General features: G+C 35.2%; 2 protein-coding genes and 1 non-coding gene across 3 annotated transcripts in view; 1 reads left to right on the forward strand and 2 right to left on the reverse strand.

The window, feature by feature from the left end:
- Window positions 1-31006: 31006 nt before the first annotated feature.
- LOC131150674 (probable carboxylesterase 17) lies at window positions 31007-32413 on the reverse strand. Its single transcript, XM_058101540.1, has one exon. It carries the CDS (start codon window positions 32131-32133, stop codon window positions 31195-31197), a length of 939 nt encoding a protein of 312 aa, XP_057957523.1. The 5' UTR covers window positions 32134-32413; the 3' UTR covers window positions 31007-31194.
- Window positions 32414-32646: 233 nt separating this feature from the next.
- Window positions 32647-32719, reverse strand: TRNAR-CCU (transfer RNA arginine (anticodon CCU)). Its single transcript has one exon. It is a non-coding gene; the product is annotated as a tRNA-Arg (tRNA).
- Window positions 32720-71923: 39204 nt separating this feature from the next.
- The window catches only part of LOC131151426 (uncharacterized), a 3823-nt gene continuing 3657 nt past the window's right edge, over window positions 71924-72089 (forward strand). The window contains exon 1 of the mRNA XM_058102671.1: window positions 71924-72044. Within this exon, the coding sequence (XP_057958654.1) occupies window positions 71924-72044 (121 nt within the window). The remainder of the gene's footprint in view (window positions 72045-72089) is intronic.

The raw sequence follows: 72089 nt of genomic DNA on the forward strand, positions 1-72089 counted from the left end.
ATATCAGCATTTTTGGATTTGATGAAAAGTGTAGTGTCAATTTTGCCACAGACAAACCCATTTTCTAGTAGAAAACCACTAAGGCTCTCATACCAAGCTATAGGAGCTTGTTTCAATCCGTACAAAGTTTTGGACAACCGGTATACATAATCAGGACATGTTCAAATTGGGTGGTTGTTCTACATACACTTCTTCATTAATGTAGCCATTAAGAAATGCGCTTTTAACATCTATTTGATACAATTTAAAGTTCTTAAAAGCAACATAAGCAAGTAACATACGAATGACTTCCATTCTAGTAACAAGAGCATATGTTTCATCAAAATCTATACCTTCCTCCTGATTATAACCCTTGGCAACTAGTCTAACCTTATTCCTAGTTATTACCCCATTCTCATCCTTCTTATTTCTATATAATCATTTGGTTCCAATAATTGTATGATCATTAAGCCTAGGAACTAGGGTCCACACTTTGCTTCTTTCAAATTGATTAAGTTCTTCTTGCATAGACATCACCCAAGACTCATCCTCTATGACTTCTTTAATATTTTTAGGTTCTTCGTGGGACAAGAAAGTAGAGTGACTCACTAGGTTTCTCAAGGAAGATCTTGTGGTTACACCACGAGAAGGTTCACCTATGATTTGATCTATAGGATGGTTCCTAATAAATTTCAAATCCCTAGGCAGCTCTTGAACTTCATTCTCATTTTGATTATCTTCAGATGATTTATCATTTATTTCTGAAATTTCATTCACACTTCTCAATAGATAGTTTGTCTAAGCATTTTCTAATGTCAATATCGTCTTTATCATCTTTCTTAGAAAATGGATTAGATTCATCAAATACAACATGGATAGATTCAATGATAGTTAGTTCTTTAATTGAAAACTCTATATGCTTTACTATTAAGAGAATAACCTAGGAAAATGCCTTCATTATCCCTAAGTACAAAGCATTTACAACCAAAAACATGAAAATAGGAAATATTAGGTCTATGGTTGTTCCACAATTCATAAGGGGTTCTATTAAGTGAAGGTCTAATTAATACCCTATTCATGACATAACATGCAGTATTTATAGCCTCAACCCAAAAATATTTAGGTAGCTTATGTTCATTTAGCCTAGTACTACCCATTTCTTGTAATGATTTATTCTTTCTTTCTACCACACCATTTTGTTGAGGGGTCCTAGGTGCAAAAAAGTTATGTGATATGCCCTCTAGTTCATAATAGTTTTCTATGCCATCATTTTTAAATTCAGTGCCTCTGTCACTTCTTATGTGAGTTATCTTATAGCCTTTTTCATTTTAAATTCTCCTGCATAGCTTAGTAAATTGTTCACATGATTCGTTTTTGTGTGAGAGAAATAGTACCCAGGGAACCTAGAATAATCATCAACAATAACAAACGCAAATGATTTTCCACCTAGACTTTGCACAGAGTTAGGACCAAATAAATCCAAGTGAAGCATTTCAAGTGGTCTAGTGGTAGATATAAATTTATTTTTATCAAAGCTATATTTTGTTTGCTTACCCATTTGACATGCATCACAAATTTTATCTTTCACAAATGGTGTTTTGGGCAAGCCTTTTGCTAAGTCTTTTCTCACTAGTTTTGACAACAAATCCATGCTAGCGTGTCGTAAGCGCCTATGCCATAACCAACTAGCTTCATTTATTACAGAAAAAAAAGTTACTTGTTGTGAAGCTGGATTATCAAAAGTAGTAGTATACACATTTTCATGGCGATCTGCAATGAAAAGAATTTTATCATCTGATTTACTTTCAACTATGCGTTTATCATTTTCAAATGAAACCTTATAGCCTTTATCATACAATTGACTAATGCTTAACAAATTATGCTTCAACCCATCAACTAATAGAACATTATCAATAATCACGGAAGGATCCTTACCGACCTTACCTACGCCAATGATGCGTCTCTTTGCATTGTCGCCAAACGTCACGTACCCTCCATCCTTGGGAGTGATTGAAGCGAATTTTGCCTTGTCACCGGTCATGTGTCGTGAGCACCTGCTATCCAGGTACCACTTGTCCTTGGTGGGGGACGATCTTAAAGACACCTGTAAGAAAGACTAAGTGACTGACGATGGTCCCCCAATTCTATTGGGTCCACGGGGGTTAGTGACTAGATCACCCTTAACTATCCACACCTTTCTAATTTTTACATGTTTATTCCTAAGTGGGCAATCAAATTGAATGTGACTGATTTACTTGCATTTAAAACATTTTATTTCACACCTTGGATCTTTAGGTGGGATTTGAGATTTTGATTCACGTGTGAAATGTCCTAAACAAAGATTAGGTCGTCTAATATTTTTAACACCATTAAAACCAAGTCCCTCTTTTCTAAGAGAGTTTCTTTGGACTCCAAGTAATTTTTAAAAATAACGTTGGCCCTTGGTAAAATTAAAAACAATTTTGGAGCTATCCTCCAATTTTCTCTCTAGCTCGGAAATTTTCAAATATTTTTCTTTAAGAATCAAAGCATGGGAGGTTTTTGCAATTTCAAACAATTTTGACCAATTTTCACATTTATTTTTCAAAGCATAATTTTCTTTGATCATTTTAATCAACAGTTTAGACACACGAATATATTCAAATTGAAATTCTCTGAACATAGGCATGCAATCAGAAATACAATCATCATTAGAAGAATAATATGTAGATAAAGAACAAGAAGATGATACCTCATCGCCTTGTGCCATTAGGCACAAGTTAGCAATTTCAAAGTCGCTGTGGCCTGAGTTTGAGTCACTGCTACTTAGTTTGTCCCATGAAGTGCCCACTTTCATGACTTTCTTCTTTTTCCTAGCTTTCTTTTTTCAGTAAGGGGCAATCTGACTTGATATGCCCAACCTTGTTGTAGTTATAACACTTAGGAGCATTTGATTTCTCCTTTCTTTTACTCGACTCTCCCTTCTTAGATGCTGACTCCCTATACCTTTTTGTATGGTTTACTATTCTTGAAGAATTTACTAAATTTCCTAGTTAGTATGGCCATATCATCTCCAGAATCAGGTTCGTTGCACTCACTAGATGTATTAGTGGAAGTTTTCAATGCAGTAACTTTTCTCAACCTATTATGTTCATTAAGTCTCTCATTTATACCTAATTCATAGGTGATCAGTGAACCTATCAACTCATCTAATGTCATGGCCTCAAGGTCTCTACCCTAAAAAATGGTCGTAGCCTTTGCCTCCCAAATAGAAGGCAAACCTCTAAGAACTTTCTAATCATCTCAAATGTGGGATAGGTCTTTCCTAATGCATACTGTGAATTAATGATGTGTGTGAATATAGTGTATATGCTCTGAATGGAATCATTAGTGTTCATCCTAAATGCTTCATACTCATTGGTCAACATATCAATCCTACTATCTTTTACATCTCTAGTACCCTCATATGTGACCTCTAACTTATCCCATATCTCCTTAGCAGATCAACATGCCATAACTCTATTAAATTCATTCACATCAAGACCACAATACAAATTATTCATGGTAGTGACATTTCCATTTCAGTCTTAGGAACTCTAGTTGTACCTTCAGTTTTAATAGGAACATAATTTCCCCTAGAGGCAACTCTCCACACCTTCCAATCAATGTTCTAAATATAATAAATCGGATAATTGTTGGAATCAAATAATAAAGAAAATATTGGAGGAAAAGAATTTTAAAAGGGGTATAGCAGGGCCTCGTCGACATGGACGTGTGTCTCGTCGATGAGAATTTACAAAGAGGCTATTTTTCAGGGTCTGAAATTTGTCGACGAGGGCACCGTATTTGTTGATGAACTTCCTTCATGGACTCATCAATGAGGTGACGTGGCTCGTCGACGAGCCACGTCACCTCATTGATGAGTCCATGAATCGACGAGGCCACGTGGCCAGCCACCTATAAATATGCAAAAATGGGTTTTCAGCGGAAACTTCTTTCTCTCCTTCATTTTCTCTCTCTTAAAAATGCACTCTCTCCCTTATCTCTAGATTTTTGGCTCCAATTCTCCCCAATTTGATGATCAAAAGGTACCACAATGATCCTGGGGAGATTTTCTACAACCTAGTTGGAGCAGAAATTCAATTTAAGCAGTTTGGGAATCATCCCAAAATTAGGGTAAGTAGATTTTTAGGTATTTTTAGTATTACCAGTATTTTTTGAGGTCAGATTTTGTATACTATGAGAATATACTGGTGTTTTGTGGAATAAATTTTAGGTGTCATATTTTCAGGAATAGGGTGTTTTGGGCCCTTATAGTCATGTGTTGAGGACCCCAACAAGTATCTGTTCAGGAATCCTGGTAAATTATGGGTTAAGAGAATTATAAATAGGCAATTTTAGGAATATTGGGTGTTGGCTCGGATATGCATCTAGAGGGGGGTGAATAGACGTCTTTCACGAATATGCAACTTTTTCTACAATCACACATATTTCTTGGCAAGAATAAGAGTATTATATCACAATATATAAATAAAGCAAATAGCAATGATTGAGCAACACAAGAGAGAAAAGAGAAGAGAAGCTTAACACAGGAATGTTAACATGGTTCGGCATCGAGCCTATGTCCATGCCTTGAGACCAACTCAAGGATTCCCTAAATCGACTATGTGATCCTCCTTCCGGTGGAGAAGCCTATACAAGAAGGTGCTCACAAAGAGCTCTTACAACGATGCTCGCCTAGAGTCACCTTACAATGGCTCACAAAGAGCCTTACAATACTAGGAATTTGAAGAGAAGCAGATACAATGTGAAATGCTCCTCTTGAGCTGAATATCCCAATGCAAACATCACTTTATTCCCTCTTTGTCAATGGAGTGTAAACAAAAGCAAGAGCAAGAGGGCAAGAAGACACACAATGAAACCCTAGAATGAATGCACAATAAGTGTTCTGAACAACACATATGCTTAACTTGTTTTAAAATGAATGCATAAGACTTATTTTAAAGGCTAAAGGGACGAGCTGAATGCTAAAAAGCAGTTGGGCATTTATTGATATTAGAGAAATTGAAAACTAGTTGTTCTAGTGCATTAAATGTTGTCTGCAGCCCAACGTTTGTCAACGAGCCCCATCAGTTCCTTCGTCAATGAAGCCCTGTGTTTGTCGATGAGTCATTGGTTCTGAATTTGGATAGGTCTCGGTTTCTTTTCGTCGACAAGTACCCTGTGTACTTTGATGAACCTTGCACATACTTCATCGTCGAGTCCCCTGTATTAATCGATGAAGGTGCTCTTAACTTTTTAGGTGTTCTTGGTATATTCTCGTTGATGAGTACCCTGTGTAAGTCGATGAGGTGCTGTGTTGGTCTCGTCGACGAATCCCTTGTATTCATCGACAAACCCTTTACTTACCTTTTGAATTCTTTCAAACATTGGTTTTTGTTGAAGTAAAAGGTTTTCATCTTTGTTTTAGAAATGATCTTTAAGCTATATTAAGATGTTTTGGGTTTAATAAAATATGTTTGAGGGTTATGGACATCTTGTGTAGTTTACTTAACTTGTTATGTATGTGTGAGTCTGTGCCTGTGTTCTAGTGATCTAAATGCATATGTGATTTGCCCGTCTTTTGCTTGTACTTTTGTGTCACACCATACACAAAGTGATAGCTTTGGTGTATTCCCAAAAGAGGGGGGGGGGGGTGAATTGGGTATTTAAAATTTATTCCTAGGTTTAGTAGCAGATTTCGCAAACTAGGGTCTTTCTATATACACACACACACCCAAATGCGCAGATAATATGTGAAAATTAAATCATGTGCTATAACATACACGTGTAGAAATGTAAAATGTGGAGAATATAAAGTACACGCACGATATGTTATCGGGGTTTGGCCAACTGTGCCTACGTCCCCGCCTTGGCTAACAAGCACAAGGATTACCACTATAATTGCTCACTTAAACGGGTGGAGCGGCACCTAAACAACCCAGGTCAATTAGCACAGGGTTGACCTCAACCTTTACAATCAGGTCAATTAACATAGGGCTGACCTCAACCTACATAATCCTTACCGGGCTAGATTACTGCCCCCTCAGACCACGCCTGGAAATACAACAATATCCACTCAATCAAATGATACAATGATTGTACTTTCATGTAAAGTAGATATGTACCCCAATAAGTGAATTATACTTAATCAATCATATACACATCAATAATGTAGGTAAATGTAAGCTCAGTGATGTGTATATATGTGCAAATAACATTCAACAAGATATGATCACAATAATGTTCAAGAGTGTTCTAAACAAGCAATAGCTTGGAATTTAAGCAAAGCACAAATCAATAGCAAATCAATTTCCAAAGATATGAATTAGATAATCAAACGAGTTTAAGAAGATTTTTTTCAATGAGATAGGCACACTACTAGTTTGAAAATATTTTGCTTGTTTGAAAATATCTTTGCACAATAAAAAATAGAGCTATTGGACACTCGCAATAACAATGAAAATATTCTAAGCTTACTAGGTTATCCCAACACAAGATTTATAGTATGAAAATCTGTGGGATAAACCTAAGCTAAACTCCCCAAAAATAATATCTCAATCACACAAGCAAGTGGGAGTATTAGCAATCTAGTATACACTAGCACAACCAATATACTCTCACGATACTAAGATGTATCAAGGGAATATAAATTTGAGAGTATTTGGACAATAGGAGTATTTTCAAGAGAGAGGATTTTTGGCTAATGAATTTTCTAATCTCTTACTAATCCTAAAAAATGAACCCATATTTATTGGTAGGGGTAAAAATATCACTGCTTGGGACTTGTTGGGAATTATTAGAAAAGATTCAAAATGTTTAAAAACACTTAACTGAACTTAACCCAGTTTTATTGTGGTTAATTTAATTTTAAGCCGCCGAGGTTTGAGTTGTTGAAACGAGGTTCGGTCGCCCGAACAGACATAGTAACTGAAGGTCCTTAAATGGGTTTGACAGCTCGAGTTTAAGTTTGGTGGCCCGAATCAAAGTTAGAAAGTTTGCTTCGTAACTTTGGGTGCCTGGTCCTTCAGTCGGTGGCCCGAACTCATGTGTTCGGTCGCCTAGGGCCAATTTGAACTAAATAGTTCGGTCGCTCGAGTTGGTGGAATGTCCCTTTCTAAGGGTTCAGGGAGCCGTGGACAGTATGCACAAAATGGTTCGGTCACCCGAGAGCCCAAGTCAACTATTGACTTTTCAATAGTTCAGGGGCTAGAGGAGTTTTGAACTCCAAGGGTTCGGTCACCTGAGCTCTCTCAATTTTCCTAATTATCTTCAATTTCAGCACAGATTAAACGCTCCTATATATTATATGATATGTGGGTGAGTGTTGGGACCTAAGGTCTTTTCAAGTATGCCAAAAAACCTAGCGTCGGTCGACTGAAGGGTTTCCTAAGGTCATGCGGTCCCTATGGTCAAACTACGGTCTTTTTGAGCTTACAAAACCTACATGCATGATATGCAGAGATTATTACAGACTGATATCCTAATTACTATTATAGACCCAATTGAATGAAAAATACAACACATGAAAACAAAAAGGGTCTTCATATTTCTTTGACTCTCCGAGTGTCATCATATGATATTGTCAGTGAAAACCTGCACAACAACTCAGCAGACATTAAATACCTAAGTATTTGTCATAATCAAAACTGGGTGTGACCCATTAGGTCAACACAAAGGATTACAATATCAATCTCTCTTACTCACACACACAACCTAGAGCTTGTGCTTGCTATGCAGGATCCATAAACGCTTTGGTTGAGTGGCAAAGTTCCGGGTATGTCATATGTTGGACTTTGTTGATGGTCATCTGCTTTTTGCTAGTTTGATGCTTATTTAACTCTTATGCTTGCTTTGGAACTGTGCTGTGCATCTGAACTAGACTAGAGGAAAACTGTTAGTAACCTTAAAGAACTGCTAATGTGTTGTTGTCATCAAAACAAGGCTGGAATGAAAGCTCTTAGCCACTAGGTCTAACATTCTTCCCCGTTTTGATGATGGCAATCCATTAGTGTTCTTTTGAAAAAAATGCTCCCCCTCACTATGTGTAAATGTTGGGATTTTAACAATTCCTCCCCCTTAATATATGCACTTTGTGATAATCATTTTTCGTTTGTGAAAAGAGACTCAATTGAATTTTCTGCAGCATGCCGTCTGTAAATGAAACATTTTCCGTGTTTTAAAACGTGAATGAATTTAATATCCTATACTTTGTAGTTCAGTATGTAAGCATTTCAGATTCCACACAAGCATATTTATCACAAGAATTTTAGTATTTCACACAAACGTATTCATCACAAGTATTTTAGTACTTTGCATTCAACAAAAGTCCGTCCATGTACAGAAATTTCCCTCAGAAAAATCAAAATAAATGCAAAGTCATTAGGTGCTAAGTCATCATCATCACTACATCACTACATCACTACATCATCACTATATGTCTAACGACATCAGACCAGATGGTCGTCATCTCCCCCTTTGCCATTATCAAAAATAGGGGGTGTGTCACTGAGCACTAATCCTGTGGGCGATCAAATTTTTCTAGGAGAGCGGCTAGGGAATTGTTGATGGAATCGAAGTGGGCGCGACTTCTACTCTCCCAAAGGGCGAGGGCCGCTTCGATGGAATCAAAATGGCAAGTGTACACAGATCGGACTGCGTCGTGGCGAGCTGAATACCATCTAGTCCCTCCAGTATAGGATCAACCGCAGGGGCCTCATCCTCATCCATGGCTGCCTCGTCCTAATCAATTGGGGCCCGACCCTATTCATGGGTTTTGATCCATGTGTTGGTGTCGTCATCCTTTTCAAAGTGCATGCGACGCAGGGTGGCATTAGTATAGGTATCATCGAGCATAGGTCGAATACAAGGCATCCCAGTGCGAATGAGGCTAAAATGATCAAAGAAGGTAGTGAGCAGACGACCGTAGGGGAGGCAACCCCGTTGCTATTTCAGACTTTCTTCCATGTTCTGAACAATAACCATGGGCCAGTAGATGCCTCTGCCGATCCATAGGCAAAACATGCTAAAAATGTCCCTGAGGGTCACCCAATCTTGTCCACCAGTTCGAGAGCAGAAATTGTAAGTGATCATGTGGTGGAGGACCCGAAACTCAACTGTAAGGTCCTTAGATTTTGGTTGGGCGACAGGAGGGATATGGGGGTTACCGGTTATCATTTTGAGGGCTTTGTGAGAGTTGAACCAGTCGTAGCACATGAACCAGGAGGTCTTTGGGAGGCCCCGGATAGGGTAGAGGTTGCAGCCAAGGACCTAAGAGAAAGTGTCATCGGAGACGTGAATGAGGGTTCCTTATATGGTGGAGTATGCGGCAATGCCGCAATCCGATGGAACAAAATTAGCATAAAACTCATGGACGAGCTCCTTATAAACGAGCTCCCCCAGATCGAAGAGGGCATCCCATCCAACTGCTTGGATTTTGGATAACAATGTGGGGAAGTGAAGTTGAAGGAATGTAGATGGCACAATCTTACCATGGACAAAGTGTCGCTTAGAGATGTCATTGTGATAGTGATAGGAAGCCTCTAGGGACACAAATCATGGATCAACGTCAGTGGGTGCCAGCTAGGGCTGGTTAGTGGGGGATGGTGAGAAGACCCTTCGCCGGCCTCAGTTTGAAGAACTCGCCATTTGGGGTGGGGAGCCATTTAAGGGAGAGAGGGAAACTCTGAGATGGCGGGTGAACTTGGCGTTGGTGGTGGAGTGCGATTGCGTGTGGGTGCGAGGGAAAGAAGAAGGTGGGTAGGGCGAGCGGGACGACGTGAGAGAGTTTGGTGCGAGGGAGAAAGGAAGAGGGCTTTAGAGGGACGAGAGGATGGAGAGGGGTCAAAGACTTAGGGTTAGGGTTTGAAAAGGGTCGCGGCTAGCTAGCTAATATTTGAAGTGTCCTGACAGTTTTCATTGACGAGGACCTTGTGTTCGTCGATGTGGTTATAAGCAATTTTGGCGACGAAGCCCCTGTGTTCGCCTACGAAGACCTTATACTTCTTGGTGATGAATCCCCTGTGTTCGTCGACAAGGCCAGTGAGAAAAAATGAGGTTCACCTAGTTTGAGCTTTAGAGCGGAGGAGGAGGGACAACTAGAAGATCCTAAGATAGATCCGGGGGAGTGCACATGCCCAGGGCATGCCGGATTTTATTGAACCTTTCTTCATTGAGAGGTTTTGTTAAGATATCAACTAGTTGATTTTCAGTAGGAATGTAAACTAACTCAACATCCCTCTTTTGGATATGATCTCGAATAAAATGGTGCCGTATCTCTATATGTTTGGTCCTAAAGTGTAGGCACGGGTTTTTTGAGATGTTGATGGTACTAGTGTTATCACAATGAATTGGAGTACCCTTGATTAAAACTTTGAAATCCTCAAGCTATTGCTTCATGTATAAGGCTTGAGCACAGCAACTCTCGGCTACAATGTATTCAGCCTCAGTGGTTGAGAAAGCAACATTGGTTTGCTTTTTGCAAAACCATGACACAAGTGAATGTCTTAGGAAGTGACATGTTCCACTAGTGCTTTTTCTATCAGTTTTGCAACCTCCATAGTTGGCATCCAAGGAGCAGGTAAGATCAAAGAGAGCATTCTTAGGGTAAAAGAGTCCTAAGTCATGTGTTCCTGCTAAGTACCTAAAAATTCTCTTGACGGCATGAAGATGAGACTCTTTGGGACATGATTGGAATCTAGTGCATAAGCAAACACTGAACATGATATTGGGTTTGCTAGAAGTGAGATATAACAGACTGCCAATCATTCCGCAGTAAAGCTTTTGGTTAACATTCTTCTCTTTTTCATCAGTGTCAAGTTTCATTGTGATGCTTATAGGGGTTACTTTAGATTTGCCCATTTCAAGACTGAACTTCCTAAGCATGTTCTTATCATATTTGGCTTGATTAATAAAAATTCCGTGTTTCATTTGTTTTATTTGCAACCCAAGGAAGAAGGTTAATTCACCCATCATACTATCTCAAATTTTTTCTACATGGTTTGGGCAAATTCTTGACACAAAGTCTTATTTGTAGCACCAAAAATGATATCATCTACATAAATTTGTATGACTAGCATATCCTTTTTGTTGGCCTATGGCTTACAATTCTTATTTTGATGATAACAAATAAATGATATGCTTAATATGTTTTAAATAAAAGTTTTTCAGGAAAGTAACAAAACTCAAGTGCATAAGGAAGTTTATGGATTACAAAGAATCCTTGAAGAACACAAAGGAAAGCTTATGGATTATAAAGAGCATGAAGAACGAAGTTATACTGTGAAAAACTCAAAGGAAAGATTGCAACCACAAAGATGATGGAAGAACAAGATTGAAGATTAAAAGAATTATATTTTTTTTCAAGGATATTCTAAATGTAAGTACTTCAAAGTTAATCTCAAGTATAAAGTGGTTTGAAGCTCATAGAAATTCAAAAATATGTTTTTATATATATATATATACTGTAAAGAATATTTTTAAATCAATTAAAAGAAAGGGTTTAAGAAAAGAAAACTTTTTGAAATAATGAAGGGACAGGCGACTGCCATGATGAGGCAGGCGATTGCCACATTAAGAAAATGGTTTTTCAAATAGTTAGTAGCTAGATAGGCGACTACCTAAACTGCCAAGCGACTGCCAGCATTCTGTGCTGAGAGAGTGCTCTGTGACAGGCAACTTCCACTCGAACGTTGGCATTTATTTTCTCAACGGGAAGATTTTTTAAACCACGTTTTTGAACATATTTATTTCAAAATATTTGAAAATGATTTTTAGGAATCTTTGGGAGTAATGGATGGCTTCTAAAACCATCTATAAATAGTCAAAAGTTTCAAAGGTTTGAAATATGATCATTGAGGCAATATTAAAAGGTTTTTGAAATTAAGAAATTCTCAAAAGTTTTCAAATCCAGCAATCTTCAAAGTTTTTAGATCAAGCAACTTTTCAAAGGTTTTTAGATCAAGCGATCTTCAAGTATTCAAATTTCTTAAAGGATCTAAAACTCTTTTGTGCTTAAATTTTTGATCTACTATTGATTTATACTTTGAAGCAAAGCTTTCAAAAATATGAATCTTTCATTTTCTTTGAAAAATTATTTGGTAATTCATACTAAGTATTGAGCTTCAAATTTCTTAAATTTGAATTACCTTGGAGTATAAGTGTGTCGATCATTGTACTAATTTACTTTGTTGTGAGAGTTTTCTTTTGTACACAAAATTTCTTTATCATCATTCTTAGACAATTCAGAGCTATTGAATCATTAGACCAAACAAGGGATTGTTGTTTGGAGAGGCGGGCTCTAGCCTAACAGAAGGAGTGGTTGTAAATAGGTGTTGTTCCACTAGGTAACAGAACTGATATAGTGGAATCCTTTGGTGTTTTGCCAAAGGCGAGGACGTAGGCTGTGTTGAAGCCGAACCTCGTAAAAATCTTGTGTCTTTCTCTTTGCTTCACTTACTATTGTTGTATGATTTAAAAGTGTAGGTTGCAGGTTCTTAAGTGAGAAAGAAACAAAGGTACTTGATATTTAGAAAGTACTTTTTGATTAATCGTTTGCAGAAACCCAAAAAGGGAGTACATTGGTTAATCTGCGGAAATCTTGATCAAGTAAAGTGCATACTAAGAGTTTATAGGGAAATCAACAAAAGCTCTAATATTCTTGGTTGAGTGATTGAATTATCTTGATTTCATTAATTGACTTGTGAATTTAAATTTCAGTATTTTTAAGTGTGGTTATTGTGTATACATTTTGTTTTCTGGGTAATTAAAATCAAAGGCTTAAAAATCATTAAAATTTAAAAGAATCCAATTCACCCCCCTTTTGGAAAGCTATTCCTCATTTCACTTTTCTTTATATTTTAAGAATAATGTAGTGTCAAAATTTCCTCTTGTGAACCCATCTTCTAGGAGAAATTTGTTTGAACATTCATACCATGCTCTTGGTGCTTGCTTAAGTCCGTTAAAGGGCTTTTGAGAGTTTGTATACATATTCAGGATGTGTGTGGCTCTCAAATCCTAGAGGTTGCTTGACTTACACTTCTTCATTTAAGTATCCATTTAAAAACACACTTTTTACATCCATTTGAAATAGTTTAAAGTCTTTGTAGCAAGCAAATGCAAGTAATATCCTAATAGCTTCTAGTTTTGCCACAGGGGCATAAGTTTCATCATAGTCAATAGCCTCTTGTTGGTTATACCTTTGAGCCACTAATCTAGCTTTGTTTCTAACAATATTGCCATCTTCATCTTTCTTATTCTTAAACACCCATTTTGTGCCTATTATTGTAGTGTTTTTGGGTTTAGGAACTAAGTCCCATACTTTGTTTCTTTCGAACTGGCCTAGTTCTTCTTGCATGGCATTGATCCAGTTTTCATCATTTTAATCTTCCTCAAAGTTCTTTGGTTCTAGATAGGATACAAAAGCTATATGATTACATCCACTTCTTAAGTGAGATCCAGTGTTAACTCCTTGGGATGGACTACCTATGATAAGGTCAGTTGGGTGATTCCTAACAAATTTCCAGGGAGTTCGTAATTTTCTTCTTCTGGTTCCCTAGACTTTTCATGAGCTGATGATTCTTGATGATCAATTTTTGTGTCTTGACAGTTTTTATCTTGATCATTATTTATCTTAAGTTGCTCAAGTTCCTTTTAAATTCTAATAGTGGTGACTTGATCATCTTCTTCCATGTCAACAATTGTTTTGGATGTGTGAGGGTCAATTTCATAAAAAACAACGTGTGTTGATTCTTGAATAGTTTGAGTTAGTTTGTTGAACACTCTATATGCTTTGCAATTCATGGCATATCCTATAAAGATTCCCTCATCGGATTTTGAATCAAATTTTTCCAGATGATCTCTATCATTTAATATGAAACATTTGCATCCAAAAACCTCAAAGTGTGAAATATTTGGTTTCCTACCCTTCCATATCTCGTATGGGATTTTTCCTATTCTGGATCTAATGATGACGCGATTACTAACATAGCAAGCTATGCTAATGGCTTCAGCCCAGAAATATTTTGGATGACTATGTTCGTTAAGCATTGTCCTAGCCATTTCTTGGAGTGTTCGATTTTTTCTTTCAACTACTCCGTTTTGTTGTGCAGTTTTTGGTGCGGATAAGTTGTGTGAATAGCCATTTTCATTACAAAATTCTTCTATTTCTTTGTTTCTAAATTCTCTTCCTCAATCACTCCTAATGTGAACAATTGACATTCCCTTTTCATTTTGAATTTTTCCACAAATATGGATGAAGGAATTGCAAGTATCACTTTTGTTTGCAAGAAAGATTACCCATGAGAATCTAGAGAAATCATCAACTATTATAAAAGCATACAGTTTTCCACTAATACTTGCAATATCATTTAGTCCAAACAAATCGAGATGGATCAATTCTAATGGTCTTGAAGTGGATATCATTTTCTTGGTTTTGAATGATGATTTAACTTATTTTCCATATTAACATGCATCACATACTTGGTCTTTTGCATAATTATCTTTCAGTAGGCCATTTATTAGTTCCTTAGATGATAGCCTATGCAGTAAATCCATGCTAGCATGACCTAGTATTCTATGCCATAACCTAAAATTTTCATTTGTTGCAGCCAAAAATCTAACGTCACAAGTTTTAATGTCATCAAACTCAATTGTGTAGATGTTGGATTCACGTTTTCCTACTAGTATGGTATTTCCATTTAAATCATTTATCAAACACTGGGTGGATTGGAATGTAATGTTTAACCCTTTATCACACAACTGACTAATACTTAATAGGTTATGTTTAAGTGTATCTATAAGAGCAACATTTTCAATAGCCAAGGATGAATTACCTATTTTACCTTTACCGATGATTCTTCCTTTGGCATTGTCTCCAAAAGTGACAAATCCTTCCTTTTTGTAGGCGAGTAAGAGGAATTTGTTTGCATCTCCCGTCATGTGTCTTGAGCAGCCGCTATCAAGAAACCATTTATTTAGGCATACCTGCTCACAACATTAAGTGATTTGTTTTGGTACGCATATTGTCTTGGGTCCTATGAGGTTAGTGTTCTTAATCATCCATTTGTATTTCATGATTTTTCTTTTATTTCCCCTAAAGGGGCAAGTAAATCATACATGACCTTTTCTTTTGCAGTATAAGTAAACTTTATTGACATGTAAGGGGTTTGATTTAGGTGTAGGGATTTTCTTTGACAAGGAGCTTCTTTTAGCATAAAGATTTGCAAAACCGATTGATTCGGATGACGATAAGCCATGCCCTAATCCTTCTTTGAAAATTCCAAATCTTTAGACTCCAAGTAGCTTATCAAAATTCTCTTTAACATTTGTAAATTTGTAAATTTTATTATTTTGATCTTCCACCTTCTTTTTCAATTTTGAATTTTCTTGAAGAATTCTCATAATTTGTTTTTTCAAACTTCCAACTTCTTTTTGAGAGGATTCCTTGTAATTTTTACACTCCTTAGTCAGTTTTTCATTTTCAAAATTGAGAGATGTATCACATGAGCAGATTTGTTTTTCTTTTTGGTAGCTATCAATTCAATGTAAAGCTTCCTACAATTTTCTTCTAATTCTTTATATGATGGAAGGTATTTGTCATCAGAATTTACCTAATTTTGTTCGTCCGTCATAAAATAGAAGTTGGCAACTTCTTCTTTGATTTCTTTATCGGTTGAGGTTCCATCTAGCTCATCCCATTTGGTTGCGTTCATGGGTTTGAACTTCTTTTTGTCTCCTTACTGATTGTTACCTTTCTTTTTGAAGAGAGGGTAGTTAGCCATACAGTGCCATGTCTTTTTGCAGTTGTAGCACCTTATGCTTGATTCTCCTTTCTCCTTTTGTTTGCCACCTCGTTTGTTCATCAAAAAATTTTTGAATCTTCTTGTAAGGAGAGCAACTTCATCATCGTCATCATTTTCTTCTTCCTCCATTAGCTCCTTTTGTTTTCCAGCTTTTAGAGCAATTCCGGTAGCCTTCTTTGGTGCCTCAGCTTCTACGATAACATTTTTATTTTTGATTTCATAGGTCATGAGAGACCCAATTAGCTCATCGAGAGTGACCTTTCATAGGTCCTTTGCCTCCTCAATTGCTGTGGACTTTGTGTGCCAAGATTCCGGTCGAGAGCAAAGGACTTTCTGCACATTGTCTTCCATAGAATATTCTCTACCAAGAGCTTTTAGTCCATTTGTAATATATGTAAAGCGAGTAAACATAGCAGTATTTGAATCACCCTCTTCTATTTTAAAAATTTTGTATTCTTTAACTAACATATAAATTTTTGACTTCTTTTCCCGAGTTGTTCCTTCATACGTTACCTGAAGCTTTTCCCACATCTCCTTTGCCGTGTTGCATCCACAAATTTGGTTGTATTCTTCATCGTTTATAGCACAATAAAGGAAGTTTTTAGTCTTGAAATTTAGTTGTGCTAGCTTTGCATTAGCCTTGGGAAGTTTCCCAATTGGTATGTCATCCCCTTCCTCATTCTTGAAAACGTAGTCTCCTTCAGTGATGACATTCCACATTCAGTAGTCATAAGCTTGGATGAAGATTGACATCCGATCTTTCCATGTCGGGTAGTTAATTATACAGAACATGGGAGGATGATCCACGGATTGACCTTGGGCGAACATATCCGCCATTTTGATCTTTGCGCCTGGAAGTTACTTCGAATGTCTAGCGACTAGTGCTCTAATACCACTTGTTGGCCTGGATATGTGTCTAGAGGGGGAGGGGGGGTGGTGAATAGACGTCTTTCACGAATATGCAACTTTTTTTACAATCACACAGATTTCATGGTAAGAAAAAAAGTATCAAATCATAGTATATAAATAAACAAAATAGCAATGACTGAGCAACATAAGAGAGAAAAGAGAAGAGAAGCTTAACGCAACGATGTTAACGTGGTTCGACACCGAGCCTATGTCCACACCTTGAGACCAAATCAAGGATTCCCCAAATCCACTATGTGATCCTCCTTCCAGTGGAGAAGCCTATACAAGCAGCTGCTCACAAAGAGCTCTTACAACGGTGCTCACCTAGAGTCACCTTACAATGGCTCACAAAGAGCCTTACAATAAAAGGAATTTGAAGAGAACTAGATACAATGTGCAGTGCTCCTCTTGAGCTGAATATCCCAATGCAAACCTCACACTATTCCCTCCTTGTCAATGGAGTGTAAACAAAAGTAAGAGCAAGAGGGCAAGAAGGCACACAATGAAACCCTAGAATGAATGCACAATAAGTGTTCTCAACAACCAATATTCTTAACTTGTTTTAAAATGAATGCATAAGACCTATTTTAAAGGCTAAAGGGATGACTTGAACGCTGGAGAGCTGTTGGGCATTTATTGATATGAGAGAAATTGAAAACTAGCCGTTTTGGTTCATTAAATGTTGTCTGCAGCCCAACGTTCATCAACAAGGTCACGACTTCATCGACGAGCCCCATCAGTTCCTTCGTTGATGAAGCCCTACGTTTGTCGATGAGTCATTGGTTATGAATTTAGATATGTCTCAGTTTCTTTTCTTCGACGAGTACCCTATGTACATCGATGAACCTTGCACAAACTTCGTCACCGAGTCTCCTATATTTGTCGACGAAGGTGCTCTGAACTTTTTAGGTGTTCTCGGTATATTCTCGTCGATGAGTACCCTATGTACGTCGATGAGGTGCTGTGTTGGTCTCGTCAACGAATCCCCTGTATTTGTCAATGAACCCTTTACTTACCTTTTGAATTCTTTCAAACTTTGGTTTTTGTTGAAGTAAAAGGTTTTCATCTTTGTTTTAGAAATGATCTTTAAGCTATTTTAAGATGTCTTGGGTTTAATAAAATATGTTTGAGGGTTATGGACATCTTGTATAGTTTACTTGACTTGTTATGTAGGTGTGAGACTATGCCTGTGTTCCAATGATCTAAATGCATATGTGATTTGCCCATCTCTTGCTTGTACTTTTGAGTCGCACCATACACAAAGGATTACAATATCAATCTCTCTTACTCACACACACAACCCAGAGCTTGTGCTTGCTATGCAGGATCCATAAACGCTTTGGTTGAGTGACAAAGTTCCAGGTATGTCATATGTTGGACTTTGTTGATGGTCATCTACTCTTTGCTAGTTTGAGACATGTTTAACTCTTATGCTTGCTTTGGAAATGTCCTTTGCAACTGAACTGGACTAGAGGAAAACTGTTAGTAACCTTAAAGAACTACTAATGGGTTGTTGTCATCAAAACAAGGCTGGAATGAAAGCCCTTAGCCACTAGGTCTAACAGTGGGTGTAATTATTTACCGGAGAATATGTGTATATAAATGCAGGTTTTTGAGGTTGGTACACCAGGGGTACAAGAGTGGAGTGTTGAGTGGAGGCCAGCCTCTCAGTTAGATAGGTAAGGGAAATATGCTATGTTAGGAATTTTAGAAAGTTTACCAAAAAATTATGTATGTATTAGTATTATTATTCAGTTTTCCAGAATTTTATTATTATATTAAGAGATGCAAATTTTAGAGCATGAAATTTAATTACTTTACTGTGTGGCATGAGTTTATTACAGTTTAGTATAATATTTATACCGTTTTACAAATATCATGTTTTACAGTTTAGTAGCAGGAAAATATTAATATCAGTTTTCAGAAAATAAGATTTAATGTATTATTTAAAATGCCATGACTTCAAAACCATAACACTCAGTTATTTAGTTTATTCAGTTATTCAGTTAGAAATTCAGATTATGCAGATCGGTTTGAAGATGTTATGGTTATTTCATTATCATGGTAAAAACAGTAAGATAATTATATATATTAGTACTTAATAGTATTAGACCCTGTGGTCATATTCAGTCAGATTCAAACAACAGAGCACGATACTATTGCTATTTTATATCAGAGTGTGACCACATATCTTAGATAGTGTGTGGATTCTGTCTAACTGTGCCAGGAGAGATTGCAGTCTCCCCAGAAGACTGGGTTGAGGTGGACAGTTTTACGAGGTAGAGTAGTAGCATGCCTAGAGAGACTGCAGTGGGCTAGATTGTTGATTGATAGAGATTCAAGTTGACTTACCTAGAAGGCCAATCAGAGTAAGTCCCGCCTACGGGTCGCATAACCCTGTCATGAGGGGTTAAATCATGACATTCAGTTCCCAGGGTATTATCACAGATGTTTCTATATATATATATACACACACACACATATAGATATACAGTGTAGCAACAATTATATTCTAATATTAGAATTATATGTAACTAAAAAACTCAGATATACAGTTATATTTTAAACTATAATAGATATGATCAGTGTAGTATACTAGACTATCATTTTTATGGTTTCAGTATTATATCAGTATATTTAATGTGTAACTTAGCTAGCACACACTAGTAATAGCATATTTTCTCTTATTGAGCATTGTCTTATCCCAGTGACTTAATATTTTTCAGGTGATCCAGCTAGGCGAGCAGATCAGGCTCGCGGGTAGGGGAGTTCTTACGCTGCCCTATCTGGAAGGGTGAGTGTTGTTGGGGTGTTGGTTGTTTGGGGGGTAGATCCCAAGGTTTTTTATGGATGTCACTGGGTATTTTGTGATGTATATTCTAGGACTTTTTAGATTTCTGGTATTGTAAATATTGTTTATAGTTTTATAGTTACTACTGCTAAGGAATGTGTTGTGGACAGAGTTCCCTCAGTGCTCCCTTAGGGCTTGAGATGTTTTTAGTAATTAATACAGAAGGAATTGCTATATATTTTATATATATTAAAGAAAAATGGCATGAAAAAGCTGGTCGTTACACTAAAGATAGATGTGCATCCTCTGTTTCCAGACGGTGTAATTGACACAACTGAAAATCGGAGGGTGTGTGGAAGAGGGTCCCTCAGGGAAAGGGGTTACAGTGCTTTGAGCCATCTAGATCATTTGTAAAATAACTATTAAATCTAAGCTACTAGGCTCTGATACCAATTGTTAGCTTTACTGTAATCCCAAGAGAGAAGGTGAATTGGTATTTTAAAAATTTGTTCCCTAGGTCAATCCACTAATAGCAGTATTACACAAGCCTAAGGTCAATCTAGTGCATATAAAATAGATCAATATAAATAATCAGCGGAAATTAAATTGCACAATTGATTTAACTAAGCATGCACAATAAAGCAGTAAATGAAGACGACACCCAAAAATGTTATCGAGTTTTGGAAAACTACTTACGTCCCCGCCTTGGCTAACAAGCACAAGGATTACACTATAAGCTCACTTAACGGGTGGAGCGACACCTAAAAAAACTAGGTCAATTAGCATAGGACTGACCTCAACCTCTACATATAAGCCTTCTTGGGTTGGATTACCGCCCCCTCAGGCCACGCCTGGAATACAATAGTATTTGTCAATAATAAATTGGGTACAATGATTATGCTCTTAATCAAGCAGATATGTACCAAATATAATCAATCAACGACACATCAACAGTATAGGAAACTGTATGCTTGGTGATGTCATTTTGTGCAAGAAAACACTCAGTAATGTATAATCACAAATATGCTCAAGAGTGTTCTAACAAGGTATTTCTTTGAAAAAAGATATAACAAATCTCAATAATAGATTAGGGTTTCAAAGATGTTATTCAAATATTCAAACTAATTCAAAATATTTCCCTCAATGAAATAAGCATAAGAGTTGTTAGAAAAATATAGCTTGTAAAATATTTTGCACACAAAAAATATAAGCCTAATGAATCTTGCAATCCAAATGCAAAGATCCACTAAGCTGTAGGAATTTTTCCCAACCCAAGATTTATTGATAAAATCAAAGGGAAAAATTCTTTGCTTAACCCTCCAATAAAATCACAAGCACAAAGCAAGTGAGGGCTTCTAGAAATTTAGAATGATGAATAAAACACTCACAATGTAAGATTTCTCAAAGGAATGAAGGTATTTGAGTGTCATGGACTTAGTAATAGGGTTAGGAAATTTTCAAAAGATTTCTCACTAATCTATTTGCTAATTTCTTGCTAATCATTGCAAAAGAAGCCTTATATATAGAAGTAGGTTAAATTATGACCGTTGGGGACATAAAGGTCTTTATTAAAATTGTGTTAAAACCATTTAATGAAATTAACCTCGTTTAACCATCTTTAACCTTGGTAAAAATAAAACAACTCGAGAGTTTTCAGGTGGCTGAACCACTATTCGGTCGCCCGAACAGACTTAGTCAAAAACATTATTTTTGAAGGTTCGGGTGCCCGAGTCAAGGTTTGGTTTGCTTCACCAAGGCGATTTCCAAAAGGTCCAAGATTCGGTCGTTTGGTCTAGAGTTCGGTCAACTGAACTCATCTGTTCGGTCGCCCAAGGCCATTTTGAACGTGAAGTTTGGGCTACTAAGTTGGTGGGGAAAGGTCAAAGTTATGGTTCGGTCGCCCATGGATGATGCGCTCATTGAAGTTCTTCCGCTCGAAACTAAGTCAGCATTGTGATTGGTAAATGGTTTGGTTACCCGAAGTGTTTTGAACACTAAGGGTTTGGTCGCCCGACCTCTCACAGTTTTTCCTATTAAGTCCTATCCAGTTTAAATGATTCCCCTGATAATGCAAGTGATTATGGGGACTATTTTGTGCATTTGTGTAGGGATGTAAGGGCCTTCTAGGGTCTTTGAGCTTTACAATATCCTACATACATGACTTGTAGAGATTATTACAGACCTTTTTCCTATAATTACTATTATAGACCCGAATAGAATAATAATATAAATTACAACAAAATAATATCTTTAGGGTCTTTAGACTTTACTTTATGTGTCATCAATTGATCTGCTAATATATACCTGCACAAAAACTAGATGACTATCAAATACTTGAGTATTTGTCATTATCAAAACTGAGTATGACCTATGAGGTCAACATTTCCATTCGGTGAAATTTTCACCGTAAAACATTGGAGGGTTTGTAGATAACCTTCGCTTACAAGATGGAGATGCATCAAAACGAGTCATCATAATCTTTTTACAAACTAACGCTTAAGTCTATGTAACAAGACTCTGATACCAATTGTTGACTTTGATGCAATCCCAAGAGGGGGAGTGAATTGGAGATTTAAAAAATTCTTCCTAGGGTCAACTAATCTGGCAACAGTATTATACAACCTAGGGGCAGTCTAAGTATGTATGAAGTTGTAGAGATGATATATCTGTTAATTTTCAGTACATGCAAAAGAATTCTAGTATCTCTTAACCAAAGACAATAACGTGTCAACTAGATATGTAGAATATTCAGTAAGGAAATTAAATCAAGCACAAAGAAGAATATAATGTAGAAAAAATAAGAGTGACACTGAATATGTTCTCGGGGTTCGACAAACGTGTCTACGTCCCTGCCTTGGCTCGCAAGCCCAAGGATTTGACTAATGGTCACTTAAGAGGTGCAACGACACCTATACAACCAGGTCAAATTAACGCAGGGTTGACCTCAACCTTTACACACTCTCCTTGTGGGGTGGAGAAGACCCTAACACCTGATCCTTGCGGGCTAGATCAAACCCCCTTAGGCCGTGCCTGGAATACAATAGATAATTGAAATTTGCATACAACTCAAATGCTTCTAACACAAACAGATATGTACCACAATATAGTCCAAATAAATGCACTCACGGATGATAGTATTTATGCTCTGTGCAAATGAAGTATGCTAACACTCAATCTAATGTAAATATACAATCAAGTCATATAGTGTATTTTAAAAAATCTTTGAAACAAAGATCAATATTAATCAATCACCACAAGTTTCAAAGAGTTCCAACTAGAGTATTCAAAATATCTCGAAGATAATTTTCTCAAAATAATAGCTCAAGAGATATTTGAAAAATATGCTTGTGAAAAAAATTTTGCGCAATAAAAAACCACAAGCTTGATGAGTCTTGCAACAAAGATACAAAAACTCACTAGCTACAAAGGTTTTCCCAGACAAAGATTTTTTAGTTAAACCGTGGGAAAATCTTTGGCTAAAACTCTTAATAAAAACAATCAATCAACAAGAGCAAGGAGAGTTTAAGCAAATGGAATCACTGAAGAACACTCTTAAGAAGCTTGATTTATCAAAGGAATGACAAAGGAAGAGTGTATGGGCTTTGGATTCGATAAATATGCACTCAAAAAATCAGAGGATTTTTAGGCTAATCCAAATGCTAATTATATGTTAATTGTGCAAATGAACCCATATACATAGAGAAGACCAAAATTAAAACCGTTGGGGATACTGAGGGAATTTTTAAAATTATTTAAGATGTGTTTAAGAAATTAATCTTGTTTAACCACAATTAAATGTGGTAAAAAGTAGGCCAACCCGAGAGTTTCAGTCGATCGAACCATAGGTTTGGTCACCTGAATAGACACATGAGAAAAAGTAAGTTTTTCATGTTCGGGTGGCTGATCAAGGGTTCGGTCTGCTGACCAAGGTGATTTTCCAATTTGTTCGAGGTTCGGTCGCTTGGTCTCAAGTTCAGTCACCCGATGGTGATTTGAACATGAATGTTCGAGCACCCTACTTGTTGAGTAAAGCAAGGGTATGAGTTCGGTCGACCGTGGACACTCAAGTCATTTGAATTCGGTCACCCGAAGTCAGGTCAACTATTTGCCAGTCAACAGTTCTGTCGATTGAGGCAATTTGACTTGCCTGGTTCAGTTGCTTGAAGCCCTTATGATTTTAAGCCTAAGGTCCATACTTTAATTTAAATTTACCCCTGATGATATGTGAGCTTAGAGAGGTTCTGTGCACTAAGTGTAAGAACCTAAGGGTCAATCCAACGCCACCTGAGCATATAGTTCTATCATGCATGATGCAGTTATTACACACCATATTGAATTACAATTCTGAATGGATAATATAAAAATACAATTACAAATGAAACACAATAGTCTTCATTCTTGCTTGGGGTCACCATACACCATCATGATATAATGTTCTTTTCAATTCCATGCGTAGAGTGAACCTGCACACAAGTTTAGGGCAAACATTAGTACCAAGGTATTTGTCATTATCAAAATGGGACATGACCAATCAGGTCAACAGTACGTATACATATATGTTTAAAAATCGTATACTAAATTTTTTTTTATTTTTATAATTCTTAATTTGTAGGGTTTGCGGCTGTCACAATATCAGCACGATACCATGCACTATAGTTGGATGTAACTTTTGATTTCTTTTTTTTTTTTTTTTTGTACTTTTTTTTGTTATTTGAACAGATGGAATTTCATTGTTTTAATTTGAATTTGTATAATGTATTTGTATTTGAATTTCAATTTTTAAATTTTTTTGTTATCTAAACATATGGAATTTCTGTTTTTTAATTAAATGTCTATAATGTGTTTGTATTTGTATTTGAATTTCGAACTTGAATTAGAATTTTCAATAATTTATGATTTTTTTTTTGTAATTATGGTTTAATGTTATGTATGCGAAAATGTAATTACTTATTTTTACAGGAATTATTGATTAAAATAATAATAATAATAATTTTAAATTATTAGTGACGATTTCAAAACTGTCACTAATACTAAAGTAGTAGTGATGACTTTCAAAAGCGTCACTAAAGGCTAAGTATTAGTGATGATCTTGAAATTCGTCACTACTACTATTAGTGATGCATTTGAAATTCGTCACTACTACTCTACTATTAGTGATGGTTTTGAAATTCGTCACTACTACTCTTATATTAGTGACGGTTTTGAAAATGGTAACTAATACTTTACTATTAATGACGATTTTCAGTGGAACCAATGTAGAATTTATAGTGATGGTGTTAGGGTTTTACTGACGGTTATAATCTGTCACTAATATTCTTTTATTAGTGACACTTTTAAAATTCTTCACTTATAATTATTAGTAACCACAATTATGACGACTATTTCAAAACTGTCACTAATACTTGTAAAACTATCACTAATACCATTAGTGACGATTTTTTTGATTATTAATGACCATCACGTCTCGTCTTATCAAGTGTTCAACATCAAAGTTGTGGGAGTTTCTTTTAACTTTTTTTTGATACCAAGAACGTCCAATTTGTAGTTTTGTAGAAAAAGTTATGCTAAAAAATCGAAGGGTGTTTGTAGCAAAAACCTAGATCCAGTCGATCGGATCTTCACTTTGGTCGACCGAAGTTCGCAGATTTGATGTCCGATCGACTGGATCTACGCCCTAGTCGACTGAACCTCTTAGTAAAAGCTCCGTAATGGCCAAAAAACGACTAGTTTTCAAAATAAACATATATTTTAAAACCCCAATGGTCATATGACAGATATATCTTGGTTTTGCCTATATATACCAAGCTTAAACACTTGGAGAAGGTTAGCAATCTGTTGACCCTATGGGTCATACCCTATTTTGATTATGACAAATATGGGTATTTAATGTCTGCCGAGTTGATGTGTAGGTTTATCTTGACAATATCATATGATGGCACTTGGAGACTCGAAGGAAAATGAAGACCCTAGTTGAATATTCATTGTTGTAATTTATATTAAGTTTAACTTGGGTCTGTAATATTTAAGTAGGAATGGTCTGTAATAATTGATGCATATCATGCATATAGGAACTACAAGCTCAAAGACCTTATAATGACTCTAGGTCCCTACACAAAATCATGACCTTAGAAAGACCTTAGGGATCACATTTTGTTGACCGACATCGAATTTTTTTGGTGTCCTAAAGAAGACCTAGACTGACCTTAAGGCTCCCTATAATTTATAAAAATATGTCCTATATTCTTAAACATTAATCATTATATGAATAGGGTTAATATACATAGGGAATATAATCGAAATACATTAAAAATGCATGTTTGGTCGACCGTACTTTCATAGTGTAAATCTTTCGGTCGACCGAACCGGTCACCAAGTCAACAATTTGACCATGGCATGGTCGACTGAACCTTGCCCAGTTCAAGTTACCCGATTGACCAAACTCTCTCCCGGTCAACAATTTGACCATATGGTTGAGCACACCTATTGCTTAAGCTAACCACCTAGTCGACCAAGTTCCCATGTGTGTTTGGCCAATTACTCGGTCAACCGAACCACTCAGTACAAATCCACACAATCGATCGAAGAACTCTAAAATGGAAAAATCTCCTTAAAAACCCTTGTCTGGTCGACCGAACTTTCTGTTCAAAGTTTGCCCGGTCGATCGAACTTTGCCACCTGATCAACCGAACCTCACGTTCGGTCGACCGGTGCTCTCGGGTTGCCATATTATTTTTACCGCAATTAAATTTTTTAAATGTTAATAGGGTTAAAATGGTTTAAAAAAATACTAATAATCCCTTATGTGTCCTCGACAATTATAATCATGGGGTAGTCTATATATTCCCCCTCATTTGAAAAGATTAGAAAGAGATTAGCAAAAGTGATTAGGAAAATTTCTCTCAAATATTTTATACCTCTTTTCCTATATACTCAACATTCCAAGAAAATTTTTACACACTCTCTTTGATTCTTCTTTGCAAAACCATCTTTGATAAAGAGAGCGTTTATTGTATCATCTTCATTTGCATTATTGTTGCAACTTGAAGAGTGAATATATTTTGTGTGTTTTCATACATTATTTTAAAGCTAGTATACTCTCTCATTTATTACTGTTGAAATTATTTTTTAGAGAGTTAGCTTGAGTTGATCCCAGATTATTTCATTGATAGATATTATTTCGGGATAACTCGTTTGAGCTTGTGAATCTTGCATTATTGTTGCAAGTATTCAAAGGCTGGTTCTTGTGCTTTGTGAAATATTTTTCAAACAAGCTTGATTTCTAATGCTTCTTGTGTTAGAATCTTGAGAAAATCATCTTAGAGATATTTTGATTACATTCTCTGAAAATATTTGAAACCCTATTTGTGGTTGATATATATCTATATATAGTTTCAAAGATAGATTGCAAACACACTCTCACACTTGGATTGACTAGTGACATTATCTTAAGAGTTGTAGTATTATCCACATTGAGCTTATAGGTCTTATATTATTGATGTGCATTAATTGATTGATTATACTGTACTTAGTGGTACATAATCTGCTTAGCGTAAGAAGCATTTTTGTGTACGCAAAAATTTATACACATTTGTTGTATTCCAAGCATGGGCTTGAAGAGGGAGACAAGCCCTATTGAATAGTTCTGGACTGGTTTAGATCCGATTAGGAAAGTTAGGTGCGCCATCCTAGTAAGGTGTGTTGGTTGAGGTCAACCCCTTGAATTGACCTGGTTGTATCCGGTACCGCTCCATTCGTTAAGTGAGCATTAGTGGAATTCTTGTACTGGTGTAGCCAAGGCGGGAACGTAGGCACAGTTGGCCGAACCTTGATAACATTTCTTGTGCGTGCTTTTAATTTCTGTATTTTAAATTCCAGCACATGAATGTTTATATTTTATTATTGTGAATGATTGAGTTTATAATTGTATAGAAAGATCCTAGGTTTGTGAAATACTATTTGTTAGATTAGTTGAACCTAAGAGATTAATTTTTAAATACCCAATTCACCCCCCCTCTTGGGAATACACAAAGGCTAACACAATCCATCTTGAGAGCTTATTTGATTATATTTTATTTCTCAAACATATTTTATACTCATTTTGAACATCAAATCCAAATTTCTCCTTACTCTTATTTTGAAAAATTATTTGGAGAAAATATTTTGAGTTATTCTTGAAAGAGCATATTTCTACACTCACATTACTACATCAAAGCTCTCTTAATTTTAATATTTCAAAAGTCATTTTGAGAAAATCATTTCCACCAAACTCTATTGAGTTTCATATTTCAAATCATTTAAGAGTGCATTAGAAATATTTTTCATTGTACTAATCAGCTATTAAAGGGGCATTCTTTGTACACCAAATATTTTATTCTCATTCATTTCTTTGCGGTTTGGGTTTTGAACCGTGCCAAGTGAGGGTGTATCACTTGGAGAGGTATCTTCGCCTATAAGGAGGGATTACGCTTTATACCGTAATCCTTGGGTGGTTTGCTTGAGGTAAGAACGTAGGCGGGTATAGTCGAACCTTGTAAATTTCGGTGTCATTCTCTCTTTCCCTTCTCACTTTAATTTTCTGCACATATATGTTTATATTTATATTGTTATGATTATTTTACATACATGTTTGATATTATTTGTGAATCGATAAATTAGTTAGCAAAAATTTTTAAAATTTCAATTCACCCCCCCTCTTGGATAACACCAATCCTCATTGATCTCATCATCCCTCTTTTTCTTTTGTCATGCATAGTGCTCAGTCTAATGACTTGGGTAGTGTGGCTTTCACTTGTCGCTACTCACTTTTGGCCCTTAGGATACTGCTCTCATGCAATAATTGGATCACTAACACTTCTATTTCTACCATCATGTGGAACCTGTCACGTGAAGGATTTCCTTCCCATCTGTAAACGTGATCCTCTCAATAATGCTTTGTTGCACATATATATTGTGGCCTTTGGTTTTGCAGATGTGATTCAAAAAAAAATTTCTAATACAAAACAGCAAGTAATGCTGCCCAAATTTGTGTAGAACAATATGAACATGTTCTCCCAAGTGATGTATCTAAATGTTGCATATAGACCAAGACCTACAAAATAAAACCATTTCAAAAGAGGTTATGCAAATATGCCTATGTTTGCAAGCTAGGATGCTTAGGAATCTTGTGTGTTAAGGCCTTGTATTAGAATTTAGATTGCATGCCTTTTCTTAGGAATTTTTTGGTTGTTTGTTTACAATGCATGATCCATGTCCTAAAATTTAGTCATTTAATGCAATGGTTGACTAAAGTTCTCACTTGCCATTGTTATGAGCATATTGGTTACCAATTTAGCGTTTTCCTATGACATGATAAATGGCTAAGATGACCTCGTTGATCTAGCTAATGTGGCATCGGTTGATCTACTTCTCTTATGTGTCACTAGTTGAGTTTTGAACGAGTGATGTGTCACCTTAATTGGTAGTTTTAATCCATTATCGACAAGCAATTGAACGCATACATTTCTGTTGGAGTGTCAAGGCTTGAAACAGAATCCAGGCTGTCCATTTCTTTACCCAAATCCAACGGCTGTTTTTTGTTTACTTTTGTTATAGGGGTAGTGATGTAATTGCCTGACATTAATTGTAAATGAATAAAAAAACCACAGCAGGGGGCAGGAGAGAAAAAGGAGAAGAGAGCGGCGTTGGATCTGGGAGAGGCGTCTTGCAGCTTCAAGAAAAACAGCAGCACTGGGGGTTCTTGAGATTTCTGTTTTGCAGGTTCAGAGGGCAGCCGCACCCGAGCGCAAGAGAGGATTTTCAGCGGCCGTGAGCGAGAGCAGCCTTGAGAGACGGCAGCACAGAAGAGGTTTTCTTCTTCGTGTGTTTGCAGCTCCAGAACCGAGGGAGACGCTGCACCATCTTCCTCCACAGCTAGCCGCGAGTTCTTCCCAGCAGCAGGAGGCTTCCCAGTCGAGCGAGCACCTGCAGGACCGAGAGGCTTCAGCAGTCGCGCGGGAGAGTGAGGCCGCATGGGAGAAGAAGCCGGTAGGAGGAGGTGCGGCGCTGGGTATCTCCAATCTCCAATAGAGATTCACGCACTGGTAAGGGAAGGTAAAGACACATGTAGATTTGATTTCTTGGGAGGGGTTTCTTGTAGGGAAATTAGGGAGAATAATAGGAAGAAACCTAGGGTTATTCGCAGGTGCGAAGGGTAGATTTCTTGGGTTGTTCTTGGGCTGATTTTCAGAAGAAATCGGTAAGACAAGAAAGGGTAAAACAGTGTGTACTTGTATTTATTTTCACCGGTTTTATATAGTATCTCTGGCGGTGAGTTTCTGCCGTGGATGTAGGCCAAGTTTTGGGCCGAACCACGTAAATGTGTTCTTGTGGATTGTGCTTGTGACATGTTTATGCGTTGCTGTATATTATTTGATGAACGTACATTTTTCTTGATCAGGCTTAGCACACACGCGTCAAAATAAACAGGTTTATGTTTAGGTGTTATTGGGGCTGATTTGGAATTAATTAAAATCTGAAAATAGAATTAGCAATCAGCTGGAATTACACGCAACAATTTCCATGGTCAAACATGAGTTTGTATTGTCAGCACAGACTTAGAGACTTGATATGAATTCATTTGGATGAAAATCGGAATTCAAATAATTCTATGATGTTTTTTCTCCAAATTTGCATGATTTCAAATTCAACATTCGAACTAGCTTAAAATTTCCAAGTACATGCAAGGTGAGTTTTTTTATTTTTTATTTTTTTTATTTTTAATAAGAAAAAATTTCATTCTTCAAACAATACTAGAGTTATGGGCACATTTAATTTTGAAAAATAGTTTTCATTTTTCATTTAATTTTTCAAAAAATTTTAAAAAATTAGCTACTTTTTTTTACAAGATTTGTATGAAAATAAACAACAATAAATAGTTTGACACTATTTACGTGTGAAAATAATTTTTAAAAACTAATTACAAAAGTGTCACCTTATTAATATGGAGTGGAATTCGGATATTGGACTTCAATTTATTATGTATAAAATTTCCTCTAAATCCACACAAATCTAAATTGAAGGGTCAACATCTATAGTTATAAGTATTATCTTATATAAATTTTAGAAATTGGAAAATAATATTTGTATTTTTGTGATTATTTTGGAATCTAAAAGTTAAAAAAAAAAAAAAAAAATTATTTTGTACATTTAAAAAAATCTTTATTTTCTACATTTTTAATATTGATATTGAAAAAATTTAAAAATAAGCTAAATTTTTTATAATTTTTTTAAAAATAAAAAATACTTTTCACAACTAATTGACCCCAAAGTTTTCAAACTTGGAGTAGATTGCTTTCTAATATTGTGTGGTTTATTATGTGAAAATTCATCAAAACTGTGTAAAGTTGGCTAGTAGGATTAAGCAAATTATGCAGCCTATTAAGAAATTATAAAATATTAGATAAGTGTAATATGGTTTTGAACTGCAATGCAACTGCAAAGAAAAAAAAAAAAAAAAACGACCTTTTCAAGATTTTGACGAAGTCACACAGAGGACAATAATATGATATTCTCCTTACTACATTGCCTAATTGACTCGGTGCCTTCACTACCTTACCAGACCCACAAATATTCCTATGTATAATTTCTGAACTTCCAGCAGTACGTTAACATAATCTTCTTTCCATCGATTTCTATGCTTCGATCGACTCGTCCTAGAAGCTAAAAGCTGTTTATAAACTCACTCATCTGGCCTCGGAGCAAGCGAGTCGCTTCGGACTCGGGATGAAGAACATGGTACACATGTTCCTCTCCCTCTGCCTCCACCAGTTTCACATTCTTCACTCCCTTCTTCTGCAAAAACTCAGCATACATTTCCCCCCTTTCCTTCAAGAAATCCAAAGCAGCCACATAAACCACAACTGCAGGAAACTGCCTCCATTCAAATGATGGAAGTACTTCTGCCATCTCAAAGTTGCATCCAAAATAGTCGCGGTTCGACCCTTCAGGCAAACTTAATCCCCAAAGCATGTCGTTGTTCGTAACGTCGCTACCCCCTTCATCCTCCATCTCTCTTTCGGTCCTCTTTTCGCTCCCAAAATAAGGATGTATCAGCAGCAACCCTTTGATCTTCACGCAAGAAGCACTGTCCTGAACCGCCCGGAGAGCAACATTGTGAGAAATGTTCGCGCCAGCGCTGTCACCGGAGAGAAAAACGCGAGAAAGGTCAGCTCTCTCCAGCCATGGCTCTGATCCCACTTGGTTGCTTAGCCATTCCAATGAATAGCAGCAATCGTCATAAGCTGCTGGCAGACGGTTTTCGGGCGCGAGGCGGTAGTCGACGGAGAGAACAATGGCTTGGGAAGCAACGGATAGCTCTTCGAGAAAGAGGTGGTATCCAAGCCAAGCGGTGGAGCCAAAGCAAAAGCCACCCCCATGGTAGTAAACAAGAACAGGCAGCTTTCCCTGGGCGGCAGAGCCAGGGGTTTTGGGAAGAAATATTCTTGCGGTGATGGGCTTTAGAGGATCAACGCTCACATCTTTGGACAGAAAGCGATGAGAGGAACCCGTCGAGGCGGGGGCGATCTCGGGCACAAAGCGCTTCACGGAGCCATCGGAAAGGACTTGGAAGTAACGAGCTGTTTCTTCTACTACGGACATGGTTGATTGCTTGGGGGTGAAGTTGTGTGTATGCAGTTTCTGGGAGCCTGGACTCTGGAGGACTTAAATAGGCTTATTGGTACGCATGGTCAAAAGTTAGGAGCTTGTGTCGATCAAGCTAGGGGGCGTGATGGATACGGTGATGTTGGGTTGGTCATGTAAGGTGTGCGTATTCACGAAGCTTTAGACTTTCCATGTTCATTAAATAATTTTGGTGGTTTTATCATTTAGGGACTAGTAAAGAAAATTGAAAGGGGAAAATGTTAAATAAGGAAATCAAAGATTCATGAATGTTTTTCTTGGTGGGGTTGCTAGACGCCCGCAGCATTTGACCGAGAAATAAAGAAGAGATAATTGAAAGACTTATGGAATGGGAGAAGGTTGAAAGTTGGAACTGTGTTTATATAGAATGAAACAAATGACTTGAAAGACTTGTGGAATGGGAGAAGGTGGAAAGTTGGAACTGTGTTTGTATAGAATGAAACAAATAAAAAAAGGTTCAATAATAAATGTCGCGCCAGGTAGGGGTCGAACCTACGACTTTCTGCTTAGGAAACAGACGCTCTATCCACTGAGCTACAGGCGCTTCAGCCCTGTAGCCAACCAAATGTTATTTATCTTAATGTAAGCCTGAAGGGAAGTTAATCTCCATTAGTTTGGTCACCTTAAGATCTCATTTACAACTTACAAATATTAAAAGAAGGCAATTAAAATACGAAAGATTATTCCTTTTCATGTTTGGAAATAAATAAAATATAAAGAAAAATAAAAAATATGACAAATTAATGATAAAACATTTGATTTTAGAAATGATTAATATATTTTTTTCTTAATTCTTAATTAACGAAAAAAAATTATTTTAATTGTACTTGAAATAGAAAGAAAATACAATAGAAAATTAATCTCTTTTTTTTTTTTTTTTTGATTTTTTATATCACACTGTTTGTAGATGACATTGGAATTTGTAAAGAAATTGATTTACTATTAAATATATAACAGAAAATTAATTCCACCATTCACTTGCTTTCCCCCTTGGCCCCTCTTGGTCCACTAATTTTTTGCTTAGCTTATAGCCTTCCAAATTCTTTCTCCTTTACTTTTCAAATTTCAAATCCAAATATTCAAATTTCAATTTTGAATTGTAAAAAAGGTTAAAACTTGAAAAATTAATTAAAATATGATTAGACCAATTAAAATTTGTTGACCTTATGAGTCATATCCCGTTTTGATTATAAAAAATACTTTGATATTTAATATTTGTTAAGTTTGTGTACAGAATCATATTGACGAGATCATATGATGACATGTGATGACTTGAAGAAGATGAAGACCCAGAATATTTATTTTTTGTAATTTATATTAAGTTCAATTTGGGTCTGCAATATTTAATTTAGAAAGGTTTGTAATAATTGATACATATTATGCATGTAAGAACTGATAAGCTCAAAATGAACTTAGATAGACCCTAGGTTCCTGCACGTAAAAATACTCAAAATCTGGACTTAAAATAAAAATTAAAATAGTGTCGGTCGACCGAACCTAGCTGTGAACATTCAGCTTAGTCGACTGAAATGCTCAAGGGTCAACAGGTTGACCACGGTTTAGCTAACCGAATGGTTTCTGAGCATGTCTTCCTCAGTCGATCGAATTCACTCGTGTTTGACACCTAGCTGTTCAGCAGACCGAATGATCAGTTCATTTATAATATAATCGAATGAATTATAAATATAGCAGTCCAAACCAGATATAGCCGTTCGAACCTAGAAGGGTTCGTAAATCGCCCTGATTCAGTCGACTATATTCTGTAGTTCAAAAGTAACTCGGTCAACTGAACTTGCAAATATAGCCGACCAAACTTAAAATATAGTCGACCGAAACTCTCAGGTTGGTGAATTTCACCGCGAGTTAATTAGGGTAAATCAGGGTTATTTTTGTTAAACTCATTTAAAACAATTTTAGTAATTCTCCTGATATCCCCAATGGTCATAATTTTTTGCATATATATAAATATGGGTTCATTTGCAAAATTAAGATGAGATTAGGGATTTTGATTAGCAAAATTTCCTCTGAATTTTTTAGAGTTATTTCTTCACATTCAAACCCTAATACTCATCATTTGCTCATCCTTTTTGAAAAATCTTTGAGTGAGATTATACTAAGATTACCTACACTCCCTTTTATAGCTTATACTCTCATTGACTTGATTGATTGTTGATTTTGTTGAGAGTTAGGCCAAAAGGTTTTCCCTGGGATTTAATCTATAAATTCATTTTTGGGGAAACCTTATTTAGCTTGTGAGTCTTTGCATTTTGATTGTAAGACTCTTAAACTTGTCTTGTATTGTGAAGTAAATATTTTTGACAAGTTTAGCTTACAAAATATCTTTTGTGCTTAAAGTTTTTGAAAATCATTTTGAGATATTTGATTATATTTACGAAATCTTTGAAACCCGATTTGTGATTGATATATTGATATATTGTTTCAAAGATAGTTTGAGAATACACTCTTGTTCTTGATTGACGATAGACATTAGATTGAGTGTTATCATACATATTGCACTGAGCTTATAGTTATGATCTTGTTGATGTGCATTGATTGATATCGGCACATATCTGTTTATTGGAGAAACATTTGAATTGTACACAAAAGTTTGTATTTTATTATCTGTTGTATTCTAGGCGTGGCTGACTCACTCTAAAAATGAGCAGTTCGAAAGTTATCCCAATTATAGGAGTTTAGTTGAGTAATACTTAGCCCAAAGACCAAATCGTCTCCTTAGGGAATGCAGTCTAGTTCCAAATTTCGCGTAATTCCAACAGAAAATAAGAAACAAAAAGGATTACTGAACACAATTCAGATTCGGGTTTTCTGAGATATTTGAGATTCTTTTTTTTGATGAATTAAAACAACATGAAATTTAAATTATGAACCCTAATGCACACTAAATTTAACAGCAAGAAATGATCTTACGTTTAATCAGCCAAGCAATAATTAAAACCCACATTGAACTTTGGAAAAAAAAACTAAAGACGATAACTTCACTATTTAATTTAAGCGTGCAATAAAAAAAAAAACTCAATCAAACAAAAATTCAACAAGAACCAAAATTTTAACACAATCAAGAATGCAACCTTAACTCTTTAACAGTTAAACAATAAACGAAAACATGATAAAATTTTAGGCTTTAATTAAACTGAAACTAAAATAAATGGGACCCAACAAAATTTAATTCTTAAAGAAGATTTTTTTTTTTAATTTTTCTATGTATTATTATTTTTTTTCAAGAGACCAAACCGAACTTTAATCAATAAAAAAAATATAACTCAAGCAAAAATTAAATCTAATGTTAATATTAAATAAGAAAAGAAAGAAAAGAAATTGACTTAAACAATAATTTCTCAACAAATAATTGAAAGTTCAAAACTTTAAGTGAAATCCTATGAAAACTAACAATATCCAGTTAACAAGTTAAAAGAAAGAATAAAAGAGAGAGAGAGAGAGAGAGAGAGAGAGAGAGAGAGAGAGAGAGAGAGAGAGAGAGATAAATGAAGAGCTATCTTGTAGAGAGATTGTTGGAGGTGCAGCCTCAGACTGTGTTCTCGAGTTTGGGCATCAGCAGCACAACCTCGAGTTCTTGGGCTTGCAGGAGCCGTGGAGAGAAGCCGACAGAGTAGGAGTAGGTGCAGGGAGGACTCGGGTAGCAGTTATCCAGCAAGCAGCCTCTCGGGTTGGCAGCCACATACAACAGCAGCTACAGCAAGGGAGGAGGAAGCAGGGACTTCACGGGCAGTAGCAGGGGCTTCAGTTTGAGGGAGTTACAGCAGTAAGGGAGGGGAAGGGAAGGGGATAAGGGGGAGAGGAAGAAAAAGGGAGAGATGAAGATCAGAGAAGAAGAGATGGAGAGATCAAAGAAGAGAGGGAGCGTGAGTCTGAGATGGAGAGAAGGGAGTGAAGTTAAGAGGGAGGAGAGAATGGAAGAGAAGAGACAGGAGAGAAGTGAGGCACAGAGTTCAAGAGAAGGGAGAAGAGAAGAGGGGGAGTAGAGTTGAGAGAGGAGATTGAGAAGGGAAGAGACAGGAGAGAGACAGAGGAAGAGAAGGGAGAAAGGGGGCTAGAGAGTTGAGAGAGAAGAGAATTAGAGAAAAGAGAAGAGGGAGGGAATGGGGCTAGCTGAAAGGGAAGGAAAAAAAAAAAAATTTAAAGCCCCCCATTGAGGATCCTTACCCAGTGCACAAGGAAGGACCCGACTGCATGGCCGGGTCAAATCAGACCATATTTATTTATTTATTTTTATTTTCTTTTCTTGTTTCTTCCTTTTTTTTTTTTTTTGTTTCCCAGCGCACAAGGAGGGTTTTGACCTTCCTATAGCCCATAACTCTCAAAAGCCCAAAACACAAAAGTTGTCGATCATTTTATTGGCTTTCCACAACATTTTGAATCACATCGATCAAAGCTCCGATGGTAGAATTATGCCCAAATCATGAAGTGATGTCAGTTTTAATGTCCAATAGTTGCTTTGCAATAATAAAATATCAAAAATTCATAAATTATTCAATAAAACCCAAATATTATAAATAGAATACAATGTTAAAATATTGAACATAATTAGGCATTTAATTAAAAATATGATCGTTAATGCATGAATTTGAGCGCCTAATTACATAATTTAGGCGTGTAATCACACCCCTCAACTAACGTTTTTCTAGTCTCTAGCAAATAACATGAATGCAATCAAATCAGGAGAGTAGCAACTAAAATTTCAGTACTCATGAAAACCACATGCCATAACATTTTACTAGTACTTGAGCAAGCCAAAAGTTAAGAAAACTACCAAACCCTATCTACCTCCTCTTTCATAGGAAACATGGTTGCATTTACCAAATGCAATAAGACTTTAAACCCTTAGGTCAATCCTAGTAGACGAGTTGTAGTCTCATGAGGGCTTCAAGGCGACACCCACAAACACCAATTCCAATGAATATTCAATGAATGCATATGCAACAAAAATATACCATTTCTCATACAAGAATATCACCAGATTACACACAAGCTCATTTATACACAATTCACATAACTCCGAAGCAAGTCACTCATGCGAGTTTCATCACCATATAATCATTAAGAACAGTATACTCACATAGAGTTAAACCAACAATTACAATTCAAAGTTAATGTAGCCATATAAATTCAAGTATAAATAGGTGAAATCTCGAGGCATGTGTAATGTGTATGACTCGTTACACCTAGAATACCAGTGGACACCTATAGAATGGTTTTTTTGACTCGGCCTAACTGGTATACCCTCAAAAACACTCAAAAAGTATGGGTTCACTTGTCATATGTGAGGAGGAGTATCGTGATCAAACATCCCACATATTGTAAGGAACAAACACTAAATGTATGGTGTGGACTAGTCTGAAAAAGATCCAGCCTATTTGTGAGGTGTCGGGTCCTTCACCCTAACATCTTCTTACCTACTTGCCATATCCAACCAAGACAACCCTATATCAACTTATTTACAAATCAGGCATGAATACATCTGAGGCATTAAGCAGTTGAAGAGCCTTCATATGTGGAGAACATGTGTTGTGTCCCTGACTTTTTGTGGTAGTTGTGTGGAGCAGATATTAATATTTCATCTCATTCAGTTTCTCTTTTTCTTTGTTCTTCTCATTCTTCAATTTCTTTCTTTTTATGGTCAATTAGGACAATCATTACATTTCTTTTGTTGTCTTCATACCACCAATGTGAATTAAGCTCGAACAGGAGTCCATGAAATAAGTCTATTTCTAGGGGTGGCTCAACCTTTTCATCTTGAGTAGGCTACAAGACCTAGGTTTCTATCTCCCCACTAGATGTCACCTCTAGGATAGCAAGTCAAAAATCGAGACTAGTGTATAGAGAATATTAAGGAAAAAAAAAAAAGGAAGATTTGAGTTTCATGAACTTTGAGCTGATGTCAAAAACTCAAAAGAACTATAAATGAATCAATAGTACCTCACAAGGTGTCAAAGTCACCACAGGCATTCTCTTAGTGCCCACAAGGAACCCTAAGTGCTACAAGTCACGTGAACATTGTGTTTTTAGCCTTTGTTGACTCTATGAGTCCAATACTGTTTTGATAATGACAAATCACTTGGTGTTTGATATGTGCATTGAGATTGTGAAAAGGAACTATATTAAGCATGCACGGAAAGATAACAAGTCATGGAAGCCATGAAGATTAAAGCATACATATCTTGGCACAATCCATGGAACTCAAAGAGTACAAGAATGAAGATGCAAGCAACAAGTTCAAGATCGTCATGAGAATGGGTACTTAGAGCTAATGTATTTACATTTTCATGTGATTTAATTTGATGCTCAACATATACCCTAGAATGATCTTAAGACTCATGCATTTCATGAACTTCATTAGGAGACATTAATGGACTTAAAATATTTTTAAAACCTCAAAAAATATTTTTATAAAATAGCGAAGAAAGAGAGCAAAGAAGTTTTTCAAATTATAACGAAAAAAGTTCAAGAAATAGGAACTTCAGAAGACCGAACTGAGCGTTTAGTCCTCTAAAGATTGCACTTCAGAAGATCGAAATAAGTTCAGTCATCTAAAGACTTTCTTCAGAAGATCGAAGATTAAGTTTAGTTGCTTGAAGAATTAATGGTGAAACACAGAACCTAACAGAAGCACCTCAGAAGACTGAACACAGACTTCGGTCATCTGAACTCGACACTTCAGTCGTCTGACCCTGTATCTAGGTTAATTTTTTGAAGCTCTAAGGAACTTCAGTCGTCTGGGCCTTTAACCTCAGTCGTATGAACTTGTAGGAAAGTTTAAAAATTTATTTTTTTAATGAAAGAACACGTAAGCTATTTCTTTGATCCAACAGTTAGGATTGATTCTAAGGGTAAGGCACCTATTTAGACATCATCTAAACCCTAGTGCTGAAGCTAAGACTTTTGGAAGAGAAGAGAACAAACCTTTTGCATACAATTAAAGAGATTGCACGATTAGCACAACTTTGAACATGCTGCTGAAACCTTTGCCTGGGATTTCAAAGTTCTTACATTGAATCTGAGCTAAGGATATCTCGTTTTTCAAAAAGCAATCTAGCTTTCATTATGGAATCATTTTGGTATTGAGGTTTGATAAATCGATCTACAAGTTGATATTTCTTCTCATAGAGTTCTTCATATAAACTGATTTGCTTGATTGATATATATTTTTCAAAGAACTTTTCATTTCAAAATCTATTGTTGAAATAAGCTGAGTGATTGATTGTGAGTATACTTTCATATAGATTATTTAGATAATATCACTACTTGATAAAGGGTTTTGTCATTGGTTAAATAGTTTTGATTCAAGTGTGTATTCAGTTAAAGGATCTATATTTTAGATATATTAAAACACTTGATTAAATATTATTGAGAGATATTTTCTTTGGAAAACTTTATATTTAGTTTTTGATCTTTGGAAATCGTATTATATATATATATATATATATATATATATATATATATATATAGATTTGGATATTACAAGGATCGTGTTGTGATTGAATATTTGAAAGAAAGCTTTGTGATTTTGATTAATATAATATTCAAGATAAAGCTTTTGATAAGTTCACATTAGATATTCATGCATTTTTGTAAAGTGAACTAGAACCCTAATTTTCTCCAAAGCTTTTAATTATATCATTACTTGAGAGTTTTGGTAAAAAGGGAAATTGTGTGTTGAAGCATTTCATTCATAAAACGATTGTATTATTTTCATACATTCTGAGTTTCAAGTTTCATCATATGATTATGTATTAGAAATTTCAATTGTACTCACTAACTTTGTTAGAAGCAACATTGATTGTTTTGCAGATTATATTGTAATCAAGTTTCGAATTGTGAACCGGGTTTGAGGAGAAAGTTGTATCTCTTGTAAGCAGCGGATTAGGAGGAAGCTGTACCTCTTGTAAGCAGCGGATGTAAGGGAAGCTCTGTCCCAATTTAAGGAGCATGGATTATACTGAAATCCTTGAGTGGGTTGCTTAAGGTGAGGACATAGGTCGGGTTGGCTAAACCTCGTAAAATCGCGTATGCATTCTCTCTTCCCTTATTTTTTGAATTTCCACAACGCACTTCATTACTTGTATTGCATGTATGTATGTTGAATAACCTCACACAAACTTGATAAGTAATTTATTAAATTTAGAAAGAGGGACTAATAGGTAAATAGGTTTTAAAGAATTTTAAAATACCCAATTCACCCCTCCTATTGGGATTACACCTAAATCAACATTTGGTATTAGAGAGAGTGTACATAGACTTAATAGTTCATTTGTAAAAAGATCACTTGGCACACATCGGTGTAACTCCATTCGGTGAGGGACACTCATTCACTAGACCACCAATTTTTTGTGGCGTAAATTACACCTATTGGAAACATAGGATGAGCATATACCTGTTAAATGTAGATTGGAAGGTATGGAAAATAGTTACTAAGGGAAATTATGTTCCCATGAAAGTAATTGATAAGGTAAATGTAACTAAAACTGAAGATAAGTGTACTGAAGAGGACTGGAAATCAGTGCAAATAAATGCTACTGCGATGCACTTACTCTTCTATGCATTAGATGTAAATGAATTTAATAGGATAATGACATGTAACTATGCTAAAGAAATTTGTGAAAAATTAGAAGTTACACATGAAGGCACTAAGGAAGTCAAAGATAGTAAGATAGACATGCTCACCAGTGAATATGAAGCATTTAGAATGACTGCTGATCAATCTATTCAATCCATGTACACTAGATTCATGCACTTGGAAAAACTAACCCTGCTTTTGAGTTGATTAGGAAAATACTTAGGGGACTACCTCCAGTTTGGAAGGTGAAAGCTACAGCAATAGCAAAAGGGAGAAATCTCAAGGAGATGTCGGTTGACAAACTCATTGGATCCCTCATCACCTATGAGCTGGCAATAAATGAGAGGAAAAATGAGCAAAACAAAGCAAAGAAAGTCACAGCACCTAAGGCATTGTCAAACAACTCTGGTGAAGAAAGTGATTCTGATACGGAAGATGACATGACCTTGCTAACAAAGAAGTTTAGAAAGTTCTTGAAGAAGAATAAGAAGTTCAACAGAAAATTTCGGAACTCAAAATCAGAAAGAGGAGAGTCAAGCATGAAGAAAAAGAAGGAAGATCCACCAACATGCTACAACTACAAAGATGTTGGACACATCAAGCTTGAGTGTCCCAAACTAGTGAAAGCCTCCAAGAAAAAAAAAAAAGGCACTGAAAGTCAGTTGGGATACGCACAACATAAACTGTTCAGAATCTGAATCCAGTGGTGACGAGATTGCCAATCTGTGTCTAATGGTACATGATGACCTTGAGGTACAATCATCATTCTTATAATCTTCTTATTATTCCAGTCATTCTGAAAACGAGAATGACATGCTTTCATATGATGAACTGAAACAAGAATACTTGTACTCTATTAAAATGCTTGAGAAGAAAACTAAGAAAATTTTTGATTTGAAAAATAAATTCAAAGAACTTTCAAGTTTAGTTGAACACCAAAATGAATCTTATGCATCACTCATGAAAGACAAGGTTTTGAAAATTGAGGAGTTAGAAAAGGATTTGAAAGATAAATTTGAAATTATTTGAAAATTTACTAAAGGAAAAAGTAATTTTTAAAAACTCCTAGGAGCTCAAAGCAATTCCCTAGAAAAGGAAGGGCTTGGTTTTAATGGGAAGGAAAATCTAAAGAAGAGACATCTTTACATGGGATATTTTATAAGAGAATCAAAATCATATGTTCCAACTAAGGATTATCATAGAAATATTACATGTTTTAAATGTAAGAGGTTGGGTCACATAAAATTTGGCTGTCCTTTCAAAAATAAAGATGTCAAAATTAAGAAAGTATGAAAGGTCAAAAGAGAATCTAGCACTAACCCCCATGGACCCAAGAAAATCTGGGTAGCAAAAGTAGTTATCTGATTGTGTCTTGCAGATATGCTTAAGATCATCATCCTCAAAAGACAGATGGTATATGGATAGCGGATGTTCATGTCACATGACCGGGGATAAAGCGAAGTTCACATCCATCACACCCAAAGATGAAGGATTTGTCACTTTTGGGGATAATGCTAAGGGAAGGATCATAGGTGTAAGTAAAGTTGGTAATGATTCATCACTAGTTATAGATGATGTTTTCCTAGTTGATGGTTTAAAGCACAACTTATTGAGTATAAGCCAACTGTGTGATAAACGTAAGTGTCTTTTGAACATGACAAGTGCATTGTTGAACACAAAACTAATAATAAGATATTGTTCACTGCTAAGCGTCATGAAAACGTATATACTACCAATTTTGATAACTTAACCTTACAGAGTGTGACATGATTTTCCGCTATGAATGAAATTAGCTGGATTTGGCATAGGAGACTAGGACATGCAAACATGGACTTAATATCTAAACTAGTTAAGGGAGACTTAGTTAAGGGACTGCCTAAGACAAAATTCATTAAAGATTAAATTTGTGAGGCTTGTCAACTAGGAAAACAAGGAAGAACAAGCTTTAAGATGAAGAAAGAAATATCCACTTCTGGGCCACTTCAAATGCTACACTTAGATTTATTTGGTCAAAACCCAATTCAGAGTTTAGAAGGAAAATCATACACATTTGTCATAGTTGATGATTTTTAAAGATATACATGGGTATTATTCTTAGGTCACAAAAATGAAGCGTGTGAACAATTCATAAACCTGTGCAAGAAAATCCAAAATGAAAAGGGATATACTATCACTGAAATTCGGAGTGATAGGGGTAGAGAATTTAAAAATCAAGGCATAGAAGACTACTGTAATTCATTAGAAATAGCTCATAATTTTGTGACTCCTAGAACACCACAACAAAGTGGTGTATTTGAAAGGAAGAATAGGTCTATACAAGAAATGACCAGAACTATGCTTAACGAACGTAAATTACCTAAGTATTTCTAGGCTTAGGCAGTAAATACTGTCTGCTATGTTCTAAATAGAGTTTTGATTAGACCATCTCTTAATAAGATTCTGTATGAATTATGGAATGACCATAGACCAAACATATCATATTTTCATATCTTTGACTATAAATATTTTGTGCTTAGAGACAATGAACATCTAGAAAAAATTGATGTGAAATCAGATGAAGGTATCTTCCTAGGGTATGCCTTAGATAGTAAAGCCTATAGAGTATATAACAAACGAACATTGACGGTTATAGAATCTATTCATGAGGTGCTCGATGAGTCAAATCCCTTCTCCAAAAGAACCAATGAAGATGAAATTGAAATAAACAACGAATTTGAGAAACTATCCATTGAGAATGATTCAGAAAAGAAAAATGAAATTAAGGAACCATCCATTGAAACTAATCAAATTGAAAATAAGGTTAATGAACCACCTAGAGAATGGAAGTACATAAATAATCATCCCATTGATCAAATAATAGGCAAACCATTACGTGGAGTAGCCATATGATCCTTACTTAGGAATATGATTGGTCATTTTGCCTTTTTATCTGAAGAAGAATCGAGGAATGTGAGTGAAGCAATTGAGGATGAATCGTGGGTGCTGTCCATGCAAGAAGAGTTAAACTAGTTTGAGAGAAACAAAGTACAGACACTAGTTCCTAGACCCGAGGATAAGACAATCATTGGAACAAAATGGATATATAAGGACAAGAAAGATGAACATGGGATAGTTGTTAGAAATAAGGCTAGTCTAGTAGCTCCGAGATATAACCAGGAAGAAGGAATAGATTTTGAAGAAACCTTTGCACCTATAGCTAGAATGGAAGCCATTTGAATGCTGTTAGCCTATGTTGCTTTTAAGTATTTCAAGCTATATCAAATGGATGTCAAAAGCATATTTTTAAATGGCTACATAAGTGAAGAAGTGTATGTAGAACAACCCCTAGATTTTGAAAACCATAAGAATCTATATCACGTTTATAGACTAACAAAAGCCTTGTATGGTTTAAAGCAAGCTCCTATAGCTTGGTATAAAAGGCTAAGCGGTTTTCTACTAACAAATGGATTTATCAGAGGAAAGATAGATACAACTCTGTTCATAAAGTCTAAGAAAGATGACATTCTCCTTGTTTAAGTATATGTAGATGATATCATATTTGGAGTTACAAATAAAGAATTGTGTAATGAATTCGCTAGTACTATGCAAAATGAATTTGAGATGAGCATGATGGGTGAACTAAATTTCTTCCTAGGACTTCAGATCAAACAAGCGAAACATGGAATATTTATAAATCAATCGAAGTATATTAGAGATTTGCTCAAAAAGTTTAATATGGAAGATGGAAGAGTACTGGGTATACCTATGAGCGTTTCATTGAAATTAGACAAAGATGAACAAGGTATACTAGTAGATGTCAAACTTTATCGTAGAATGATTGGTAGCTTACATTAGCTGACCTTCAGCGGACCTGACATAATGTTTAGCATATGTTTTTGAGCAAGATTTCAGGTGGCACCAAAAGAGTCACATTTATTAGTTGTCAAATTGACTCATTTGAAAAATAAGCAGCTCGGAAGCTATCCCAAGTATAGGAGTTCTATCGTGTAATATTAAGCCCAAGGGCTAGATCGTCTCCTCAGGGAATGCGTTTTAATCTCAATTTTACGTTCTTCCAATCGAAAATAAAAATGTACTGAACTCAGTTCAGATTCATAGTTTTCAAGGTTGTTCAATTTTATTTCTGATGAATTAAATGACACGTAATTTAAAAACCTTAAAACTAACATTCACTAAATTAAAAAAAACAAGTATGGAAATTCTAGTCTACTTAAGGAAATACCTAAACATGCATTATAAAATATGGCAACTACAAATAAGGAATTAAACATGCAATGGAGATGCAATCAAAATTAAACAAACTCACAAACAGTACAAATCAAACCTTTAACAAAATTAAGAAATTTAATCAAAACCAAACTTCAAGGGCAACCAAGAACTCAGACAAAAATTACCCTTAACAACCTAAACTAGACTGAACACAATAAAAATGAAAACTTTAATACGACTTGACCCTAAACTAAAACAAGTTTCGACAAAAAATTTAAATTTGAAAAGATCAACTAAATTAAAACGGGATTTAAATTAAACGAATGATAAATAAAAACTACTAGATTAAATCTAATAACACTTGAATTAAATACAAGATAAGTAAAATAGAAAAAATTAAAATCACTCAACAAGTATCCAAACTCTAACTTTTCAATAAACTGTAATAAGTAAATAATAATAAAAAAACTATTCAATTGCAATAAAAAGAGAGAGAGAGAGAGAGAGAGAGAAAGAAGGGGGCTGTGTGCTGCGGTGGATCCAGTTGGTGTGGTCTCGGGTAGGTGATGAACATTCTGTGGAGGCTGCAGTGCTGCCTCGGCTGGAACAGGGGCTACTGGTATGGTAGGATGATTGCTACAGAGGATGGAGGCTCGTGTAGGGGCCTTGAAGGCTGCTGTTTTGTGGTGTAGCTGCTACACTGGCTGGCCGAGAAGCTACTGGAAGGCTCGGGTACTCGGCTGCTGGAAGAGAAGAGGAGGCCTGAGTTGCAGAAGCTGGAGAGGCTGGAGGTGGATGGCTGGCCCGCGAGCTGTGCATGGAGAAAGGTAAGGTGGCAACATTGGAGCAGGAACGAAAGAAAAGAAAGGGCAGAGTATGGAGAAGAGGAAGAGAGCAGGAAGAATCAAGAGAGTCTGAGGGAGAGATAGAGGTTGAGAGGAAGGAGGATAATGAGAGAAATCAGATAGAGAGAAAAATAGAAGGAGCAAAGTAGAATTGAAAAGAACAAAAAAAAAAACTAAACTAAAGAAGAAGAAGAAGAAGAAGAAAAAGAAAGAGAGAGGAAGATAGGGAGCCCTGGGGGTTGCCTGCATAGGGGGAGGAAGAGAAGGGAATTTAAGGATTGGGGGGAAAGCCCTAGACCCGGATTCGGATAGGAGACCCGACCCGGATTGTTATATTTTTTCATTTTTTTCATTCTCTGTTCATCGCAAATCTAACTCTTCTGAAGCCCGTATCTTACAAAACTCAAAACACAAAAGTTGTAGATGATCCTTTTCTCTTTCTCCAGAAATTTGAATTGTCTAAATCGAAGCTTAGATGGAAATGTTATGTACAAAATATGAACAGGTGTCGGTTTTGGTTCCCGGGAATTTTCCTGCGACAAAAAATTTCCAAAACTTCATAAATAGTGCAATAAAGTTCAAGAATGATGATTTTGGTACTTTATTAAAATATTGGACAATTTTGGACATTTAATTAAAAATATAAATCGTAAAGCCCGGGTTAAACATCCAATTACGCAGTTTTGACGCGTAATCACAAACGAATACTTAGATACCTGATAGGAACTGTTGAACTTGGATTATGGTATCCTAAGTATACATCTTTTGAGATTATCAGCTATTCAGATGCTAATTTTGTGGGTAGCAAAGTGGATAGGAAGAGCACGAGTGGTACATGTCATTTCTTAAGACATTCATTAGTCTCTTGGTTTTCCAAGAAACATAATTTAGTAGCTCTTTTCATAGCTGAGGCTGAATACGTAGCGACAGGTAGTTGTTGTGCTCAAACTCTATACACGAAGCAACGACTGATGGATTTTGGATTAAGCTATGAAACAATTCCTATAAGATGCGACAATATGAGTGCAATAAACATCTCAAAGAATCCTATATTACATTCATGAACTAATCATATAGAAATACGACATCATTTTCTTCATCTTCATGTGCAAAAAGGAGATGTGACCTTGAGTTTGTATGCGTGGATGAACAATGGCAGACATATTCACGAAACCACTTGAGAAGGATAGGTTTATCCAAATTAGGCATGAATTAGGCTTGATGCATAGTCGAAAGGTTGCCTAAAATTGTATTAGATAACATAATTCAGGAGGAGCAACGTCACATGATATTCACAATATGTTAAAACTTTCAAATTCGACTTATTTAGTCTCATTTGATATCACATTTGTTAACATTTTGTATCACATGTTAATCATCACATAATCTTTGAAAATTGCCACATTGTGTATGTTCACATTGAAATTTAAATTCAGCAACACAGATGTCTGCATTTGAAAGGGGGAGAAGTAAAACTTTTCAAATCTGATGGTTGAATAAGTTCAAACTTTAAGACTTAAAAGGGGAGAAAAATATAAGACTATGTCCACTCATGTATTAATATTATACACCTTTTGGTTGATGTCAAAAGGGGGAGAAGAATAAGTCTTTAGGCAAAAATGGGCAAAAATGGTTGAAAACACTAATTGTGTAAAGGGAGAGAAGAATCAGGTTATAAGATGAATCAAGTTATAAGAATCAGGCTATGGCAAAACTAATTGTGTAAAGGGGGAGGAAAATTAGGCTATAAGAGAAGAATCAGGCTAAACAACTTGTGTATGAACATGAACATATTTCATTTGGAATCAGGCTAAACAACTTATGTATGAACATGAGTATATTTCATTTGGCATATTTCACTTACTGAATATTTGATGCATTATTTAAGGGGAAGCCTTGTTAGGCGTAACCCATTTTATTCTATATTTTTGCTAGTGTATTTGTCATCATAAAAAGGGGGGAGATTGTTGACTCTATAAGTCAAATCCTGTTTTGATAATGACAAATCACTTGGTATTTGATCTGTACATTGAGATTGTGAACAGGAACTATATTAAGTACGCACGGAATTGTTACTTAGAGCTAATGTATTTACATTTTCATATGATTTAATTTGAGGCTCAACATATACCCTAGAATGACCTTAGAATTCATGCATTTCATGAACATCATTAGGGGACATTCATAGACTTAGAAATATTTTTAAAACCCCAGAAAATATTTTTATAAAAGAGCCAAGAAAGAGAGCAAAGTAGTTTTTCAAACTATAAAGAAAAAATTCAGGAAATAGGAACTTCAGAAGGCCAAACTCAACGTTCAATCGTATGAAGATTTTCTTTAGAAGACTGAAGATAAGTTCAGTCGTCTGAAGATATTTTTCAGAAGACCGAAGATTAAGTTCAGTCACCTGAAAAATTAATAGTTAAACACAGAACCTAGCAGAAGCACCTTAGAAGACTGAACTCAGACTTCAGTCGTCAGAACCCGACACTTCAGTCGTCTTGGCCTTTAACCTCAGTCGTTTGACCCTGTGTCCAGGTTAATTTTTTGAAGCTCTAAGGAACTTCAGTCGTTTGGGCCTTTAACCTCAGTCGTCTGAACTTACGAGAAAGTTAAAAAATTTATTTTTTTAATGAAATAACATGCGAGCTATTTCTTTGATCCAATGGTTAGGATTGATTCTAAGGGTAAGAAACCTATTTATCCATCATCTAAACCCTTGTGTTGAAGCTAAGACTTTTGGAAGAGAAGAGAACAGACCTTTTGCATACAATTGAAGAGATTGCACGATTAGCACAACTTTGAACACATTGCTGAAACCTTTGCTTGGGATTTCAAAGTTCTTACATCGAATCTGAGCTAAGGATATCTCGTTTTTCAAAAAGCAATCTAGCTATCATTGTGGAATCATTTTTGTATTAAGGTTTGGTAAATCGATCTACACGTTGATATTTCTTCTCATAGAGTTCTTCATATAAACTGATTTGCTTGATTGATATATATTTTTCAAAGAACTTTTCATTCCAAAATCTATTGTTGAAATAAGTTGAGTGATTGATTGTGAGTATACTTTCATATAGATTATTTAGATAACATTACTACTTGAAAAAAGGTTTTGTCATTGGTTAAATAGTTTTGATTCAAGTGTGTATTCTATTAAAGGATCTATATTTTAGATATATTAAAACACTTGATTAAATATCCTTGGTGTTTATAAATATTTATTTTATTGAGGATATTTTCTTTGGAAAACTTTATATTTAGTTTTGATCTTTGGAAATCGTATTATATATATATATATATATATATATATATACAGATTTGGATATTACAAGGATCGTGTTTTGATTGAATATTTGAAAGAAAACTTTGTGATTTTGATTGATATAATATTCAAGATAAAGCTTTTGATAAGTTCACATTAGATATTCATACATTTTCGCAAAGTGAACTAGAACCCAAATTTTCTCCAAAGCTTTTAATTATATCATTACTTGGGAGTTTTGGTAAAAAGGGATGTTGAAGCATTTCATTCATAAAACGATTGTATCGTTTTCATACATTCTGAGCTTTAAGTTTCATCATATGATTATGTATTAGGAATTTCAATTGTACTCACTAGCTTTGTGAGAAGCAACATTGAGTATTTTGCAGATTATATTGTAATCAAGGTTCGGGTTGTGAATCGGGTTTGAGGAGAGAGCTGTATCTCTTGTAAGCAGCGGATTAGGAGGAAACTCTACCTCTTGTAAGTAGCAAATGTAAGGGAAGGTCCGTCCCAATTTAAGGAGTAGGGATTATAGTGGAATCCTTGAGTCAGTTGCTTAAGGCGAGGACGTTGGTCGGGTTGGCTGAACCTTGTAAAATCGTGTGTGCATTCTCTCTTCCCTTATCTTTTGAATTTCTGCAATGTACTTCATTACTTATATTGCATACATGTATGATAGTGGTTAATCATGGCGTAATGATCTATATTCAATTTTTTTTTTTGTTTTTTATTTTTTGTTTTGTTTTGTTTTGTTTTTTGTTTTTATATTTTCTCATCACCCTCAACTAAAGTGGAACATTGTCCTCAATGTGAAAGTATAGGGGAAGTAGAGCGTACTTGGGTGGAGAAGTAAGAGAAAAGAAAAACTAAAACTAAGGAAAAATGTACCTAAAAATTAACTAAAAATAAAACAATGTAAAACAAAACGAAAAGAAAGGGAAGAAAAACATCACAGTCTGTCTGGCAGAGGCTTTGGAGGAATTTCATTTGGTGGGTGCAGGTCTATAAATTGAACTGACGAGTCTCCAAATTTGAGTCGTCACAATGAATCGGTCTTGTCACCTACAAAGAAGTTAGCCTCAAATAAATCAATGCCCTCTAAGGTACCAGACAAAACATGTGCAGATTGCCTTACATGTTTTAACAAGAAGGGATTTTTATTTAGTATATTTTTTAGGAAATTCACTTCTTTAAGAACCCGTCTTTGAGACAAAGTTGTCAGAGCAGTTAGCTTTGTTTCTTCAGAAGCATCAACATTAAAAGTTTTACCTGGTTCATTTAAACGTTCACCATTCTGTTCACCCTCTTTATCGGGTATACCCATCACCGTACCACAACGGGGATTTGTTTCAGCATTGCACTGCTTGACATTTACTCTAGAAGGGAGTGACGGTTCAATGACTGTCAATCTCTGAGGATAAGGTACTATAGGTTGGTACTCCTTTCCGATTTCGGTATCCACGTTAACTGACTTCTTCAATTCGGGGTTCGCTTCCTCTGATTTTTTTTTGACCTCATCTATCTTAGTTGTACTTTCGGGTGTTAGAACAACTGTTGGTCTATCTATGAGTATGTTAGTTTGGGAAACTTCTTTTCCACTTCTTGAAGTAATAATGACCTTCGCTGTCTCAAGGGAAACATTATGTATTTATTACTGTTGGTGCTAGTATTTTTGAGGATTAGGCTGAGGTTCTACCGAAAGTTCTTTTTTTATAGGATATTCAACTGCATGCTTATCTCATTAATGGTGTCTCGCAATTTGTTCATAGTCTGATTATTAATTTGCATGAACTGCTGAAGAGCATCTTAAAGAGACTTGTCCGGTGTAGCATGTTAGCTTTACCGTGATCCCAAGAGGGGGGCTGAATTGGTATTTTTAAAATTTAATCCCTAGGTCAGTCTCCTAACACTAGTAAATTCAAAACCCTATGGTTAATCTAGTGCAGTAAAGTAAATGTATACCATAAGGTAAATAAAGCAACTTAATATATCACACAAGCACTAGAAAGCAGTAAAGAGAGGGTGACATGCAAAAATGTTATCGAGGTTTGGCCAATTGCCTATGTCCTCGCCTTGGCTAACAAGCACAAGGATTACCACTATAATGCTCACTTAAATGGGTGGAGTGGCACCTATACAAACCAGGTCAATTAGCACAAGACTGACCTCAACCTTTACAACAATCCTTACCGGGCTGGATTACCGCCCCCTCAGGCCACTCTTGGAAACACTTAGATATTACAAGCAAATGGTACAATGAAATAGTACTTTCACGTAAAGCAAATTTGTACCCAAGTAGTGCGCTCAATCACAGACACATCAATAGCATGAATATAGTGTAAGCTCAGTGATGTATGTTTTTCTCAATCAATGCTCAACACAAAATAATGAGTATGATGCTCAAGAGTATTTCAACACAAGCAACAACTTGGAATTCTAAATAGGATATCTCAATAGCACATCAATATTCCAAGTAAACTAAGCAGATAATCAAACTAGCTTCAAATAGATTTTCCTTAATGACAGATGCACAATACTAGTTTGAAGAAATACTTGTTTGTTTGAAAAAATCTTTGCACACTGAAAATCAAGCTATCGGACACTTGCAATGAAATGCAAATATTCTAAGCTTCCTTGGTTTAATCCCACGGTAGATTTATAATGAAGAAATCCGTAGGTTAAACCTAAGCTAAAACTCCTCAAGAGAAATATATAAAACAACCATACAAATGAGAGATTGTAGCACAGTATAACAATCACAATAACACATGAAGAACTCTCACAATCTCAGATTTTATCAAAGGAGGCAAGTTTGAGAGTTTTTGGACAAAGAGAGCATTTTCAAGATAGAGAGACTTTTTTCTAATCACTTTGCTAATCAATCATTGATTTTACAAATGAAGGTATATTTATAGCTAGGTAAAAAAAAAATAACCGTTCGGGATATGATGGGCATTATTAGAAAAGTCCCAAACAATTAAAACTCAATTAGCCCGTCTTAACCTAGTTTTACCAGGGTTAAACTAATTTTAATCGGGCGAGATTCGGGTGGCTGAACCTAGGTTCAGTTGCCCGAGAAGACACAACAATAAAAGATTTCAAATGAGGTTCGGTCGCCTATATAATTGTTCGGCAGCCCGAATCAAAGTTAGTAGCAAAGCTACATAACTTTGGGTGTCCGGTCCTGGGTTTGGGTGCCCGAGCTCTTGAGTTCGTTCTCCTGGGGGATATTTGAATTGAAATATTCAGTCGTCCGAGTTGGTGAGTGGTCCCTTTGGATGCATTCAGGCGCCTGGGGGAGATTAGCACAATTTCAGTTCTGTCACCCGAAGGCAGGTCAAAATGTTGAACTTCAAGGTTCGGGCGCCTAAGGAGTTTTGTACTCCAAGGTTCGGTCGCTCAAACCCTCTTAGTTTGCTTAGATATATTCCATTTAAGCACAATTATTTATCACTCATATTTTATGCAATGTGTGTGTGTGTGTGTGTGTGGGAGCCTAGGGTCTTACTATGGTCAAGTTAAGGTCACACTATATCTTGTGTGCATGATGTGCAGGTGATAAGCACACAAACCATATCCTAGATTACTATTAAAGACCTTATTACATAAATGACTAATATATTACAATGTAAATTACAAAGTTTCACGGTCTTCTTGTTTCTTCAAGTGCCATCAAGGAAGTTTGATTTGAACCTGCACAAACACTTGACAAATATCAAATATCAATATTTGTCATTATCAAAACCGGGTGCGACCTATAAGGTCAACATTCTCCCCCTTTTTGATGATGACAATTACAACTAACAAAAATATGGGTTAAGCCTAAGAAGGCTCCCCCTTTCAATATGCATCCTAGCCAAATTATTTTGCCTATTATTTTTGCCCCTTTTTCCATCTCCCCCTTTTGGCAACAGCAAAAAGGGCCAATTAAAGTGAGCTAGACAATGGGTAAATGTTACGAATATACAAGAAAAGTTGGAAAGATTTATAAAAATTTTGGCAGAGCGCTGTTTGTAAATCGAACTTTCCAAAATAAAACCTATAGAAACAGTAACTTGTTTAAGATTATATATCCTAGCAGTTTAACCAAAACTACTCAAACAGTTCAGTATAGTCCAACCAATCAAGATGAAATTTAATGTCATTAGGAAATGGACAAAAGAGATGACCATTACAAGTTATAATTAATATCCATGATTTCCAATATGCTCATGCTATGCATATATATATATATGACATGTGCACACAAGCTATAATCAACATCCATAAATTCTAAAGCAAGAAGGCAAATCAATAATAATATTAATTTCTTCAACTTATATTTTCCATATGATAGCTCCCCCTAAATTTTTGAAAAACACGAAACACCTAAGAAGCCTCTCTGCTATGCATTAGACCCAACTCATGTCTAATTTGTATGAACCTATCCTCGGGAAGTGGTTTAGTCAATATGTCTGCCCATTGTTCATTAGTGTATACAAACTCAAGAGCCACATCTCCTTTTTGCACATGATCACGAAGAAAGTGGTGTCTAATTTCAATGTGCTTAGTTCGTGAATGTGAGATAGGATTTTTAGAGATGTTGATTGCACTAGTATTATCACATTTAATCGGTATGGTTTCATAGTGCAATCCAAAATCCACAAGTTGTTGTTTCATATAAAGAGTTTGGGCACAACAACTTCCAGCTGCAATGTATTCAGTTTTGGCTGTGGATAAGGCAACTGAGTTTTGTTTCTTGGAGAACTAAGAAACAAGAGATTGTCCTAAGTAATGACAAGTGCCGCTAGTGCTTTTTCTATCAACCTTACTACCAGCAAAGTTAGCATCAGTGTAACTAACAATCTCAAAGGTAGTATGCTTAGGGTACCATAATCCTAATTCAATAGTCCCAACTAGATACCTAAGGATTCGTTTAATGGCTTTTAGATAAGGTTCCTTAGGGGTAGCCTGAAACCTAGCACACATACACACACTAAACACAATATCAGGCCTACTAGCAGTGAGATATAGGAGACTCCCAATCATGCCAAAATACAATTTTACGTCAACAGGGATTGCTTGCTCATCTTTATCAAGCTTAATGGAAGAGTTCATAGGTGTACCAAGAATTTTGCAATCTTCCATATGAAATTTCTTTAGCAAGTCCCTGATATATTTAGATTGACATATAAAAGTTCCATGATTAGCTTGTTTGATTTGTAGCCCTAAGAAGAAACTAAGTTCACCCATCATGCTCATTTCAAATTCACTTTGCACGCATTTGGCAAACTCATTACAAAACTCATCATTGGTTGCCCCAAAAATGATATCATCCACATAAATTTGAACAAGGAGCATATGATCATTTTTGGATTTGATGAAAAGTGTAGTGTCAATTTTTCCACTGGTAAACCCATTTTCTACTAGAAAACCACTAAGCCTCTCATACCAAGATCTAGGAGCTTGTTTCAATCCATACAATGCTTTAGATAACTGGTAAACATGATCAGGATATTTATGATTTTCAAAATTGGGTGGTTGTTCTACGTGTACCTCTTCATTAATGTAGCCCTTTAGAAAAGCGCTTTTAACATCCATTTGAAACAATTTAAGTTTTTAAAAGTGGCAAAGGCAAGTAGCGTACGAATGACTTCTAACCTAGCAACAGGAGCATATGTTTCATCAAAGTCAATCTCTTCCTGTTGGTTAGGGCAACTAGTCTAGCTTTATTCCTTGTTACTACCCCATTCTCATCTTTCTTATTTCTATATAGCCATTTAGTTCCAATGATGGTGTACTCATTAGGCCTAGGAGCTAAGGTCCACACTTTGCTTCTTTCAAATTGGTTAAGTTCTTCTTACATGGACATCACCCAAGACTTATCTTCTATGAATTCTTTAATATTTTTAGGTTCTTGTTGGGATAAGAAAGTGGAGCGATGTACTATATTTCTCAAGGAGGATCTTGTCGCTACTCCACATGATGGTTTGCCTATGATTTGATCTATATGATGACTTCTAATGAATTTCCAATCTCTAGGCAACTCTTGATTTCCATTTTCATTATCTTCAAGTGATTTTTCATTTGCTTATTGATTTTCACTTGCATTGTTTTCAATAGACATTTTCTATAAGCATTTTCTAATATCAATATCATCTTTGTCATCTTTATTAGAAAATGGATTAGACTCATCAAACACAACATGAATAGATTCAATGACAGTTAAAGTTCTTTTATTGAAAACCCTATATGCTTTGCTATTTAATGCATATCCTAGGAAAATGCCTTCATTGAATTTTGAGTCAAACTTTCCTAGATGTTCATTATCTTTAAGCACAAAGCATTTACAACCAAACACATGAAAATAGGAAATATTAGGCTTATGGTTGTTCCATAATTCATAAGGGGTTTTATTAATTGACGGTCTAATTAACACTCTATTCATAACATAGCATGCATTATTAATGGCCTCGACCCAGAAATATTTAGGTAAGTTATGCTCATTCAACATAGTTCTACCTATTTCTTGTAGTGACCTATTATTTCTTTCTACTAGACCATTTTGTTGAGGTGTCCTAGGTGTAGAGAAGTTATGTGATATGCCCTCTAAGTCACAATATTTTTCTATGCTTTCATTTTTGAATTCCGTGCCTCTATCACTTCCTATGTGAGTGATTTTATATCCTTTTTCATTCTGAATTATCCTACAAAGTTTGGTGAATTGTTCACATGATTCATTTTTATGTGCAAAAAACAACATCCATGTGAATCTAGAAAAGTCATCCACAATTACAAAGGCATAATATTTGCCACCACCAAGACTTTGCACAGAATTAGGTCCAAACAAATCTAGGTGAAGCATCTCCAAAGGTTTAGTAGTAGATATGAATTTCTTTTTCTTAAAACTAGATTTTGTTTGCTTACCCATTTGACATGCATCACATATTTTATCCTTTACAAAAGACATCTTCGGCAAGCCTTTAACTAATTATTTTCTAAAAAGTTTAGACAATAAATCCATGCTAGCATGTCCTAAACGCCTATGCCATAACCAACTAGTTTCATTTATAATAGAAAAACATGTTACTTGTTGTGAAGCTAAATTATCAAGAGAGGTAGTATAAACATTTTCATGTCTATGAGTAGTAAAAAGCACTTTGTGATATATTTTATTTTCTACTATGCATTTGTCATTTTCAAAAGATACTTTATATCCTATGTCACACAACTAACTTATGCTAAGTAAATTATGTTTCGGTCCATCAACAAGCAAAACATTATCAATAGTAAGAGAAGAATCCTTACCAACCTTACCTACCCCGATGATACGTCCTTTGGCATTGTATCCAAATGTTACATAGCCTCCATCCTTGGGAACAATTGATGTGAATTTGCCCTTGTCGCCGGTCATGTTCCGTGAGCACCCACTATCCAAGTACCATCTGTCCTTGGAGGATGACGGTCTTAGGCATACCTGCAAAATAAGCTAAGTGACTGATGCTGGTCCCCAAATTTTGTTGGGTCCACGGGGGTTAGTAGCAGGATCTCCCTTAACTATCCATACCTTCCTAATTCTAGCATGCTTATTCCTAAGTGTACAATCAAATTGAATGTGACCAATCTGTTTACATTTAAAATATCTTAATCTACACTTAGGTTCTTTAGGTGGAATATGAGATTTTGACTCACGTGTAAAGTGTCCTAAGTAAAGATTAGGTCGTCTAACATTTTCAATACCTTTAAAACCAAGACTCTCTTTACTTAAGGAGTTTCTTTGGGCACCAAGTAATTTTTCAAAATTTTTTTTGCCCTTAGTGAATTTAAAAATGATTTTGGAGCTATCCTCCAATTTCCTCTCAAGCTCAACAATAGTAGCATCCTTTTCTTTTAAAATAGAGGCATGAGAGGTTTTTGCCATATTAAATAATTTTGACCAATTTTCACATTTCTTTTTCAAATCATTATTCTCTTTGGTCATTTTTCCTAACAATTTTGAAACACGAATATATTCAAACTATAATTCTCTAAATGTAGGCATGTTGTTAGAATCACAATCATCAGATGAATAATAAGAAGATGAACTAGAAGACAATACGTCATCCTCGTGTTCCATGAAGCACATATTAGCGACCTCCGTGTCACTATGATCTGAATCCGAGTCGTTGCTGCTGTATTGGTCCTATGAAGTCCCAACCTTCATGGCTTTCTTCTTTTTCTTAGCCTCATTTTTCAGCAATGGGTAGTCGGGTTTGATGTGCCCCACCTTGTTGCAGTTATAGCACGTAAGAGCATTTAATTTTTCTTTTCTTTTGTTGGACTCTCCCTTCTCATTAGTAGAGTCTCTATATTTTTTAAATGGTTTCCTGTTCTTCCTGAAAAATCTGTTAAACTTTCTGGTTAGCATGGCCATTTCATCATCAGTGTTAGGCTCACTGCACTCACTAGATGTGTTATTAGATGCTTTCAGTGCAGTCACTTTCTTAGCCCTATTATGCTCATTAAGTCTTTCATTTATGGACAATTCATAAGCAATTAAGGAACCTATTAATTCATCTAAGGTCATGGCCTTAAGGTCTCTACCCTCAGCAATGGCCGTAGCCTTGGCTTCTCAAATAGGAGGTAAACCTCTAAGGATCTTCTTGATCATCTCATATGTGGAATAGGTCTTTCCTAATGCATGCAGTGAGTTTATGATGTGTGTGAATCTAGTGTACATGCTCTAAATGGACTCACCTACATTCATCCTAAAGACCTTATACTCACTGGTCAACATATCTATCCTACTGTCTTTCACATCTCTGGTACCCTCATATATGACGTCTAACTTATCCCATATTTCTTTTGCAGTAGAATATGCCATAATCCTGTTAAATTCATTTACATCAAGACTACAGTATAAAATATTCATGGCAGCGTCATTAAGACTAACAGCTTTCATATCATCATCATCATATTCATCCTCAGTCTTAGGAACCCTAGTTGCACCCTCAGTTTTCATAGGGACATAGTTTCCCTTAGAAACAATCCTCCACACCTTCCAAACAGTATTTTGAAGGTAGATGCGCATCCTCTATTTCCAGAAAGTGTAATTAACACCACTGAAAATAGGAGGTTGTGTGAAAGATGGTCCCTTAGGGAAAGGGGTTACGGAGCTGTGAGCCATGAGTGATCTTTTAGAAAAATAACAACTAGTCTATGCTACGTGGCTCTGATACAAACTGTTGGTCTATCTATGAGTATGTCAGGTTGGGAAACTTCTTTTCCACTTCTTGAAGTAATAATGACCTTCGCTGTCTCAAGAGAAACATTATGTTTTTGTTACTGTTGGTGTTGGTTTTCTTGAGGATTAGGCTGAGGTTCTACCGAAAGTTCTTTTTTTCTAAAATATTCAACTGCGTGCTTATCTCATTAATGGTGTCTCGCAATTTATTCATGGTCTGATTATTAATTTGCATGAATTGCTGAAGAGCATCCTCAAGAGACTTCTCCAGTGTAGCATGTTAGCTTTACCGTGATCCCAAGAGGGGGGGGGTGAATTGGTATTTTTAAAATTTAATCCCTAAGTCAATCTCTTAACACCAGAAAATTCACAACCCTATGGTTAATCTAGTGCAAGTAAAGTAAATGTATCCCAGAAAGTAAATAAAGCAATTTAATCAATCACACAAGCACTAGAAAGCAGTAAAGAGAGGGAGACACACAAAAATGTTATCGAAGTTTGGCCAATTGCCTATGTCCTCGCCTTGGCTAACAAGCACGAGGATTACCACTATAATGCTCACTTAAACTGGTGGAGCGGCACCTATACAAACCAGGTCAATTAGCACAGGGCTGACCTCAACCTTTACAACAATCCTTACCCGACTGGATTACTGCCCCCTCAGGCCACGTCTGGAAACACTTAGATATTACAAGCAAATGGTACAATGAAATAGTGCTTTTACATAAAGAAAATTTGTACCCAAGCAGTGTGCTCAATCACAAACACATCAATAGCATGAATATAATGTAAGCTCAGTGATGTATGTTTTGCTCAATCAATGCTCAACACAAAATAATCAGTATGATGCTCAAGAGTATTTCAACACAAGCAACAACTTGGAATTCTAAATAGGATATCTCAATAGCACATCAATATTCCAAGTAAACTAAGCAGATAATCAAACTAGCTTCAAAGAGATTTTCCTCAATGATAGATGCACAATACTAGTTTGAAGAAATACTTGTTTGTTTGAAAAAAAATATTTTCACACCAAAAATCAAGCTATTAGACACTTGCAATGAAATGCAAATATTATAAGCTTCCTTGGTTTAATCCCACGGTAGATTTATAATGAAGAAATCCGTGGGTTAAACCTAAGCTAAAACATCTCGAGAGAAATATATAAAGCAACCATACAAATGGGAGATTTTAACACAGTATAAAAATTACAATAACACACAAAGGACTCTCACAATCTCAGATTTTATCAAAGGAGGCAAGTTTGAGAGTTTTTGGACAAAGAGAGGATTTTCAAGATAGAGAGAGTTTTTGCTAATTACTTTGCTAATCGATCATTGATTTTACAAATGAAGGTATATTTATAGCTAGGTAAAAATAATAACCGTTTGGTATATGATGGGCATTATTAGAAAAGTCCCAAACAATTAAAACTCAATTAGCCCATCTTAACCCAGTTTTACCAGGGTTAAACTAATTTTAACCAAGCGAGATTCGGGTGGCTGAACCTAGGTTCGGTCGCCCGAGAAGACATAGCAATAAAAGATTTCAAATGAGGTTCGGTCGCCTATATAATTGTTCGATAGCTCGAATCAAAGTCAGTAGCAAAGCTACGTAATGTCGAGTGCCCGATCCTGGGTTCGGGTGCCTGAACTCTTGAGTTTGGTCACCCGGGGCATATTTGAACTGAAATATTCGGTTACTCGAGTTGGTGAGTGGTCCCTTTCGATGCATTTGGGCGCCTGGGGGAGATTAGCACATTTTCGGTTTGGTCACGTAAAGGCAGGTCAAAATGTTGAACTTCAAGGTTCGGGCGCTCGAGGAGTTTTGTACTCCAAGGTTCAGTCGCTCGACCCCTCTTAGTTTGCTTAGATATATTCCATTTAAGCACAATTATTTTCACTCATATTTTATGCAATGTGTGTGTGTGTGTGTGTGTGTGTGGGGGGGGGGGGGAGCCTAGGGTCTTACTATGGTCAAGTTGAGCTCTCACTATATCTTGTGTGCATGATGTGCAGGTGATAAGCACACAAACCATATCCTAGATTACTATTACAGACCTAATTACATAAATGACTAATATATTACAATGTAAATTACAAAGCTTCATGGTCTTCTTGTTTCTTCAAGTGCCATCAAGGAAGTTTGATTTGAACCTGCACAAACACTTGACAAACACCAAATATCAATATTTGTCATTATCAAAATCGGGTGTGACCTATAAGGTCAACATAGCAGGTGCTGCATTAGATTGAAATCCTGAAAGTGTATAGCTCCGAGAGATATATTGTGTCATGCTGAAAGGTAGCCTGATGATATGACGGCTGATAAGGGGGTGTATAGGACTAGGAAGGTTGATTTCAAAGTTGCTCTGTACTATTCTCTTTTTCCATCTCCATAGCATCCAATGTTTGGTAAGGTCAGCTAGACACGCGTCAACATAAAAATCATCGTTCAGTTCATACCCCTCTCCACCATATACTGCTCTCAATAGTTGAGCTACGATTAGTCTTCTGTCAATCCTAGTGTTCCACTATTAAGCACAGTTAACTAAATGATCTAGAAAATCCAATGCTTCATCAGGCTCCTTGTCGAAGAAATATCCTGAACACATAGTATGAACAAACTGTTTCGATTCAGGAGTCAACGCAGTGTAGAAATAGTTGACTAGGTGCCATGATTCAAATCCATAGTGGGGACACATTTTAATCAAATTTCTAAATCTCTCCCAACTTTTATGAAATGTCTCATCAATTCCTTGCATGAATCGACTGATCTGTTCCTACAAAAATTGAGTACTCTGTGAGGGAAAAAATTTATGTAGAAATTCGTTTTACATATCAGCCCAACTAGAGATAGAATTAGGCCTAAGAGAATTAAATCACTTCTTAGCCTTGTCTTTCAATGAAAAAGAAAATAAACGCAATCTAATTACCTGATTAGTAGCATCCCTATCTAAGAATGTAAGACATGCAAGCTCAAAATCAGTTAAATGTTGATACGAATTTTCACACTCCATCCCATAAAATTGAGGTATCACGGATATCATTCCAAGCTTAATGTTAAAGTTCTGTACATTTTCAAGCAATATGATGCAAGATGGTTGTGTGGTTCGTGTGGGTTATAAAAAATCCATAAACATGCGTGGTGCAGGTGCAACCATTTTTTCTTCAAAACTTTTTTTTTATTTTTTATTTTTTTTATTTTTTTATTTTTTTCTTTTTCATGAGAAAAATTAAAATAATGGGAAAAACACTAGTTTAAAACTAAAACTGACATTCCCCGACAATGGCGCCAAAAACTTGACTCATTCTAAAAATGAGCAGTTTGGAAGCTATCCCAAGTATAAGAGTTCAGTCATGTAATACTTAACTCAAAGGCCAGATCGTCTCCTTAGGGAATGCAATCTAGTTCCAAAATTTGTGTAATTCTAACAAAAAATAAGAAACAAAAAGGATTACTGAACATAGTTCAAATTCGGGGTTTTCTAAGATGTTTGAGATTCTTTTTTTTTTTTTTTTTTTAAGAATTAAAACAACATGAAATTTAAATTATGAACCCTAACATGCACTAAATCAGCCAAATAATAATTAAAACCCACGTTGAACTTGGGAAAAATACTAAAGACGAGAACTTCACTACTTAATTTAAGCATGCAAAAAAAAAAAAAAAAAAACTTAATCAAACACAAATTCAACAAGAACCAAATTTTTAACGTAATCAAGAACGCAACCCTAACTTTTTAATAGTTAAACAATAAACGAAAGCATGATAAAATTTTAGGTTTTAATTAAACTGAAACTAAAATAAATGGAACCCAACAAAATTTTGTTAGCTTTGGTGTATTACCAAGAGGGGCCGTGAATTGGGTATTTAAAATTTTGTCCTAGGTTTAACTAATCTAACAATAGTATTACTCAACCTAGGGTCTGTCTATGCATTTATAAACCCAAGTATTCATAATAGTAAAATATAACCATTCATGTGCTGGAATTTTTAAAATGCGGAAATTAAAAGCACACACAAGAAATGTTATCGGAGTTTAGCCAAAGTGCCTATGTTCCCTCCTTGGCTCTCGAGCATGAGGATTCCACTACGGCTCACTTAATGGGTGGAGCGGCACTGTTTACAGTCAGGTCAATTAGTGAGGCTGACCTCAACCTACACCTTACCAGGATGGTGCACCTAGCTTTCGTAATCGGGTCTAAGCCAATCTGAGACTATTTACAAGGGCTAATCTCCCTTTTCAAGCCCATGCCTATAATACAACGAATAATAAAATTTGTGTACATGAAAATATGCTTCTACACAAGCAGATATGTACTACAATATGATCAACCAAATAATGCACTTACATATAATAGGATATTAAGCTCTAGTGAGATTTTGTTAACCACTATGTTAACTCTTAACACAAGATATATAAATATGTGTATGTGAGAGTGAGACTTTTGATCTTAAGCTAATATGCTTCTTTTGTGAATAATCAAACAGCCTCTACAACCTAAATAAATACCACAAAAATATTTCTCAAATATAAAGCACAGTAGATAATAGGGTTTTAAGCTTGCTAAAGATATTTTCATCAAAGCACAAATCAAGCTTATGAATCTTGCAAAGAGGATGCAAGATCTTAAGCCAAGCAAGGATTTTTCCCAATCAAATATTTATGAGTGAAATATTATGGGAAAAATCTTAAGCAACTCTCTAAAAATCAATACACAAGCAAACATAATGAGAGAGGGTTTGAGCTTGTATGAAGATTATGTAAAAACAATCTCACTCAAAATAAATGGGTCGATCAGTATAGGAGAAGAGATTTTGGCAATGAGTATGAAGAATATGGAAGTATAAATGACTTTGGCCAAAAAAATTTTCAGAGGAATTTGGCTAATCTCAAAATCCTAATCTAGTGTTAATTTTGCAAATGAGGGCCTATATATAGAATTTGGAAAAATTATAGTCGTTGGGGACACGCTGGGTATTTTAGAAAAATATTAAGCGAGTTTAATTAAAATTAACCCAATTTAACTACGGTAAAAAATTTTCTAACCCGAGAAGTTTGGTCGACCATTTTTAAGGTTTGGTCGACCGTATTGCCCAATTCAGTTGACTAGGACATTTTTGAACTACAAGTTCGGTTGACCAGACTTGAGGCAATTTCTAATCTCTGAGGTTTGGTCGACCAAGGTCTTTTGAGCTTGAAGGTGTGGTCGACCAGAGCGTTGGGATATCTCCCGAGGTGGTTCGGTCGACCAGAGCGTTGCAGCTCATTTCTGGTTGGTCGATTGAAGAGTCAACTTGTTGAACCTAGGGAGGTTTGGTCAACTGAAAATCTATGTGTGTTTTGGTTTAGTTGACCAAGTGGTTAAAAGTCAACCCTGGCGAGGTTTGGTCGACCGAAAGGTGTTTTGTGTGTTTTGGTTCGGTCGACCGAACATAAAAAAACTATGCATTTAAGTTCTAATTTCTATATAAAGTCACCCCTTCTCACATAATTCTTATTTCTAAGTTATAGGGGACTTTTCATGTGATATTTTGGGGTCCTAAAGTCAATCTATAGTCTTTAAAAGATAACTCCAAAAATTAGGCGTCGATTGACCTGCTGTAAGGTTATTCGGATCCCTATGGTCATTTGAGCTTATCAGTCCTATCATGCATGCAATGCATTAATTATTATAGATCAAATAAGATTACAAACCCAAAATGATAAAATATAAAAATATAATACAACTTGAAATATAAATCGATCTTCATGCGCGACTCCTTTGCAATTCTATAGAATACGCTGGGATATGCTCGTTCAAGTGCTCTTATGGCTTCCACATTGCATCATCATCTATACTGACTAAAACATAAACCTGCTCAAATACTCAAAGTTCACAGATGAGATACTTTGGTTTGTCATAATCAAAATAGGGATCTGACAAAAAAGTCAACAATCTCCCATTTTTTGATGATGACAAACACATGATCAAAATATGGGTTTGCCTGGAAAAGCTCCTCCTAACAGTATGCACAAATACAAAATGATATTCAACAAAGTTTACAAACAAGCATTAAGACATCAGAATGATTCAAGTTGTTCAATTTAGTATAGCTATCATTTTCAAATTGAAGTAACAAAAGGTCAGGGAGAAATGACTAATTTTGCTCTCATAAAACATCTCCCCTTTTTGTCATCAGCAAAAGGGCATAAAACAATTTAACTGTTTTTGAAAAGTATAGCAATTGAATATACAAAACAGTATAATTGGGGATTAAAAGAGTTAAATGACATGAAAAATAGAGTCAGATCAAAAATATGCACAAACCATTGCAATTGAAACATATCATAAGACCCATGAAAGGTTTGAGTTAAAAGCACACGACATATGATAGCAAATAGTTGGTTTGAGCATAGATGTGGCCAAACTAGTTTGCATGTATTTTTATGTGTAGGTACCGAACCAGTTATGCAATTTTAAAAACATATATATATATATATATATATATATATGACTAATAATAAGGCAAGACATAAAGGATATTTGATTTGAAAGAATTTATTGCCAAATAATAAAAATATGTAGATAGATATATATGTATGCATATAACTATATACCCCCTTTTGATGTTTGCTTAAAGTACTTGGGGGTTGCTTGTCAAAGAATATTTTAATTTAAAGCAAGCAACTGTCATTCTGGTTTAGCGTTTAAGCATAATTTCATGATATAACCAGAATAGGAAAACCATGTAGATCTTTAAAAAAAATTAACACTCACATGCAAGATTATATAGCAAATCAAATGACTGTGGCAAATCAATACGTTTCAAATTATGATTTTTAGTAAAATATTTCATTCAATCACATGCCACACTTGATTCAATAACAGATCTAAGCTAAAAAGTTTGTGAGCATAATATGATAGACATTTTAATCTTAGATGCTCCCTTAATCAATTTGAATTCTAACTTAGATGCGACAAACTACTTATAGCAGATAGAGAATTATTTCATTATGCCTAGTAGTATAAGTCATCAATCCAACTCTTTAAAATCAACTATACTGAGTATTTGTCAATTACATTTGTCACTTGACTAGTATAGTTGTCCCCGTAGACCATAGATGCATCAGAGAGTATATATTAAGGCATGCAATAATGTTCATGACCTGAGAACATTCTATATGAAATCATAGAACTTCAAGTGTAGGATATAATGTTCAAGGATATTAGAAGAGCCTCAATATTTTGATAAGCGAATTGATGCATATGAGTTCTTTGAACCTTTTCTATAGGGATGGAGCTGAGCTCCTCTAAATGTCTAATGATTATGTTAGGATGAACTTTAATTATTTAATTGATTTTCACTCATCATTTCAAAAATATTTTAACTTTAATTTTATTATAATCATCTTTAGACAAGGTTTTACTTGGGAAAATTCTACCGAAATTTTGGTAGCATACCATCTGTAAATTAGATGTTTTCCCATAAAACCTGTACCTGATAGGTTCAAATAAGCAATTTATACTTTATTTCAAGGCACACAAGAACCTACATCCACTACCAGCATGCAATACACATCACTGCACCGCTATGCAGGAGGCTTTCAATACAAGCATGCAAATCAGTAGTAATCAACAACTTAACAAACTATAATCCTTCCATTAATGAATATAAATAGTTGAGAGGAGAGGATAGATTTGAGTTCAGCACAGGCTATTATTCATTAAGGCATTCAAGCATGTAGTATGATTATGAGAGCATTTAGTTAATATAACAATCAAAAAGAGATGCTCCCCCCCCCCCGGAGTTATGCACTTAGTCATTTTATGCCTTTTCTTAATATTCAAGTTCTTTAGACAAGTAATCAGTGGCTTGAGGGGGGTTTGATCTAACTCGAAAGGATCAGTTGTTAGGGTCTTCTCCACCCTGTAAGAAGAGTTTGTAAAGGTTGAGGTCAACCTTGGTGTAATTTGACCTGATTGTAAATGGTGCTGCTCCACCCGTTAATTGAGCAATAGTGGTAATCCTCAGGTTTGTTAGCTAAGGCAGGGATGTAGGCCGCATTGGCGAACCCCAATAACATATCTGGTGTTAGTTTTATTTTCCATAATTTACTTTTTGCACGTGTATGTTTATGTTTATTGTTTGAATATTTGATTGTGTTTGTGATTACATAGAAAGACCTTAAATTTGTGTAATACTGCTTGTGGAATCTGGTTTAACTTTGAAGAATTTTTAAATACTCAATTCACCCCCCTCTTGGAAATATACCAAAGTCAACAAAAATACAAAAGAGTAACAGGAAGAGATGTTTGCATTGCAAATATTTAGTTCTAAATTGATAAAGGTTGTTTGTGAGATTGTAAAAGAATTACTTGTTTTGTACCTATAATCTAAATCTTTGCACATGGTTTGAAACATTTTTTGTGAAGGAATAATTTTTATTCTTTTGTTTGGGATGGATTTTATTACAACCGCACTTTTATTTAAATAAAATTTTTTCGCATTCCATTATTTATTTTTCTTTTATTCTCTTTTCGGTTGAGGAACTGAAGGCCGTCTTGTTTGTAAAATTATTTATGAAAATTTTAATGTAATTTCACATCATGTTTTAGGTTAACATTGGTGGATTAGGAAGCTTCTTAATAATAGGAAGTCTTGAGTTTGGTTCAACATAAGTCCAATCTTTGATTCATTATGAGGTAATTGCAGGTCACGATTTGGTTTCACTTTGAAGGAGTCGAAGGATTTATCAAAGCAGGAGTTTTGAGTTAGGAAAAAAAAAAGAAAAGCAAAACACACTAACATCTCCTAACTTTTGATAAAGAAACAGTGACCTCATTAAGATTTCAAAAATTTTAGAGACTTCTCTTGAGATTTCAAAAATCTCGTGAAATTTGTTAGAAAGACACAAACCTCTCATTATATTTTGAAAAAAAAAAAAAGGTTTTTTTAAAAGAGGTCTGTGTCTTTTTGGCAAACCTCATGGGAGGTCTATTGTATTTTTGAAAGCTCATGGGAGGTCTTTATTATTTTGCCAAATTTCAGGGGAGATGAATATCATTTGAGTAAAAAAAATTATTTCAAGTTATGATCTTAGTAAAAATTCTTCTTTATATGTTTTTTGATCAAATTAGTTTTTAGACTCTTTTTTCTCCATGATTGGAATGTTTTTATTTATGGTTATAATTGATTTTTTTTTTTAAATCTTTAGCTAAAATTCAATGAAAACTATAATAAGCATAAATATACAAAGGGTTTATTTGACTCAAAGATTTTTCTCGGGGAAAGAAAAATTAAGAAAAATAAGAATCAAATTGATTTTTCATTATATTTTCTCTTTATATTAAATCATTTCTAAAACATAAATTTATTTTAACATGATAGAGTGAGGAAAAATTAAATGTTAATGATCTGTAAAATTAAAATTTTGTTTGACTTAATAATATATATATATATATATATATTTAATTTCTTTTGTACTTTCCTCCATGACAAACCATAAAAAAAATAGACTCTTCCAAAAAAAAAAAAAAAAATTATAAGTATCAATATTTTTATTTGTATGCTTTGGCCCTAACTTCTTGTGGACATAATTGAATCACATAAATGATTGTGTTATTTTTATTTTGAAATTTTTTTTCTAATATTTTTAAAGGCTCAAGGTTGTATTTGGAAATATAAATTTTCACTTATATGCTTTAAGTAAATGAATTTCAAATTCTTGAAATTGAAATACACTCATTTACAAACTCATTTTCTCGTAGCACTAAAATGATTAAAATTTGAAGTGCATTCATTTAGAAATTCTTTATTTTGATATTTTAAAAACATATGCATTTGAATTTGAGTTTGAATTTGAATTTGGAACAATTAAAATCTCCTCACATATTTTTTTTTAAAAGACATTAAGAATTGAAATAACGAATTAAATTACAAGAGAGAGAGACAGGATGGTTATGTTATGATATTAAATGGTTGGAAAAATGGTAATAGTGACGAATTTGAATCCTTCACTAATACTGTACTATTAGTGACAAATTTGTAATTCATCACTAATACCTTACTATTAGTGATGAATTTGAACCCTTCATTAATAATTAAGAAATTAAAAATTTTTTAATACTAATTTTTTTGAATCATCAATTCATGTAAAAATATGTAATTACATTTTCGCATACATAACCTGAAACCATAATTAGTACAAAAATCATAAATTATTCAAAATTTTGAATTCAAATGCAAATTTAATTAAAATAAAAACAATAACATCTGTTCAGAAATCTGTATACATTATACAAATTCAAATTAAAATACAAAAATTTCATTTGTTCAAATAACAATAAAAATTATAAAGAAATAATCAAAAGTTGCATCTGATGACTGTAGTGCATGCATGACATCGTGTTGATGTTATGACAGTCACGAATCCTACAAATTAAGAATCATAAATAAAAATTAGTATACAAATGGAGAACAGAATGGAGAGCTGGCGCTCAGCATAATCAGGAAGAAAAATATAGAGAGTGTGCCGTACAATAATTTTCAACCCTAAACGAATAGTTGAAATGAATATGAATGACGTATGTATGAATATATATAGTTGCATGCATCAAACAACACATATAAAGACTTTAACCCCATCTCAAAATAGAGTATCCCTGATGGTGGACAAATGATAATGCTTATCCATAGTTAAAAGCAAATGATATGTCATTTATGTTAATATATGCAAATTTAGGACTTAATGAAATGACTTTTCGTTTAACTTTCACTCATTCTTTTAAAAATATTTTTAACATTCATTTTATCATAATTATCTTTATACGTTGTTTTTTTTTTTATTGAAAAATTTTAACGAAATTTTGACAGCATGCCGTTTGTAAATTGGACATTTTCCTATAAAACTTGTACTTGAAACATGATTGTTTTCACAAAATAAAACATTTCAAGCATGCGAGAACCTAAATCCACTACCAACATGCAATTCATAATGTATTGCATCAGTCATGCAGTTGGCGTTCAACACAAGCATGTATTCCAGTAGTTCAACATACAATTCATATAACATAATACCATCCATGAAGAAAATATTACCAGGAAAACGTTAATACACAATTCAACTAAGGTTTTCTAGTTTTATCTAGACGGTTGCTTCTCAAGCATTCTTAATGCAGCTTGGGTTGTGTATGAAGTTGTTACTTAGATTGTGAGAAGGCTTGTGATAGATTGAGTTGGGGTTTCTTGGATTCAGTTATGGACATAAAAAGCTTTGGTTATAGATTGAGAAAATGGATTATGGTTTGTTTTTCTTCAATTCAGTGATAGTGGTGGAATCTTGGTTTAGAAGGTTTTAAGATTGCCTTTGCTTTGTTGGAAAATTTTGAGCTTGTCTTTGGTCCTTAGGATTTAATTTGAAAACTTGAGTTTGACTATAAAATTATTCAATATATAGGAGGTTTCAAGTTGTGATTCTTTAATGGGTTTTAATGTTCATAAGTGGCTTTCACTTACTTATATGACATTTAGTTATTGACCTTTCACTGTATTTTATACATTGTTGTTCTTAGCTAAGTGTTTTAGATTTTGAATTATAAGCCTAAAATCGTCTCTTTTCTTACGAATATGAACATGTGAGAGGCGTGAGTTAGAATGACTTTAAGTTTTTACTGATTATGCATATGTTTCTTTGTACACGGTTCTATTCTTGAAAAATTTTACCGAAATTTCGGCAACATGCCGTCTATAAATTGGATATTTTCTAAAAAATTACTGCACTAAAACCTGATAGATTCAAGCAAACAAATCACAATAATACGCATCATGCAGATACCAGTGAGTTTGAGCATGTGAGAACCTAAATCCACTACCAACATGCAATTCACAATATACTGCATCAGCCATGCAATTGGCGTTCAACACAAGCATGTATTCCAGTAGTTCAATATACAATTCATATAACATAATACCATCCATGAAGAAAATATTACCAGGAAAAAGTTAAAACACAATTCAACTAAGGTATTCTAGTTTTGTCCAGACGGTTGCTTCTCAAGCATTCTTGATGTAGCTTGGGTTGTGCATGAAGTTGTTACTTAGATTGTGAGAAGGCTTGTGATAGATTGAGTTGAGGTTTCTTGGATTCAGTTATGGACATAAAAAGCTTTGGTTATAAATTGAGGAAATGGATTATGGTTTGTTTTTCTTCGATTCAGTGATAGTGGTGGAATCCTAGTTTAGAAGATTTTAAGATTGTCTTTGCTTTGTTGGAAATTTTTGAGTTTGTTTTTCGTCCTTAGGATTTAATTTGCTAACTTGAGTTTGACTATAAAAGTTTTCAATATATAGGAGGTTTCAAGTTGTGATTCTTTAATGGGTTTTAATGTTCATAAGTGGCTTCCACTTACTTATATGGCATTTAGTTCTTGACCTTTCACTGTATTCTATACATTGTTGTTCTTAGCCAAGTGTTTTAGATTTTGAATGATAAGCCTAAGATCACCTCTTTTCTTATGAATATCAACACATGAGAGGCGTGAGTTAGAATGACTTTAAGTTTTTACTGATCATGCATACGTTTCTTTGTACACGATTTTATTCTGGAAAAACTTTATCGAAATTTCGGCAGCATGCCATCTATAAATTGGAAATTTTCCAAAAAATTCCTGCAGTAAAACCTGAGAGATTCAAGTAAACAAATCATAATAATACGCATTATGCAGATACCAGTGAGTTTGAGCATGCGAGAATCTAAATCCACTACCAGCATGCAATTCACAATGTACTGCATTAGCTATGTAGTTGGCATTCAACACAAGCATGTATTTAAGTAGTTCAATATACAATTCATATAACATAATACCATACATCAAGAAAATATTACCAGAAAACTCTTAAAACACAATTTATTATTGCTCGTAAGACTTGCACATCTAATGAGAAAATGCATCTAATGATGTTGATGCATAGTGAGTTTACAATGGACTCATTTATAACATCCGATGAAGTACTAAGAATTTAACAAAGGACATAAATATTACCATCTAACAACAGATATAATCTTTACCTATTCATTTCTTCATTACTCAAAAAATGCAAAATAATTTTCATCTCTGTTTTGAAAACCAACAAAATTTATTCACTTTTTTAAGCATACACAACATATTTGAAATGGAGTTTTTTTTTTTTTTTAATTTTCTAATATTAATTTGCAAGGACATGCATACTAGCATACCCATGTATTTCATGTATAAGTTTGAAGCTCCTTGTTGTAAAATAGTTTAAAGTTCAAGGCCGCTTCTACAAAAATATATATATATGCACACATACACTATACAAATAAATTGTGTTCAAAATGAAAAAGAGTTAAGGGTGTGCATATATTGTTACAAACATGTTAGAGAGAGAAGCTCTCCCTTCTCACTAGAAGGTGCATGCTCGTGCTTGGCTGGGGTTGTTCTTGATTTCTTCCCTTCAATTGCGAGTGATTCTTGCTGATTTTAGTGTGGATTGTTGATACCGAAGATAGGCGGGAGGATTTTTTGGTTGATTTTCAGCATTGGATTGTGATTTGGGGTCGGGAGATTCAAATTTTGGGTTTCCTGCTCATGTGGGATTTTGAAATCTTGTGGTGTTAAGCTTCCATGGCGGCTCCGGGAGATGTTAGGGTTGCTGGGAATCCTAATCAGAATGTTGAATCAAAGGAAATCATTGCAGATGCTCTTAAGTTTATCAAACTTAAAGGAGGAAGCATAATGTTCTGGAGTAAGAAGAATGAAAAAGAGATACTTTCAGAGTACTCGCGGCTCT

The sequence above is a fragment of the Malania oleifera genome, chromosome 3, assembly GCF_029873635.1.
Source record: "Malania oleifera isolate guangnan ecotype guangnan chromosome 3, ASM2987363v1, whole genome shotgun sequence".
NCBI classification, from domain to species: domain Eukaryota; kingdom Viridiplantae; phylum Streptophyta; class Magnoliopsida; order Santalales; family Ximeniaceae; genus Malania; species Malania oleifera.

Excerpts from the sequence above, each read along its gene's own strand:
- LOC131150674 (XM_058101540.1), bottom strand. The coding sequence starts at position 32,133 with ATGTCCGTAGTAGAAGAAACAGCTCGTTACTTCCAAGTCCTTTCCGAT.